Here is a 72,089-nt window from a genome sequence, read left to right as displayed (position 1 = left end):
GAGGAATTTTTGTAGCAAGATAGTTGCCCACATAATCACTGCTTCCTTCGCTGCTAGGGCTGCACACCAGTGCCTAAACATTGCTTGATGGAATGGGGCAAGGGAATGGTTTCTAACTGACACTTTGATAAGTGAATAGATAATTTAGGCCAGTACACTCAAAAGACTGCTTCCAACCTAATCCCATACTGCTGGAGAGGACTCCCCTTGACCTAGTGATGTTCCAGCTGTACCTGAGAGGACATTCTCTACCCTGCGTCTTCATCTGTGGATCCATTGCTGTAGACAAAAATAACTGATGTTCTTATTATGCTGCAAGGTTCATTTTTACAGAACTTCAAAGGATAAGGCCCTAAAGGAGCATATGAGAAAAGAAAAATTCCTTTCTCTCCCTCTTTTTTGAAAATTTGACTATAGATGGTGTATGAGATATTATAAGATTAAGCTTATTATATTTCATGGATTTATACCTTCTTCTCTCTTATTTATTTAAACTTGGCATTATTTATAAACATAAATGAAAACATCAGGATCAAATTTATGCATGTACTTAGCCTAGCCTGAGCAGACAGTCAGCTTACATTTAAGAGTATATAGTCATAGTGCTCAAGGTAGTAAAAGTGAACTGAATGCAACAAAAATAGTAAGGGTTCCCTGACTTTTCAGGGAGGTCATACAGCAAGAGAAATATCAGTTACTACTGCCAGGAAGAAAATTTCCCAACCATAAATTTGCCATATGTTTAAATTGGGCTGTACTCTGTTTGTAGGGTCTGACATGATGGGTAAACCAGTGCTGATGGAGAAGCCTTTAAAAAAATCCAAAACTTGTTTTGAAGATAGGATTTTGTTTATTTGAACAAAGGAGTAAATATATAACATCTTAGTACACTGGGAGATTTATTAGGGAGAAACTATTTTGTTTTCATGCATATAATTGATACTATAATCATCAGGAACAAGGCTGAAGAACAAAATTATCTATAGATGACCCTAACCCTTATTGTGAAATTTCAGCTGAAGTTCTGAGGTTAAGCTTGTATATGTGTCAGCCTGAGCATAAACCCACAAAATCATGTTGTCCCACAGAGGGAACTGTACTCCAGATTCATGACACATTGATACGTGCAGCTAGACCCCTTGGCCAGCAGTGAGATTATATTCTTGTCTAATCTGCTGAATGACCACATTTAAGGTCATTGCATAGGTTATTTGGTTTGCTGCTTGTAATCAATGATCTAAATGGGCTTCAGTAAAACTCTTCATCTATTTGATCCATAAATTTCTCTGAGCTGTTAAACTTAGCTGGTTAAGCTGTAATGATACACAGTTTGCTTTTGAATATCAGTGTGAGTGCCATTGCAATATTAGAAAGTATTGACAGTGAGATGTTGAGCAGACCTTGCTATCTTTAAAGTATTGCTTGACAGTAAAAAGAAAAGAGAAAGGAGCATTGCAGGTGCCATTGTGTTTGCCCATATAGTTTGGAAATTTTATCTGGAACTACAGCCAGAAGCACCTTTCAGAATAATGCTGTCATGAATCATTTGCTGAAAAACAAGTCACTGAGAGATAAGTGACCCCTCATATTTTGTGGAATTTATGACTCATTGAGGTTTGATTTTGTTTTTTTTTTTAACTTCTGTGTACTTTAATTGTTAAGGCTTACTGTGATGTCTGCTTTGCTCTTTACTTTTGAGCTGATGCTGTTTAAGAATAGCACAGATGTAAAAATCACTGACAAAATGTAATCCTCAAACATAAGCTGTGACTGTAACTCAGAAATGCTGTAACTGTTTGAATTTCAAAGCCAAGAGGCAAAGTAATTTTAAAAAAGTGTATTAATATGAAGTACCACATTTTAAATATAATAGCTCTTTCGTAGGCTATAAGAAGTACATATGAGCTTGCAGAAAGAGCAGATATTTTATATGTTGCTGTGATGAGATTTTGATATTATCAGTGGTTGGTTGATGAATATACTTTCTATGTCTCAAGTATTTTGATAAAGCATTTACTGGTAATTATTTTTTCCTCTAAATTAATCTGAATGACAGCCAAATTCATCACCTTGCTATATAGAATAACACAAAGGAGTAATTCAGCTCTGACATTATAGGCTAAAATCCCATCTTCACAGGGGCATAGTACTTAGCTTGCTTATATCCCATGCTACAGTATTGTGAGGTATTCTCTAAGTTTTCTTTACAAAGAAAAAATTTGAGTTTAAATTTGCAAAATTTAATTTGCCTTTCTATCTGCCTGTGTGGGTAATATGCATATCACTTAAATGTTTCCATACTAGACCATATCAGACTTTGGAAGAATAAAGCACCTAGTTGTCCATACTTAAAATTATGTCTGCACTGAAATCTGAAGTTAATTTTTCTTCGATTCTGCTTCTGACTGAATCAATTGCTAAAAAATCAGTGTTATTGAAATTAGATTCCAAGAAGGTTTTTGAAAAAAAACAAATAAAATTTGATGAGGAGCTGAGGAAAAAACCCCAATCCTTAGATGGAATGTGCACTAGAATAAACAATACAATGAGTTTTTGAAGCGTCTAAGGATTATTCCTTTCTTTTCTCAAGACAGGAAATGTTTAAACAATTCCACATTGCACATCTTCCCATGCGTTTTTTATACGTTTGAGGTTAAGTCAGTTTTCCCAAGAAGCACACTCTAAAAATGGTGTTAAGGAATATTTATAGTTTTGCAGTGGACATTTATTAGTCAATTAAAAAAAAAAAATTTTAGTCTCTACCATTATGGTTTTATTTTTTTGGTGGTTTCATCTACTGCTAAGTGTCTAATAAAATACAAGGGACTTCACTCCATTTCCTGCTGCTGGAGATGAATGGATTAGAGTGGCCTGTTAAGCAGAAAGCAAGGATCAGAGAGGGTCTGCAACTGAGAGGACCTGTTGATTTTATTAAATACACCCATATGACTGCAGACAAATATGCTGAGTTTCAGGGATAATCGTTTTCATATATACCTTAGCAAAAAGAGACAGTAGCAAGATATACAGGCTGTGCAAAGCTGCAGGAGATGTTAGAGGAGACACAACTGCATGGTTAGCTGGAGAGTATCTTGACTGGAGTCTCTTGAGCAGTTGGAGAACTTGGTCAATCAGAAATTGAGCCATGGGAGCCAAATCAAACTTTGCAGTTCCTCAACAAACCTTGGATGTCTTATTACTAAAGCTGATGTTTCAGTTTACACCAAGTAATGTGCAAAGACCTTTATGCAAAGCAGCAGATGCCTGGAATTGCAATGTCAGAACTAGCCAAATAGCCCTAAGTATGTAAATCTGAGTTTAAGTTATTCAATGAAGTTTGAGAGAAGTTCCACTGAATACATCTGTTAGGACCATTTCTACTTGCATTATTTAATGCAAGAATTATAAGTTGTTACTCAAATTTACATACCATTTACATTTGCAGTTCATGCAGTCATGATCCGAGTACCTGTGACCTTGTCTGCCTGTAAAGGCAATGTGTAAAAAACTATGCATTTTCAAACCATGTAGAAAATCTTCAGTACTCTGCTCATACAAAAGTTGTAAAAAAAAAAAATTAGTTTTCCATGAAACCATGCACAGTCACAACTTCAGTGATGTTTAGACATCCACCTAGATTCTTGTCTTTGGAGTTATCATTCAAACAGGAATATTTTCCTACAGAGCCAAGTAATTCCATGAAATCTTATGAGGTAAATATATGGAGAAATCAAGGTAGAAGAGAAGCACAGAATCAGCATTATTTTCATAGCTGTTCACCACATATTAAAATGCCTACTGCCTGTCATATGGGTGAGGTCATTTCAGGTCAGGTTTTTCTCAAAGTTTGCTCACATTCTTCACATTAGATTTTTTTTACTGGTTACATTTTACTGGTGTGAGGGAGAGAAGGAAGCAGCTGAATTTTGCAGAGGAACCTGAAGAGTCAGGAAAGCTTGACAGCAGTAAAAGAACAAATTGAATGGGAGAGGGAGAGAGAGGATAGTCTGGATGGGGCCTAGGGAGAGATGGGGAATTTTATTTGACAGAGAGAGAAAACTTCCCAGTAACACAGGAATATGATTATTCTGGAAAAAGAAAAGCTCATCGGGAAATATTGATTCAGATACCCCCTGCATACCCCCTGAGTGGCCAGAGACTGACTCAGAAGGTCTATGGAAGGCTACTTTGCCTATGATTAAAATTTGAACAATCAGTCCAAGACTCCATGGAGGGGCTAAAACTCAATCTTCAGTGCAGAAGTTGTTAAAACCAGTACGGTGCAGAGTGATAGAAATCCCTTCATAGTACTAGGTTTCATACACAGAGCTCATTTATTCAGTTTTGTTCTTTCTATCTCTGTACGTGTACTTTAAATGAAAAAGGAACCAACAGACTGAAATAAATATCTGAAGATGGTAACTTCTTGAGAGAGGGTACCCACAATATTCTATAAATTCAGTGTAACCTAGTACTTTAAAACGCTTTCCTTGCAACAGGTGCAATTTTATTTGGTTAGGAAAAAATATTGCACTCTCATTCTGAAAATGTCCTTTCTTTTGACAAGATATTATTTTAAAAAAAATTCTAAACTACAACTACTTCAGAATTTTACACCTGGTAATACTCCTACCAGCTCTAACCTGGCAATACTTGTGTCATATTGACAAATTAACTTGTTCCTTTGTTGTTTGTTCCCTGCCACCCCCCCCCCCCCCCCCCCCCGGAGCTGGCTTTGCATTTACATTGTGCAGTTGTTGAAAGACGGAAGAGATGTTAAGCTTTATTTTTTTATTAATATTTTAATTTCATTTTTCTATACTTTTGGCCCACAGCCGTCGTCTTTGATTGTCACTTCATTTAGTGTCGTGAATAGAATTGTGTTACTTTAAGTAGTACTTTTCTTCTCGGAGACTGCAATCCTAATCAGGCTTGATAGTTAATTTACGTACAAGAATTTACCTTCTGAAATTGTTTTAAATATTAGAAAGCAAATCACAGCAAGCCATATATGGCTTGAGATTTTATCTCCTTCAGTTATGTCTTCTAAGGGCATTGGTGGACTCAGACAATTCATAATCAGTGCTGAAACTGAATTAGTGCTCTTTTATTGTGATATGGGAAATAAAATTCTTAATTTTGTCCTATGATAGGAATACAAAAGCAGACAAAATAAAAAGAAAGATAAGTGTATTTATTAAAAAAATAAGTTTATGGAGTATTGAAGTTGGGGCAGTATTAGACTAGAAGACCATTTTTCTTTCAACTGATCTACAGAAAGGTATTTTAAAAAATAAGGCTTAAAATACTCATAAGAGAACATATTCATAGAATCACTGAGGTAATATGGACAGGAAACTAGAAGCCAGATCGAAGTTAAGCAGCTATTGCACTAGGAACACTAATTACCATAATGACTGATATTGTCTCATTTGCACCTTTTGTCTTTTGCCTGTAGTCTTTCATCTTATGTTTACATTGTAATTTTGGATAAGAACTGTCTTATTTTGTTAGGGTTTTTTTGTACTGTGGCTAGCCCAACTGGCTATCCCAGTTCACTTCCCTAGCGTTACACTGTAGCATAATGCAAATAATGTATTTTTTTTAAGTCAAAAGCAAGTTTAAAGATCTGAATTTACAGAAACAAGTGCTTTAAGTGTTCTGATTTAGGTACTGAGTGTTTGAATGAGCACTAATGATTTCTATCATTTCCTGGAAGTTTTGCACAATTTCTGTCTTTTCTTACAATAGGAAAAAATAACTTAGACAGAAAAGGGCTTTCTCTATGACCTTTGCATAAAATATGGTAAGTCCAATGAAATAATCAGACAACTTGGAAATTTCAAAACAAAGTTTGGATGCATTGAGATAGACTATAGGAGTGTTTAATTATGTTTGTTCTTAGATTTTAAAATAGTCTATTTCTAAATTATTCTTAATGGTCCTGTAACTGACCTGTAAACCGGTTTATGCAGATGTGGAAAAAAGTTATTTAAAATTCAGAAATGCTCTTGTGTTCTTGGAGTCTCTCTGAAAGCACTTTTAAGGGCACCCCCATAGCTGATAGGTCTTATTCTTAGGTACTGAAATTAAGGTCCACACAGTGGGCTGGGTGTGTTGATCCTCAGTGTTTAATACGTCATTTCTCTTTTTGCATGTTTAAAAAGGTAATGCATAAACCACAAGTAGCTGCCTGCATGCTAGGCACGGTACCTGGGGGATGTGAGGACCTAGTGACTGGGATTCACAGCAAACAGCCAGTTGAGCAGGGATAACCTAAGATAGCTGTCGGGTATCTAAGGCTTCAATGTGTAGACATGACATAGGGCTTCTGTGCACCCAAACCTCTGATTGTCCTGGACTGGCAGCTGAAGTCCCTGTGGAATATCCTTGGGCATTTTGAGTGGCATCAGATGTCTGCTCAACCAGACTGAGCCCTTCAGTGGTGCTGAAAAAAAAACGCAGGGTGATCAGGCCTTAATGTTGTACTGGCCACCATGACAGCGGTATCCAAAGATGACTGAGAGCTTGCACCTCAATTCCATTACTTATTCTGCTGGAACAGTAAGCTCTTTTCTTTGGCAAATTGGATAGTCTAGGGTTGTTTGCCTTTTTACATACTACTTAGTAGTAAGAGCATTTTCCCAGGAAGTAGAAAGACATGCTTGAGTATAGGAGGGCATGCTGAGAATTACTTTTCCTGCACACGCAGGGCAGAATAATTATAAAAATAAAACAATGGTGAAGGTCAGCAATACAACTGTTATTTCACTGTAAGTACATACTGCTGGACTATAGTTTCTACTCCCCAAATTACTCATGTATTTTATCCTTTGACTTTTTTCTTTTTTCCAAGTGAAATATATAAACGTTGCTAGGGATAATGCTCTGGACTTCCATCTTCCAATTTTATTCCATCATTAAGTTTGGCATCCCTGGCACTTGTCTCCATGATCTGAGAAATTTTAATGCCTGGCTGTGCACCAGCTCTGCTTCAAGGGATATCTTTAACACCAACAAATTAGGCTCTTGTGCTTCTTTTCTTTCCCTACTTTCATGCAGAAAGAAGAGACTGATTTCAATACCATCTCTGTTTCTATAGTGTATTTTCTTATTTCATTTCCATTGGACATAAAAAAATTCCATCTAAAAGCTTCATTGGAAACTTAGAAAACTTGAGGTGGATATTTGTGATGGACAGTTGAATTCTGCTGTTTAGATTGGAACAAATTCTCTTTTCATTGACTCCCAAGCCTGAGAGAAGGAAGATGTATTAGCCCAGAGTGTTATGCATTCTCTGAAGTACACAAACTTATTTTCATATAAAAAGCTGTCAGAATCCCAGCAGTAGTAGATGGAGTCTGGAGAAGAAGTTAATTCATATTCACCAACTACACCCGGTCATCTCCAAGGAACTGAATCAGGAAAACAAACTCCACTCTAATTTCAAGCCTAGTTTTTGCTGTTGCAGAAGTAGGTATGATCAAATGATGGAACGAGAGAGGGAACTTCAAGATGGTGTGTCAGTTTTGTAGTTGAAGAAATGAAGAGAAGCCAAATGTAAGCAGGTACACAAAAAAAAAAGGAAGACAAAGACCTTACAAATCTATTGTTTATTTTTAAACTTAGTAGATTTTGGTATGTGGCAAATTGACAGACATGGGAAATAATTGCTTAGCATGAAAGTTGTATTATGCTAATATAATTTTTAGCTGAAATGTCATGTTTTTTCCTTAGGTATGGATTGCTTGAGAATTTCAGCTTTCCTTAAAAACAAGCAAACAAACTCTGTTTCACTCATGATTACAGAGAAAGGTTGAAAATACACAGTCATAAAGGCCCAAAGACCAGAGGGCAGGCCAGCTAATCTATGAAAGATGCTACCTCCCCCTACAAAGTTTGTCTGTTTTATAATCTTAAACCATCACAGCTACAGCAATACTACTCTTAAACTCAACATTTTCTTTCCGACTACTGCATAATTTTGGCTAAGGAAGCAGGCCAATTAGTATTGAAGAGGTGAACTGTGTTGCTTTGGAAATGCAACCAACTGGCAAGGTTGATGTGCAGGTGGGTTTCTGTGGTACAACCCTGCCCAGCTTGCTTTGGAAATGGATGCAATGAGTAGTCTCACTAGAAGTGAAAGAGAAGAATTGAAACATGTCTCTACTCAGAAATTTTGCAGTAGCACATTATGTCTTCCAAGATGTGTCCCAAGTAGTTGAATTTGAAAATTAAATGCTCCAGGGAAAGATTGCTCTGCTCCTATTGTATTACACATGACCTAGTGTCAAAAAATGGGCCTTTCTGAAGGCCTAACTTGGCACATGGAGACCTTGGCAAGTGGTAGGTGTATTGCTCCTGTTAAATATTGAGTGTATCCAGTGTTTAGATGGTGAGTTTAACATGAAGAAATGCCTCTCTCAATTTGTTTTGGAACAGCTGAATCCCTGCTGTATAAACTAAAAAAAAAAAAAAAAGTTGCTTGAAAAGTTATTCAAGTTTTTTAGCTTCCAACAAAGATCTAAAGATCTTTTTAATTAAAGCCAGGGCTAGTCACCAGAACACTATATTTTCTCTTTGAACATTTTTAGACTTCCAGTGCCTCTCTCTAGTGGCCAGTTTACAAACACATCCCTGCAAACTGAAGCCTGTATTCAATTAAAAGACTCTGGCAGTAAAAATTTCCAAGTGGTAGGAGAAAACTGGCTAGAAATGAGGGGTAAAATGGTTTGTTGTGAAATTAAAATTTTTATTCTTTCTCTTTCCTTCACATATTTGTTCAATTTTCTAGGTTTAGTGTTGTCATTATCTACCTTTTACAGGATGAAATAAAAGAAACATTCAAGAGACAAAGATGATATTAATTTTGCATCAGCTATGTGAATAAAGCAGTTCCTGAAACCTAAAAAAACCCCTAATTTAGTTATAAAAAGTTTTACACCATTTGTACATTTGTAGTTGACATCTAATGACAATAGATATCATAATATCCCAGAATTCATGAACTGAATGCATTTCCAAGTATTCTTGTTTGTTAACTCAGGAGTGATGTCCAGGACATTGAACACTGCTGAAACAGGTTTCAGTGAAACAATATGTGTGGAATAAAGTCAATAGGTATTCATGTGTCAAAGGGTCAAATGCCGTACAGTTGTTTGTATTTATTCAGTTAATTCTCCTCCACTGATAGTGGAGGAAAATAGCTAATTATCGAATAACATTTGAGAAACCCTTTCATCTGACATTTCTGCAAAATTTTAGAAATCCCTGAAATACATGCTTTGAAATGCTTAAAGATGACAGTACTGTCATATATGGCTCTTCAATGTCATAGTGGTAATGTACATGAACAAGGGTCAGGCTTCCAAAAGACAAGCAGGGTCCAACAGGGAGCCATGCTTTCCCTGGCTCTTAATTTCTTACAAAGACCAGTGTTAGCCTTTCCTGAATCTGACCATTTTTATACATGTTTGTCACAGTTTACCTTAGGGAATATCTTAGGGAATATCTTAGGGAATTTATCAGCAAACATGCAATATAGTGAGGATCAAATACCTAAGGCTGTCCTTTACATATTTTATTAATTTTCTACTCTACCTGAGAAGGTCTTTATGAAGTTAAGCTCATTAAATAAGGAAATTGAAATGACTGAGACAGCCTGTTGTTGGAAGGAAAGACTGGTAAAGGTAGGATGGCTCTGTATGATTTGGAATAGGGTCTCCCACATCCCAGGATTGAATTTTAACCACTGTGTTTAGAGGCAGGCATTTGTTGACTTTGCTGTTCAACTTTTTTGTGGAAAGCATACAGCTTTGAATATATAGCCAGATAACTTTCATCACCTATGGCTAAGGGCACTTGCCTCCATTATGAAGTCCAGATCCATCTACTTTTTCCAGCTTAGAGCAGCAGAATAATCTTGAACCTCCAACATCACATAACAGTGTCCTGGCCTCTGCGTATGTTTTTTTTCTAATCAGAAATTCAATTTGAATACTCTCCTAGTAACACTTATCTCTAGAAAGCAAAGTTTTTTCATTGGCATTTCTGATGGAGTAAAAAATGCTTCATAGCAAAACTTCTAACAAGCTGTAATCCTTGTAATTGATGAGTTGTATAGGAATACTTTTATCCTGGGTTTTAATATTATTTAGTCACTTTATGAGGTATCTATTTTAATTTACTATTTTAATAGATAGTTTAAACTGATTTTTCTAGTAATTTTAATGCTTGCTATAGGGTCAGCTGAAATTCGTCATCACCCATTGCTACTTCTTAAAAATGTTAAAAGAGCAGGCAGAACACATCCTCTGATGGACCCTTCACCTTTTCAAAGTGAGTAATTACTTCTTTACTGTGCTCAAAAGTAAAGTATATTAATATTTCTGGTAGTACCACTTCATCATTCACATACAGAAACTTTTTACCAAACTGTCTGGTTTATGTGCTTCTTGACACCACTTACCCAAGATACATGACAACAAACACAGTTTGTTTTGGGGATTTGTCAATGGCTAGTGTTTTTAAACATAGACCAGACCTGTCCAAAGCTAACTGCTTTACTGAGGTTTGCCTTTATTCTAAACTTAGAAAACAAAACAATCCTATGGCCTTTTCAAAGTTTGGCTGTGATACTGAGAGGTATTCAGTGCTCCTTTGTAGGAACTAGCAGAACTCACCTGGTCTGGCAGCACAGGCCAAAAGATGACTGACACAGCTCTCTGAAGTTCATTAACCCTATTGCTAGGTTATTAAACATGCTGAACTCACACCATTTTTATTCACTGATTATTTTCAAAAATCAATTTAAAAAAAAACCACTAGGAAATCACTTGCAGCCTACACTGGCAGCAAATTCCATACATTTCATATAGAACTAGAAAGTTTTACAAGAAATTGAAGTTAGAAAAATGAAAAGTCATATTTGAAGCATGAGTAAAATGGTTGAGTAGGAGTTAGAAATCTAATATGAAAGCTCTACATAGCGAAAAGTGTAACAAAATAATTTAGCTGAAATAGACACACAGAATCTTTGCATAAATTATCACTGGGTTATGCAGTTTATTTTCTTGCTAATTCAAACAATAGAACAGTAGGAGCTGCCACATCAGACTTTGTAAGAGGACGTACTTGAAATATCCTGGGGCCCTAAAGCAGTAATTCTAAGTGACTTTAAAGTGAGTTCAATTTTTACAAGAAATACCCTAGTCAGAAAAGTTAAATCTTTTAACTCTGGTCCAACTCTAACTGCCTGACCATTGAACAATTACTCCACATGTTTACCAGAAATTTTTTTTTCCCTTTAGGATGTTGCCAAAAATATCCTGTATGGCCTTTTTAAGAATGCAGACTTCTGTTCTACTGTGCATTGGTTGACATCCAAGGCCACAACAGATTTTCTTTCTCATATTTTCTCAAAGAAATCCTCTCCTTTTTAGGTGCAGATGATGTATTCTGAAGAATTTAAGAAACAGTTATGAAATTCCATGAGTTTTGACACTTTGGTAGCTCTAAAGTATCTGAACCAAAGTGATATGTCGGTATCTTCCTAGAAACTTCTTTCTGTTAGTACTTTTATCATAGTGCTGTTTTAGCTTTAGAATGATGACAAGGTCTCATAACTTTTAATGTCTCTTCCAAAATGTTGTTTTTCAAATTATAAGTCTGTTTTCCAAACTACATTTGCGGCATGATAAAAATACGATTTTGATGGCTTGATGAAACAGTAGGAAGCAGTAGTGTCTTGTATTTGTGACTCTAATATTATGAGTTAAAAAGGTAGTGTGTTAGTACTTCAGGTGTGCATGCAGAATTTCCACAGCCACTCAATTTTCAGGGAGCCTTTTTTCCTTTTGGAAACTATCCATACTTTTGGAAAATGCATACTCCAGAATTAAATCTAGGTCACCTCTTCAGAGGACAAAAGTGGGGCTGGAGATGGGGATTTCAGTCTTAGCTGCACTAGCTTTATTGTTTTGGCTACCACAGATGTTCTTTCTGTTAAAAGTCGTTAGGCACAATTTTGACTTTGTATCAGATCTCCATTGAAACAGCTTATTTATATACACCCAGTTTTTGATCCTGCTTTGAAGACAGACTTGGGACCCAGGCATGTTATACCCTCTAACAGCTGCTGCCCACCCCCCAAGGACGTGCTGGTCCTCCAGCACTTTGTCTTTGGGGGAGAGCAATCTCTGCTTCCCGCTGATGATGGGGGTTGTTGCTCGGGGTGTTATGAATTCCCTGGCAGCTTGTGCAACAGCAGTGTGCTGAGTGCTGCTCACTTGGCCTCTTAGCCCTCTGTCATGGAGCCCAGGTCAGGGACACATACTCCTGCATAAGTCATGTTTAGTACCCTGTCCTGAGAATGAAGAGCTTGAATGCAGGGATTAAAGATTTTTAAATACCAGCTTGACTCTGTCGTAATGGAGATATTGATATTTCTTTGAGCTGTGTCAGTAGTGCTGTAGCTGAACTCTGTTATGTCCACAGTGAAACTGGTAAAAAGTAGGTCCCTCTTAGACAAAAGTCTGCTTCTTATTAGAAGACCAACAATATGTTGCTACTTACACTCTTCCACTTTTATAGGCACGTGTCACTGTAAGTATCTATGCTCACTGGAATTGTGAAAAACTCGAAGGATACAAATTTCTTGAGCACAAAAATTGTACTGATTATAGAACAAAAGAAACCTAGTGTAATTCCTAAGGGCAATTTAAAAGTATGAAGGAAGGTTTCCAGTTTCTTTTCTTTCAGTCTTTTGTTCACCTCCTGTTTCTTGCTCAGTTATAAGACCAATCTCTCTCAACTCAGGCTACAGTTGAAATCCTGGGATGCTACTGTCTCGGTATGGAACTCATGGCTGGAATACCCTGCAGTAATGCCCCCTTATTCAGCTCACATTTCCTGCTTATGGAATAAAATGTTTCTCTATATTAATTAGACAATGTTTGATTTCCAGGGTTTCCTGGAGTTTGTTGAACAGAATGTAAGAAGGATAAGATTTCCCATTTCATGTGAATATTGTGATCTTGCAAGTTGTGTTAGATCAAGTGCCAATTTCTGGAATCAAGTACTTTCAAATAAAAATTGAAATTAATTTTGATTGGCTATAGTTTTTAACATTGGTGCCTGCTCTTTGCAAAAAGATGAAAATGACATGGCTGTACACTCAGCTTTTAGAATTCCTACTGCTGTACCTAAAGTTGTCAAATGCAGATCTAGGCTGCCTATTTCCAAATTATGAGTGAGCCACCAAAGTGATAATTTGCTGAATATTTACTTTTGCATACCTTTACTAAAATTATACATATAATTGCTAGAAGAGTTTTATTTTATGTACATGCAAATATTGTGAAATTCCGTTCAGTTGACAGTATTCTGATTTTTGATACCCATTGAGTCTGTTCCTTTTTTAGAATCTGTCCTGATAATCCTAGAATTGTAGAATCATAGAATTGTTTAGGTTGGAAAAGACCTTTAAGATCATCAAATCCAACCGTCAGCCCAACACCACTATGCCCACTAAACCATGTTCTGAAATAATAATGAACACCTCATATAAGGTTCTAATATAATTTCATTTTAGAATGGAATGAGTGGGTGTTGAAAGGTTTTGTAAGAGCCAACACATCCAACTCATTTTTTAGAAATTTCTGCTTGGGCTGCTTTGGGCTGCTGCAGCATGCGACCACTCTTTGTGACTGTATAATGAGGCTCACAGACAGTACTTCATTTTTTTATTTGCTTCCATTCTATAAAATTCCAGCTCCTAGAATTGGTTAATTACATGATATCCACTTTCATTCAATAAATAAATAAATGACTGAAAAAGGAGTCTTGCCTCATGCAAACAGAAAAAACTTAAAATGCTCAGCAAATGCTACTTAAAGACTCAAAAGCAGAAGGCACATGAAAACCAAAAAATATTTACAGATCTTATAAAGAAAAAGCAAACTGTGATTTTTTTAGCACCCTAATTTGTACTTTGTGTGTAAGTGAAGTTGGCAAAACAGTTGACTGCTCAGAATAACTGCCCTCTAACGATTTCTATTTGCGCTGCCACGTTTGCTACAAAAGAAAACATGTGCCTGTTACATCTCCTTCCAGTTAACCTCTAATTGATTTGCAATGAAAAATACTCATGGGAATCCCATTTTTTTACTCAGAAAGTGATATTTCAGATTGCTTCTTTTTGTTAGAATTTGAACAGATTTTTTTCCCTCTTTATTATCTATAATATAGTTAAGTACAAACATAACTTCCCTTCCCAGCTCTTTAAACTCAGAATGTACTTGTTCTGTCTCAAGACAATCATGTCTGATTTTGGTACTAGAGCAGCTTTCCAGCTAGGAATGAGCCTAGAGGACTGTCCTCAAGTTAAATGATAACTGTTTAGTTCATAGTCTTATTTTCACATTAATAGAAGTTACACCTCTGTAAGTGTAAATTTGCAGAGGGACACCCTGCTGATAACCCAATTATGAAATATATGTTTTACAGGTAGCCTTACTTCAGACTAGCTCTTTTCTGTGAACTGAATGCCCCTTAGTGGTTGGAGAGCATTTGGTTTGCTCCTGGAGTGCACCCTGCAGTTTCATTTCATCTGAAAAGAACCACCGTTCTTGTAATTTGTCTACTCTGCAATGTGAACCAAAATGTGGTAAGCAGCAACAACTGGGAGATTCACTTTGTGTGTGGGAGTATGGCTGGCATGAGCTGAAGTGCTAATGGAGATGCACTCATGGCAGGTTATGGGCATGGCTCAAGAGTGTCTTGATTATGAGCTGATTTTGAAAGCTACTGGTGAAGTTGCATGTTACGGGGAAAAAACCCCAACATTGCAGTTCCTGCATATTTTGACTTTCTTAATTTTCAAAAAAAATACCTGAATTCTCCCAACTTCCAAATCATGTATTTGTGGGTGTGTGTGTGTGAAAACAGGGGCATTTTTCTCCAAAAACATAATGGCTTTTCTTTAGAATCACAGAAACATTCTATTATTTAGAAGAATGAATTAGAAGCATTTTTGCAGTCATTTATATGTTGTTAAAACTAAGTTGTTTGTATGAAGAGTTCTAGCTCAATAAGAAACAACTGCTGCCAGTTTTTTACTTTTGTATGGATATGGGTATAATTCAGGAAGTTGCACTTGTTACTATCAGTTGTACTAATGGGCATGGCCTTTTTCAGGTTTATTTTTAAGCATAATTCCATCCTGGTTAAAAACGTTTATGAGGTTATGTAGACAGACTTTGAACTGTTTTTAAACCATACGCTTTTATTTCTGCTTCCTGAAGCTTTCAGGTGTTTTGCAACCATGTTCTAGTATCATAAATGAAAAAAAAGAAAAGATTTATTGTCCCATTAGTGATGGAATTGTAACTTCTCTCTGTTCCCCTTCTTTCTCAATATGGACCCCCAGGAGTAGAAAGACCCTAGGACCATTTGGGAAGAGGAGTACGTGTGGCCAGTACTTTGCCTAATGGATAGAAGTGAAATCAGCTCAATAACTTGGCAATGGCTCTATAAAAAAAGAACTGAAGGAATCATTACATGGGCATTTTTTTTGAGAGGGAGCACTATTAATTTCTTCAGGGAAAGCCATCAAAGGGCTCACCACTTCTGCAGAAATTCGACTAAGACTAGAGACAATGCAAGTAAATGGACTATTTACAGATAGACAGTAAAGCAACCCTAAATGCATGCATTGCCCAGATGGTTTGATGCTGTGGTACTTGTTCTGACTGCTGTCCTAGTCTTCTGTGCTGCCTGCTCTCCTCCCACTCTGGATCACCTACAACACACTGTCCCTAGGTCTTCTCCATTCAGTTAGAATGGGTATATAATTTCTGGACTTTTCTACAAAAATATGGAAGCAGGGAAGTTCAAAACAAACCCCACCTCACTTCCCCCTCTCCCTTTCACCCACCATTGGTAGCAATCCTTCTCTTCCCAGCAAAATGCTGCAGGATCACTGGTGGTGTGGCAGTGTGCTGGGCAGGGCAACCATTCCCTGAAGAGTTAGGGAAAAAGGACACGTCCCAGAGATATCTTGCATTTTCAACCTGTGCCCTGGGGTGGGGTCCCCTGAGGACAGGGAGGTTCCTTCTTCCTCTGTGAGATGGTGTCAAGTAGGGGAAAAGAGCTTGGTTTGAAAAAAGGCAGAGACTCTACTCAGCCTTGTCCAAAGTCGTGATGGTATTGCAGTACTAGGTGAGATCACAGTACTTTTATTTGGTATAAAGATGGTGAAACACACGTCTTTGCACCCTTCCTTCTCCAGATGGGAATTTGATTAAAAGTTTTGATTTGTTTCTGAAAGAAAAAACTCTTTGATGTGTAAAGACAGAACGCAAGACTCTCTGTCACATATCATACATTTAAAAGTATACGTGATAAGAGTGAAACAATTGTTTTCTATTTATTCTACCATTTCTTATACTTATTCTGAACTAATAAATTACTGTCAACTTCAAGCATTTGAAAATCATGACTCAGGTCTTTAAAAATGCCATGAACTTCAAAGGGTATATTTTCTTTGCCTTCCGGTTTTGAGCCATCAGAGATCACATTTTTAAGCTTTTCTCCAAAAGTAAAAGAATAAGATCTATCTATTACTTGCTTTGGTTTTTACATGGATTAACTTAACCCTCCCCATCACCGAATAATGTAAGACTTGATAAAATCTTGGGTTTGCAGTACTTTAAGGGACTATAGTTTTCCAGTTCCCCAGCCTTGTTTCTGCTATAATATCCTATGCTAAATAAAAGCAGAGGAGTGTTTCAAAACACAGCTTCTATTTTACCATCTTCCAGTCAATTCAATCTGCCCACCCTCTTGCTGCCTGGCAGCAGGGAAAGTATGCTGGTGCATCACTCAGAGCAGAAACTGTAAATCCAGTTTTCAGGCACCTGGGGGGACTCCTCTGTGCTCTGATCCAAACCAAAGGATTGTTTGGAAATTAGGCTCAAGCTTCCATGTCACATCTCCCAGGCTTTGCCAGGAGCCTAATCCTGGCTGCCGCTTTGTCCTTACATCCTGAGTTCTGGGAGGCAAGTGAACGGTGAGGATCTTTCTCTCTGTGCATGGGGAGAAAACAAGAAAAAAGACCCCAACTTGAGAAATGCAACTGAGGTACATGGCAAAGGCACAAAATACATAATGCAATTGAGAGAAACCTTTTTAAAAATTTTATCTTTTAAAGTTATTAATCATTATAACTTTTGAGAATCCTAAACTTTTGGTATGTTTTATTGACTTCTATTCTGAAGGGAAGAGAACATTATTTATTGTTTACAGCTTTCTTTACTTGAATCCCAGTGAGTAGAGTACTGTGTTTGTCTCCAGTATTCCAGCCATTACAAATCACTGGAATGTTATATTAATTGCTTATAGTTGTTCTTTTTTGCTGACAGGTTGAAGCCCTATCTCAGTTATAATTTTGCATATGACATAAAGTGAAGCCAACATTTCTTAATCATTTTTGAAAAAGGTCACATGAAATTGCTTCACACCCAGTGAAAAGCTAAGTGTTGCACTGTTAAATAAATGGAGTTTCTGTCACCAAAACTTACTTTCCAGTAACCTTTTCTTTAATCAGTTTCATAAACAACACTTTTTCCTATAAAAATATTATATTTCATTTTGCAAGGATTTGTGACAACAAATTGTTTGGCTTCAGCTGCAGAAGGGCACACTGTAAATTTTGCCTTCAGGACCCTGTTTTTTTCAGCATGTCTTCCTGGTTGAAATCAGCAGTGACTGACATTATTTTGGATTTCAATTTGGATTTCTCATTTGAATTACTGCAGACTTGTGGGTCTGGGTTTATAACCTGATACCAGCAATTATTTGTTATTTTGAGGACTAGTTGTACTGGGAGATCCCAAGGTCAGTGAAAAGCCCTACTTTGGTCCTACACCTGTAGCATTCTTAGGCAAAAGATCAATGTGTATGTACCTTCTACAGGAGGCCCACATACCTGTGGACATTTCACTCTTTAAATTAGGAGGTACTTACAGTATGTATTACTTCTGGAGTTAGCCAGTTTACAGCCTTTTGCTGAGGAGATATTCATTCACCCAACAAAAACCACGATCCTGCCAGTGGTTTGTTTCCTTCCTAGTGTGGATAAGACCAATATATCTTGGCCCAAGATAGAGCTATCTTTCAAGCTGGTAGCATAATACTTCATAGCAGTATCATTTAACTGTAAAATAGTGAAAGAATCCTTTGTAATATCATTCTGCAACTCTTGTTGCATTTATTAAAATCTAATATAACTTTTTAAAGGATGGAAAACAATGTAAATGGCAATTCCTAAGTAATTTTGTGCATAAAATGCATGAGTCATTATGCTTAAGTTAACTGCAGCCTTCTATTCCTGATGAATTATCTGTTTCTCAAGCTCTGTCAGAGTGTTTTGGTAAAAGGAGGTGGATCGCAATTCCACAGTCGAATCAGTGGGAAAGTTACAGGGAGGGAGGAAATGATGAAAGGGGAAACTGATTTTTGAAGCTGACCTGTTATGTTTCAGTGTTTAGCAACTGATGTGGTAAGACCTAATACTATTTCTCATAACTTTTCAGAAATAGAAAGAGGTAGAGATTAAATTCTAATTAATATTATTGTAATATTTGTATCTTCTTTCAGTTGCTCATAGCTGGCTCTCAGAACACTGTTTAACATTTATGTTGTTCCTTGATGGGTAAATATCTCACCCAGTTTTGCTGATTATTTTTTTCTTAACTAGATATACGTTCTCCTGACAATATGTTGTAATTATAAAAGAAGTTTTCACAGGCCAAAGCTAAAAGCTACCACTTTAATTAATTTTGGGGGACCAACTTTTCAAAGAAGAAGGAGAATAAAATGATTTCAGTAGTTTTAGAATATCTAGAACACTTCTGAGCACAGACTTTGTAAAAAAGACTAAACTAAATCTTCAGAAAGCTATGTCTTGCTATAGTATATGGTGACTAGTTGTATTGCTCATTATCATCTAGGTTAGCTACTTTGTTGTAGCATATCTAAGAGCTTGCAGAAAGTGTGTATCCCTTAGGGAAACAAATATTTGAATCTAGTGTAAGCATCATGGATTGTGGAAAACTGCACTGCAGAATGAATTGGGTCTTCAACACATGAACAGGTCTGCTTGAAATGTCGACTGTCAGATATGGTTAACCAAAGTTTAAATGCTGCAATAGTTCAGTTTGCTGACAGATTGGGTCAGTTATGGCTAATACTATCTCTTTTAAAGAGCATCCTACCACAAAAATCTGATCAAAGAAGTATAAGCTTTTAAAATTGAATCACTTTTAAATCTTCATATTGATGTGAGGGTCATGCAACTGGCACTTTGGTTACACTTGTGCATTTTCAGCAGTCAAGATGCGATAAGGTAATCAGCCAGTCCATGGCACAGGATGGACCATGATGTTGTACTGCAACTGGAAAGAGTATTAGCTAGTAATGCTCCTTTGACTATAAGGCTGTTGATGATCTACCCTCAAACAGCAGTGGCACATAGACTGAGACAGAGGAGAGGTTATTATGTTGAGCCACAGATGGGAAATCATCTCTTGCCTTTCAGCACAGGACTCACGATTCACAGATTTCATGCATCTAACAGGAAAACTCAAGAGACATAGAATGAGCTCCTCTAAAACCATTGCTTCTGGATACAATGTTTTGCATTCATACTCCAGGTCACTGGGCAGAATAGAATATACTATTTCTTTGCTTGTTCTTGTCTACCAGGCAACAAAGACTGAGCTTCAATGGTGTGAACTGTTCAGAAGATACCTGTTGTGTAATGGATAAAGTGGTATTACAATTGGCTTCCTAATGAAACAGGACTACACATAGAGAAATTGTATGTAACGTCTGGTTTATACAGCTGAGACAGGAGGCATAATTTCTGCTTTCCTACTCCCAGTTTAAAAATAACCCTTTAAGATGCAAACAAAAAGCCACAGGAGTAATCTTTTTCAAAGCAGTTACAGTCTACGTTATACAGTATACCTAATGTTTATGTGTGTGTATAAGTACATATATCTAAGCAAAAAGAGTAAGAGAAAATATATTAATATAAATATTCATATATTAAATTTCACTCTAGATATGTCCAAGAAGTTTAATTTTCCAAGACATATTAGGAGTGCTAAATCTTTCTTCCAAGCCCTCTTTGCAGTCCCTTTGCTTGTTAAATTAACTTTGAATAGTACTGCATTGTCTTTAGCTCATGTAATGATCCATTAATCATTAAGAAAAAGAACTAAAAAAGTTCTCTTTTTATCAAAAATACCATCATCCATATGAACTAGCAGCTTGCTTAACTCTTCAGACTTTCAAGTAGTAAAGGAATTTATCACTTGAACTCCAGGAAGCTGGTTTGAACATGCTTGTACTTCACCACACCGGAAGCATACAAGCAGTGGTCTGACAGGCATGGACAGTTGCCAATAAAAATTCCTGTTCAATGGCCAGAATCACATCAGATGTGACCACTTGACTGGGGAATGGGTTTCATGTATGATATAAGCTTGTTTATTTTTCTGGCTCTTCAGGAATCCAGGACATTTCTTCATGGCCAGGAGAAATAAAATGGGGGAAGAATGGAGTGGAATGCTTCTGTTAGTTTTTTTCTATTTGTAAAAAATTTAATCCAAAGTATCTCTCTTATTTTAAGCCCCTCCTTCATGAATATACTTTTAAAGAGGGAACCTTTATCTTCTGACTGAGTGTGCTTTCTAAGGAGCGCTTGATATGGAAAACAAGTAATCAGGCAATACTGTAATACTCCTGTATATTTTAAAGTAATTCAGCTTTGCAGTTTAAGTAACTTCTACTTACCCATCCATTTAAAACATGTTGTTGTTTTTACTTCAACAGTACTGAGACTCCCAGCCAGATGCTTTCACTCTATTTTGGGATACATAATCAAAACATCATCTCTACCATAAACAGAAACCTATTTGTGGTCCTTAATTATTCTACTAATGAGGAAACATACTATTTATTTCAAATGAAGTATGCCCAATATAGATCCAGATGAAAATGAAAGCATGCAGAAAGTGTTACTATTAATGATTTGCTGAAGCACCTAAAATGCTATGTATTAATTAAGTCTAATGTATATAGATGTTAAGATTTTTATCTGTCAGTCAACAGTCACATCGTGCTGTGAATTTCATGCATGAACTATCTATGACTGAATGCAAGCACTGACAGCCTGAGAGTTGTCTGAACTGTAGACAATAGCAATAATTTATCTAATCAGACTTGATATTTGAAATGTCTGCTTCATAAAATTGCTGTTGTAGTCCAGCTGCCACTTTCAATATTCAGATACTGTTTCACTGCGCACAAAAGTTGATGGATAAATAAAGGAAATAACTGTCTACGTTGAAGCAACTAATTTAGGAATTGCTTCATGTATTTGCTCCTCTGTGCTAACAACATTTTTAGCCTAATATCAGTGGCTTGAGAGGTATTCAATCCACGTGCAGACTCATGAACAGCTTTTGGATAATTTTTTTTTTTTTTCACTTAAAGAAATTGCAGAAAGATGGCATTACCATAGTTACTTAGCCCATCTTATATAAGAAAAAACATTCTCTGAAAAAATCCATAGTTTATAAACGTGAAACTAATATGAAATTCAGGGCTGTTATGGACCAGAATTCACTGGTGATATAGGAAATCACCTTGGTCTTCCAAACAGGCTTCAGGTACCTCTGTTGCTGTATAAATTCCTTATGTTCTGAGTAGTTTCTCGCATTTGGCACACTGAGTGCTGAAAAATACATACTGTTTGTAGGGACTAGCTTCTTCTGAACTTCCAGAGTGAGTTTAAAAGCAGACCTGTGTATTGGAGTGACAGCTGTATAACTTTTAAGGGGTGTTAAGTAGCTGAAACTAGTTATAAATCTTCTATTAGCAACTAAGAATTTTTAGGTACACCTGTAACATCATTTGTGTTGGTAGCACTGATAAGGAAAACCATGGAGAGAGGCAACTTAGGGTAAAGGGAAGAGGTAACAGGGTTATGGGAGCACTCAGAATAGGAAACATACAACTTATATTTAAGAAAAAAATAATCAAACAAGCAACTAAAGTTCCATTGCTTTGATTTCAGATTTGTGTAAGTGTTTAGACTGTACTCTGATGAAAAGAAAAATTGGAGCTGCATAGAAACTAACAAAATAGGATGGGATTCAATGAAAAAAAAAAAAAGGATTACTGAGGGTAACTTGTACTGAACAGAAATAATTGATTTCCTGAAAAAGAAAAAGCATTTTTGATGAAACTGTTGATAAGTATGGGATAGGTTCATTCAAGAAATAATAAAGTTAGAAAGATAAGGAAATGGGCAAAGTAGAAGCAACAGTGGGTCATGCAGAAATGTTATTGTTCTGGACAGAATTACTAAATGAATTTCAGGGACCGGGAACTGATCTGCTTGCAGAAACAGGGAATTAATGCTATTGTAGGCAGCATGATGAAAACATTATGAAATTCTCTGGATAACACTGCTTAGCTGGATTCCAGAACGACAAGCTCAGAACTCATCCTCATCTGAAGACCTTTCAAGGTGATCAGAGTGATGGAGAGAGTGTTTCATACAAATGGAAAGCATAAGAGTTTGACTTCCTCAGTTCAACAGAATGAGGGTGGAAGAGGTTCTGTAAGTACTCATTGTGTACACACAAAGGAGGAGGGAGAGGTATTTAATCTGAAAAAACCCTATGTGACAGCATGGGACCAAATTGGTATGGGCTGGCAATGATTAATAGAACAACTAAAAATTATATAAATGAAGTTCTGAAGAAGCTTTCCAACAAGATATTCTTGACAAACATCAAGATTATTTTTAAGACAGTTTGAGCACTATTTGAGGTACGATATGCTATCAAGGGTGGCTAAATGCTTCCCCAGATGGACTCTCACTATCCTGTGCCCAGTATGTTGACTGCATGAAATTGTTTACCTTTCTAAGGCTATTTCAATGTGCCTAGTCTTATCCTGTAGATTGAAGTTTATGACTAACAGTGGTATGAGGTACTCGGTGGTTCACTGCAGTGATTGATGAAGGGACTTGGGCCCCAGAGTGTGTCTTTTTTTTTTCCCAGCTGTCTCAGCTAATCTGATAAAAGATATCACAACTCTGTAGAAACTTTGCCTCTCCTACCTAAATTCAAGATTGCAAAAACTAGTTATATAAATATATGTTTACTCTCAAGTCAGGAGTATAAGAAAACCTACGTAGCTCATGCCATGATTTGTTTTGGCAGTAAATAATTCATTCTGTAGTGCTCTCAATCTGGTGAAAGGCATGAACACTAAGTACATTTCAAGTTTTTCAAAAATTTAGTTAGCCATGGTGCACTACTTACTGTAATCAACGTTCTTCTGCCAGTGTGGAAATCCCCAGATTTCTCCCTGATAACACGAAGTGTTTCTAATTCTGTCTGGCAGTGCAATAATATTTTTGAGCCTGAGATCTAATTAAAATCTGTGTGCTCTTTGATATGAAACAGATCAAAGTTAAATTTGGTATTCTTAGCATGCAGCTTTTTCTTCTCTCTCCGAATGCGCTCTTCTACTGTCTGAAAATATTTTGCAGAAGTTCAGCTGACTGTTACCTTCTCTGTTTGAAGATTTTTTTTCTGCATCATTGGAAGTCTCTGACACTTTGATAGGCCTAGTGGAATAGATAACACGCATGCACGGGGATTTATGCATAGAGTAAGGAACAGGATGAAGCATATCCTCAGCTAATGTAAATCAGCAGTGAAACACCAGAGTTGGAGTGATTAATAAGTGCTGAGGCTATTTCCTGATGGTTTTTACATAGGAAAACTCCTGCACACTTATAATCTTTTCCATTTAGAAGAGGTGAACAAAGGATAATATAGGTGATGGTCTGCTTATATAACCCGAGATACTCAATCTTTACTACTAGAAACTGGAAAGACTGTTCAGAGACAAATTTTCATAGCATCCAACTGTGGGAAACACTGTCCTTTGCCTGAAAACCTATTTCAGCCTGCAGTAGAATTGAAAATATTGAAGCTTCTGTGAATCAAGAACTTTTCTTGCTTATCATGACTACTAAATATGATCTGTATTAGACTTTATTTAGGCATTGTGAAAGATGTTTTCTGCCTTGTTTGAAACAGAGTAGAGCAGGCCAATAAAGAAATCACTGTCTTTTGCTGTCCATCTCAATGAGGAGTCTTGCCAAATTACATGAAGTAGGGCAATCTAATTAAAAGAAAATGGTAATTATCTAATTAAAATGTTTATATCCTGGAGCTCAAATATGGAGAGCAGATGAAGATAATATTAATACTAAATTTTTCTCTTCCCAGCTTTCCCTGTTGGTAAGTTAGACATCTAGCACAAAGTGATCTCCCTAGCTTACAGGGGTTGTGGTACTTCTTCGAACACAGTTTCAGTTTCAAGAGAAATAGAGTCCCAGACCTGTGCTTCTTGTTTGCAGAAACAAAACAAAACCAAGTGACATGCAAGATGATCCCATTCCCCAGATGCTTCTCAGGTGGTAAGGTTAGTGATTAATCTTTTTGTTCGTGTCAGGGGTGCTATTTTGACATATGTTTTCAGATAAAAGCTATGATTAGGGTAGCTTCTTCAGACGTCATAAGTTTCAGAGTCTCCATGTGTAGATCAATCTGCCTCCCTTCTTCTTATCCTTCTTTCTCCCACCCCACCCCTGAGGAAAAACCTTCCCAGGGGCCAGCCTCAGCACCATGCCTTGGGCTTCAGACACTTATTGACTGTTGGACAAGGTGAGATTTGCCAGACTGCCTGAGGCTAGCTCCATACGCTCTACCTGAAAACAGAATGAATTGGGGGCAGTTTTGCATTCTTGGACTGATTTGTTGTAATTATATATTGGTTGAAAACTGAGCAAGAGCCAGCCTTTCCATTGCTTTAATCTCCCCAGCAACGAAAAGCACCTTTGTGGAGCAGGTGAAAGCTATGACTTCCTAACAGGTCCTGAACAAGTTAGACACAACCTGAATACTGCAGTATTTGGTGCTGCATCATCTCACTTGCAGATACTCTGCTGCTTTGTGGAGTCCATAGTTTCATGAGTGGAATGACTGGGCAGAGCTCAGAATCTGACATGAGGATCTGCAAAAACGAGTTGCGTGGCCTAAAAAAGAGGCTAAACTTTCAGCGGTAAATGCTGAGTGGAGAGATGTTTATTAAGACTTTTCTCTCATACATGGTTTGGGCTCCTTAATCTATGTTGTGGGTCCCCACACTTGACTCCACATTTACAACTCTAATTGTCCTCTGAAATTGGAGCACTCAGTGTGCAGAAGAAAATCAGTCTATGTGACACTTAATGTACAAAAACTTTGGGGTTTTTTTTACATATTAGGCAGGAATTAAGGGCCTCAAGATGTAAGTGGCTTTGGCATTTAAGATGCCTGATTGCTCTTTTCACTTGGTTAGACATAGGAGATGCAGATAGCCAATGGCAGCTTCTGTGATTGAGGAGACTCTTGTTTAGCCATGATCAAATCTGAATCTAAATATTGGTTTTTTCTTCATTTAAATATTGGCTTCTCCTTCTGTGCCAGTTGGGTGACTGTTCTTGAAGACAGAGCCCAGGCTGATCAGACAACATCAGATTGTACTGTTGATTGGTGACAGAATAACATACTTGTTTAAGGTTTATTGATGAAGAGGAAGAATGATCTTGACAGTCCACCAATGTCTTTGATGGATAGCTTAATCCTCAGCAGGTTTAGCTGCTTGCAAACATTTTACTGATGCAGTTGTTATCTGGCAACTAAGTCACTAGAGAAAGTCAGCAGCAGCAGCACTGGTCAGGAGCCAGAAATGTTGGAAGCCAACAGAAAGATAAGCCAGTGGAGATGTATTCTTAGCTTTATTTCCAGCTTCAGATGTACAAGCTTTTTGTCCCATTGTCTGTAAGGCCTATGGCAAATGACTTAGTTCAGTGCTGTGGATTCAATTACAAGTGATGCAAAGCTGAAGAGACTAAACCATTTTGAAGAGTTATTTAATTGTAAGGTGGTAATTACCTGGTAGCAAAAACCATGCTCAGGTGATATGTTGCTGCCAAAGTAATTAACTGGGTGGAAGTGAGAACCAAAAGCAGATTACAGCTACACAGCAGGAACTCGGTGCCAAGTTCTCCATGGCTTTTACAGAAAAGAGCAACAGCATTCAAAAAACCCAGTGTCTCCTTTCCACTCAGCATGGTCTATGTCAAAGTATTCAGAACAGAGCCTAAAGTCTCAGAGAGATGCTTTTTAAGACTCTTCTCTCATTCAGGAATTGCACTTCCCCCCCCCCCCCCCCCCCCGCCTCTTTCAGCAGCAGTATATGCACTTTTCAGAGAAATGGGAAGAGCAGTGAGGCTTTTGGTGCAGCTTTAATTAACTGGGGGTGCAGATGGGGGAGCAGCTAGAACCCATTAGAATTGTAGGAAAACAACTTTGTCTTTTTGACTATTTGAATCTCATAGGTGCTCAGTAAGATGCCACTCAGAATTTATTTTAGCAAGAAATTGTTGTCTAGCTTCAAAGTTACACGTTGTGTCTAAAAGGCACGAGAATTTAGATGAGGTTGATTGCCTCTGTGTGAATACCAAATCCACCCAGAAGCTCTGACAGCTGGAGACAGATTGAGTCTATATGACTGTAGAGACTATTCAGGATTATTTGTTTGGCTTGCTTTGCATTGGTTTTAAAGACTCAGACAAATATTTGTAACATGTTGAATCAGTGCCTGTTTCACCACATAATAAAGCAATAACAAATCAGTGGAGTTCTGAGAAAAGTGTGGTTTGGTTTTTTGGGTTTTTTTTTCCTGATAATTTCTGAACTTCTGAGAGCAAGTGCCTGAGAAATGTGTCAGATTGAGACAGAATATGTGATTAGTTCATTCCCTAGCTTGACAGTGGCAGAGTAAACTTCCCCTCTTCTTTCTTTATTTGTTCTAGATGGGAGAAATCACCTTTCAGAATGCAAAGCAAGCCCACAACTTTCACATCCTCCTTTCTCTCTGACTGCTGCTGTAGTGTCAGTGATATGTGTTTGTTATATGAGCCTTGGTTTATTGAGAGCAATTTTACTGAGCAGGTAATAGTAGTAAGTTCGTGGTCATTACTGTGTTTTAAAAGAAAATCTGACTCTGCACAGAGGGAGATATCTGCATCAGCAAAGTCTGAATGCAGAAGATAAATAAATTAAGTGAGATGCAGATAAATCCTTGCTCACTGCTGGGGATAATATGCTCCCTGTTGTGGAGTTCAATGTGAACACAGCATCAATATATGTCTGTGGGCTTCTGAAAATAAATGATCTGATGTGGTGTTTAAACAGGCTTTCCTCTTCTCTTTTTGAACTCTTTGGGGTCATGAGTGGTTAGGGTAGGGGAGAGAAAAATAGTATTTTACCCATCTGGCATGCTCTTCTAATTTCAAACAATGAATAAATAATTGAGAAAATGAAAGTTTTCTCTGAAAAGAGGGAGTGCTTAGAATATTTTTTTCTTGAACAATAGGGTTTTTTTAAATTTTATTTTTCCTGTGCTCCCTGGAAAACTGCAGAACAGAATCACTTCTATGTAGCCTGGTGCATCTGACCAGTCATAGTACTTCCTACTTTTTTATTTGGTGTTCTTTCTGCTTATGAGCTTATGTGGCAAACTAGCCTAACCTTCAAAGTTACATCTGTCTGAATTTTTGTGTTTATTTCCCAGGTTCCAGCTGATGGCGTTTGGCCAGCCTGGTATCCTACCCTGCTTCCCAGAGTTTAAACTTGGCAACAGCCTTCAGGTTCTCACTTTGAAAGCAGTGAGCTGAAGAGATAGGTGTTTTGGTGAAATATAGTAACTTGTGGTTTTCAGGGTGTCACACCACAGATATTGCACTTTTTTCTCTTTCACCTTGGAAGATGTCTCTTTATTTTGTTCACCTTTAGTTGCAATCTTTATTCAATTTTATTTTTTTCTTCAACTTTTTCAATGTCTTGAAATAAGTGCAGAGCAGTTCTGTGTCAGTGTAGACTGGATGGCAGCAGTATCATCCATTTGATACCAGCTTCAGCTGTCCTTCTCAGTGTTGATTTAAGCATTTTTTTCTGTTACATTGTCAGCCCCTTTTATCCTGGAAAAATGTTGAGAATATGCAGTAGTGTCAAGGTACATCGAAGTAGGAAATACTAAATTAGACAGGGCTGATTAGGGAGCCATTATAAAAGAAATATGCAAAGCACGCACTAGATAAATTGAATTATCTATAGCCAAATTTTTGCATGCAGATATTCTCCAGCATAACAGAAGGCAAACTGGTAAGAAAATAAAGCTTGTGTGGTATTTTGTGCAGAGCTTTGACTCAGAGGCAATGGAAGACTACCTCAGTATGCTTTGGGTCAAGCTCCGTTTGAACCAAATGTGTTACCAAGCAAGTGATACTAGTGTTACATAAAGTGTTATCGGCAGACATACTGTTTATCTCATAACTCATGAAAAATGAGAAGGTGTGAGACTGAAACCGATCTTCCTTTTTTTAAAAAAATATGAGTCTACAGTGACTCCCTCCAAAGAAGTACTACCATACAGAAAAACAGGCTAAAATGTGTGTTGTGAAATTTCTATAGTTTATAAAAGGTGGATTTGGAGTTACATGAACAGACTAGCACTCCCGGCTGCAGAAGCTCTCTGCTCAGATTCCCTGTTCTCATGTGGAGTCCTTCACTGTATATAATTCCTGCAGGGACAAAATACAGTGCCATCTAATGGCGTTAGGATAGGATGGGAATAATTCCATACAATGAAGATTCCTAAAGTTGTCCCAATGAAGTTCACTGTTTTTCAGATTAGTGGTAATTTCCACCACTCAGAGATGATTATGACCGTTATTTAGGCCCCCAACATGACATGGGAATGTTTAGCACCTCAAAGTACACAATTTTGTCTAATTTCACTAATCGAAAATACTAAAAAAAGCGGCTGGAATTGCACTCTAGCTCCATAGCAACCAGATGTTCTCTTCTGAACATAAGAGGGGTTTTATCCCTGTTAGAAATATTCTCCATCAGTCTTCTGCAACAAAGCAGATGACTGTTAACAGACGTTTCTTTTAAAAACACAGAAAGGACCAAGACGACTGGTGTCCATATTGTAGCTAAGCTCTGTCATGATCCAGACAGGACATGCTTCCCTGCTTCTTGTACATCAGAGAGGATTAGTCTGAGATACGTGCTCTGCATATGAGTCTACAGTTGTTGCTCTCTGTAGGATGAACCTACTGCGGGCAACCCTCCTCATGGCCTTTTATTCAACTGCTCTGAAGTTGCCCACTCACCCATGCTATGGGAGCCTTGGGTTTGATTTCTTGTTGAAGGCAATCTGCCTTTTTCTGCATAGTGGCTGGGAGAAGATCTTTCTCTTGTTATAGCAGTGAATTAGAAAAAGAACAAACATGAAAACCTGTCTAGTCTAGTGGTGGGAAGTTGATGCGGGAGAGGAAGGATCTGGGTTCCCAACTCTGTTCCAAGGACTCTCTCTCTCTCTCTCCCCGCATTTTATTTGGCAGTATTTGAGTGCAGCATGCCAAGACTCCTTACTTTCTCCATTTCACTGAACACTACTGTCTACTCCACACTGACTCCAAAACTGTATTTGCAAAGACCAGTGTTTTTGTGGAATCTACAGGGTGGTGATCCTCATAAAAGTACAGCCTGTTTACAAAAGTTAACCTTTTATCCAAGTACCATACAATCTAGCCTGTAGTTAAGCTGCAGATTTAGTCTTTCTGGGCTTTCAAGGACTCAAAGGTATCAAAGAATTCTCATTTTACCAGATTTTTCTAGACAACTAATTCCTAAACAGTGACACAGACATTAACCTCTTCAGGTGATAATTGTTGTGTGTTCACACGTTTAAGGAGAATGGAAAACAGTATCTGTAAAAGCAGAACTTCTACTACTCTTACATATCTCATCTTACTAAATTTCCCAAACTCTAGTCTGAATATTGGCATACCATACAACCCAATCTGGTTTTAATCCTATTTAGACTTTCTACAGTTTTATATTCAAATATCTCAAAGATATGTCTAAAGAAAAGTTTAAGTATTGTGCTAAAGAAAGGCTGAAACGAAGGCCCTCTTTTAAACTTGAAATATAAGCTAATAATTAAAGTTGAGTAAGTAAGTAAGGAGGGAGAGTATTAGCCAACCCGTACCACTGCAGATGAGTCACATTGTAATTCACTTGTCCATATTAAGTTTTCTGGGGGTTCATTCTAATCTTATTTAAAACACTGCAACTCAATTTTTCCACAGCTGCTTCCTAGTTATACAAATGCCTGGGATAGGGAACCAAAGTCACTAATACAGGCTCCAGAAGGGCTTGATCAGATATATTTTCTTTCTTGAATTTTGCTTCTGGCGCTGCCATTTCAGCCTCCCTTTGCCTCACAAGTTGAGTCACTTTATCTGTAGTCTTAATTTTAAATTCATAATGTGATGAACACTTTGATCACCACCCCCACATAAATGCTGTTTTACATAATTTATTTTTTCATTTATGTTTTACATAAATAATGTAACATTATTTTTCTGAATGAAAATAAGAATATGATGAATGACTTTTTTTTTTTAAGTGGATGCTACTAACAATATTCAGCTGTGATGAGGGGTCCTTCTGGGTCTTCTACAGAAAGATTTAAGGATTTTATGATAATCAAATCTATAAAGGCTACCTCTCAAAAATAATGACCTAAATTGCTCTCAGTTTTTTCCCCATCAGTAATGAATTCTTTTTTTGAGAATATACTTGCAAATTAATTCATATTTGGAAGAAAAAAATATTTGTCTCAGAGGATAAGCTTGTATCTTGCAGAATGCAAGTTTAAGTAAGGGAGAGGTAAGTGCCTTCTGATTGTTTAGTATAATTAGCTTTAGGCAGGTGACCTTTCAGAACAGTGTTCCTTGCAAATAATTTAGTATTCAGGTTGGTTGTGGAAAGTTACAGAAATTACTATGTGAACAAAAAGCAGATTAGCATAGATGGTCAGCCTCATAATTAATGCAGCCTGTAATTCGGCTCTATACCTGTGATAGAAATAGTGTATCTATATGCCATTGTGTAAGGGAAGGGTAGGGGATCACAACTAATTGCTACCTCCTCTCTCTTGAAGGCTACCTATTTTAATTTATATTAAAACCAATCGTAGTTCAATAATTGCCCATTCTCTTCAAGCTCGGATGGTCTATAGGTGCTGGCATTCCAAATGCTGCATCAGATCTCATGGCACTCGTTAATTAGCATTTACTGGTTTTCAGCCAAAGTTTGAACTTCTAATATCCTTCATGCTTTTTAATGAACTTCCTTGGGACCTGAGTTGACAAAATCAGCCAATTCCTAGACGCTACTTATTAGCAGCTCCTCCATCCTTTCCTCTCTACTAATAGCTCGCAAATATAAGGCTTCTAGTCGTTATCCTATATAAATGCCACTAAGTGAGTACTGCTTCTTCCTCCTGCAACAGTCATGCGAGTGGGTCATTGAGAATTTGTATGGAACGATTTTATGTACATGAAAAAACCCAACATATTGCTATGTTTCAAGACAGAGAAAATATTTTTGCAGCTCCCTGGAGCCTTGAAAGCCAGCGATCGCAGTTCTGAACAGGGATGCCACAACGATTATTTGCAGAAAGCAGGGGGTAGAATGACTTCATGCAGCAATTGTGTGATTTCTATTAATAACAAATATACCTTCCAAGCTAGAAAATATATTTTCAGTCAAAAGGAGCATTTGTAAGTCCATGGCAAGTATGTGCTGCAGAGAGCTGATTCCTTTCTACTCCCAAATAATAGATTTAACGTGTACCCAATTCTGCTGGGAGGAATGTGACCCAAAAGGGAAGAAAACCACGTAAGCAATATGTTAACTACAGTTAATTTAGGAAAAGAGTAAGAGTATTTCTTGCCCAGCATACACTTCTGGAAATATCTGAGTTGATCAAGCCCTTTGTAAGGGGGCCCTGAGCTGGCAGGAGCATGGAGGCAAAACTCCCCAGTTTTCATGAGGTGAGGAAGGTCTTGGAGACAGCAAAATGTTTCTGTCCTGAAAGTGGCCTTTCAAGAGAACACAAAATACTAAGCTGAACAAAATAACTCTTTTAAATAAAAAAAACCCAAACCAACTCAGAATACACAGGTGAGACAGATCAAATTAACAGGTCTGACAGCAAATCTAAACTGCCAATCTCCAGCGTCACTAGGGACCATATTCCTTCACAGGCCTGCTCTGTAATCCAAGTGTGTTCAGCTGAGCAAACTCCTCCCAGTGTTCTCTGTTTTCTTAGGGGTAAAAAAAAATAATCTATTTTCTGTCATGTTTGGGGCCTGGCAAGCAAATCCCCTTTCCTCATGAGCATCCCAATTTACAAACAGGGCTACTGACTCCCTGTTTCATGAATTTCTTCCTCTTGCTTGCCCCACTGTACATGAGAAATGTTCCCTTCAACTGTGAATGTTCACTTGTTTCTTCCATAAGCTTCTGCCTGTGTAACAGACCGAATTGTTATCTTGAACCATTTGCCTCAAAGATTGTTAGGTGTGAGGGACTGGGCTGTCATCAAGGAACTGTGAACTGCTCATCTTGAGCCCTTTGTCTCTAAGATGGCCAGTTTAAGCGGGACACTCCTCTGTCCATAAGGACGATTACCAGGCCATTGAGGCATCCAGGGGAGGAAACTGGGCTGGAGCTGATAAGATACTGGTTTCTGGTGTCGATCACGCGAAGGTCGTGTGATAAATGAAACCTGCAGCGCATGACATCATCGAAATATGCCCTATAAAAATCCATAGAGACAAGCTGTGGGAGGCTTTTCTTCCTCACCAAAGAATTGAAGATTGAGGACCGACGGGACACCGCTGGATCCGTGCTGGTGACCATCCTTGCAACTCCCACCACCGACTGCTTGCCTGAGGACCAACGGGACGCCGCTGGATCCATGGTGGTGACTATCCTTGCAACCCTATCCCGACTGCTTGCTTAATTTCTACCTTTTCTTCCATTCTATCCTATCGCCACCATTTTCCACTTTTGATACTTTTGATAATAAAAACTCTTTTGACTATACGGCATTTGACCTCGTTTGTGTCTTAATCTTGCTCTTGGGATCATATCAAAAACCTTCCCCGACATTGGATCAGGACATTTAAATTGGCGTCACGGACAGGATCCCTTGAGACAAGAGCGCCGTACTGTTTCCCTGCTTTAATACGTGAGACCTCTAAGGAACGTAAGGGGGGGCAGGCTTGTGGTGCTTGAAACTTTACGTGCTACCTTCCTGAGACGACTGCTTCCCCACTTTGTATAAGATGAGTGATAGCAAAATTGCCCGTTTGGGGAAAGAAGCTTTGTTTGATTTTTTAGAAAAACATAAAGCGCGACCCTCTGTGCTTGGGATAGACTGGGCTCAGGGAAATTGGTATAATCTGCAGAGCATTGTTGATCGGATGGTCGCTTTACAGAAAGATGCTAAAGTGCGGTCAGGGAAAGGAAAAGCAATTGTCTGTGCCGTTCTCGGTGCCAGTCTGGCCGCAGCAGTGGAGGACAGGGATTGCCACCTCACTGCAGAATCTCAAATTATTGAATCCCTCCAAAATCTTGTTCCGTTCCTTATGGGACAAGTGGCGGGATTAAAAGCACAACTTGAAGCAGAAAAGAACCAAGTGAAACATTTGCAAATTGCTCTTAAGGAGCAGCTCCTTGCAGGTACTGTCCGTGAGGAAATTCCTCCAAGATCAGAAATTGGCTACCCCTTTAAGGACCTGCAGGCAGCAAAAGAGAGAGTGGAGAAGTTGGAGCTGCCTTCATTGGGACCTTTAGTCAAAACTGAATATACTTATGATGATGAGCAGGACCAGTTCCCCCAAGTTACAACTAAAGAGGTCCCCTATACTGCCACTGAGTTGGCAAAACTAAAAAAGGAATTTGGCCGAACCCCTAAGGAGTCAGAAACGGAGTATGTGTGGAGAGTATCATTGTCGGGGGGGGACCAGATTCTATTAAGTGAAAAGGAGGCAGAAGGGTATTGGGGACCGGGAGTGTTTTTAATTACTGGGAATCACCGTGCCCCCTGGTCTTTAACCCAACGGGCAGCCTATTGGGCGGGAGGTTTGAACCCCTTGGAGAGGGGAGATCCCCTCGCGATTACGGGGACTGTTGATCAATTAGTGGAGAGTGTGCAAAAGGCAGCTTGTCTGCAGATGATGTATGATCGAAAATTGGAGCCTAGGCAGGAGTCCCCGATGATGATGTTGGTGGATCCTGAGCGAATGACTCCCCTTATACGGGGACTCCCTGATTCTCTGAAACCAATTGGTATACAATTACAAGGAAAGATACAGGCGATGCCCCAGGGCGAGGGTGTTGGGGCTGCTTCAGGAGGATTCACGCCTGATCAGCACCGACCCCCAGATAAGAAAATGTGGACTTGGGGAGAAGTGGCCCAGGAATTAATTAATTATGGGCGCAAATATGGTCCTGTTAACCCTCCAGCCACCAAAACAGACTCCAGGGGCTTGAGGCGGACTGAAGTAAAAATAGTTCCGTGCCCTAGGAGTGATAAGAGAACACCCCTTGCTAAACCGCCGGGGGGGAGAGATATCCCGAACAAACGTAATATACTGTGGGCGCGGGGATACCAGAAGGGGATCCCGCGTGGCTTAATGGACGGGATGCCAACAGACAAATTGGAAAAATTTGTAACAGCGTGGCCTGATAAATCAGTAAACAGAAAAGTGGATTTTGAGAATACCACCCTTAGCACACCTTCCCTGATTGATTTATCAGAAACAAATGCCACCCAAGAGCCGGCGGGAAACTAGATCCTTCGCCTTTCAGTGGTGAGCGGGGGGGCGAAGGTTGGATGTATATTAGACAGCTCACTGAAAACGGCCAGGGTGATTTACTAATTACAGGCATTGTGGGACCAAGACAAGTCCCGGTCACCCTTTTGGTAGATACGGGAGCTCAGATTTCAGCTATTAAAACCAAAGATGCTGCTAATTGCGGAATTACACCCTCCAAACAGCGGCTTTTTGTGGCAGATGCATTCGGCATTGTTCAGCCACAGGCATTAGCGATGGTCAGCCTGCGTTTGCCAGAAGATAGTGCCACTACAGTGACAATGGTTGCGGGGGAGTTTCCACTTAACCTTTTAGGACTCGATGTTTTAAAAGAAAGACCTGGATTGATAACAAAAGGAGACAGTGGTCGTTTGGCTCTCCCACAATAGATATTCGGCTGTTAAAAGCCGCGCCGCTGCTTCCCCCTTCAAAGCTTACAAATGTTAAGCCCTACCCGATACCCTTGGGGGCCAGAGAGGGAATAGCGCCTGTGTTAGAGGACTTAAAAGGACAGGGTATTGTGATTCCAACCCATTCTCCGAAAACCTAATGGCAAGTGGAGATTTAACTGTAGATTATCGCAGACTTAATGCAAATACCGGTCCATTGACAGCTGCGGTACCCAATATTGCTGAGTTTATAGCTACAATCCAGGAACGAGCCCACCCGATTATGGCAACAGTGGATGTTAAAGATATGTTTTTTATGGTCCCCCTGCAAACAGAGGATCAAGACCGCTTTGCATTTACTTGGGAGGGTCAGTAATTTACTTTTACCCGACTCCCACAAGGATACAAACATTCCTCCACTCTAGCTCATCATGTGTTAGCACAAGAGCTAGAAGTAATTCAGACAGAGAAGGGGGTCAGTGTTTATCAGTACATTGATGACATTCTTGTAGGCGGGGATGAAACAGAAAAGGTTCAGAAAACTCAGGATAATATAATTTATCACTTGGAAAGCTTGGGGCTGAAAATTCCACCAGAGAAAATACAAACACCCTCAAGCGAAGTAAAGTTTTTAGGAATTTGGTGGAAGGGAGGGATGACATGTATCCCCCCCGACACCCTTTCCTCATTGGATCAGATTAAAATGCCAGAGTCAAAAAAGGATTTACAGCATGTACTAGGATTACTTGTGTTTTGGAGGAAACATATCCCTGATTTTTCAATTATTGCAAGACCCCTGTATGACTTGTTGAGAAAAGGGGCTCGGTGGGAATGGACCAAGCCCCACGAAGAGGCATTGCAATTGCTAATTTTTGAAGCAACTGCCCATCAAGCTCTTGGTCCTATTCATCCCACAGACCCTGTCCATATTGAATGGGGATTTACCAAAGGTGGGTTATCAATACATTTATGGCAAAAGGGCCCCAAAGGACCCACTCGACCTATTGGGTTCTATTCTCGCAGTTTTAAGGATGCAGAAAAAAGATATACTGCTTGGGAGAAAGGTTTGTTTGTAGTCAGTTTAGCCTTGAGAGAGGCTGAACGGACTATTCGACAGCAGTCTATAGTGCTTAGAGGCCCGTTTAAAGTAACCAAGACCGTTTTAGCAGGAACTCCGCCCCGTGACGGGGTGGCTCAGAGAGCCTCTGTACAGAAATGGTATGCCCAGATAGAGCATTATTGTGACATTTTTTACTGTGTCTGAGGGGGCAGCAAAGATGTTAACCATTCGAGAGGAAATACGTGAAGCTGTTAATTGTTTGTGTAGTTTTGTCAGTGATTGCTTTGTTAATATTTACAGGATGTTTGTTATACCACCACAGATGTTGTTTTGGTCAACTATTGTTGCCGCCTTTAATATCTGGGGAAACTCCTGTGCCCCTCTTTTCGGCTTGGAGTGGCAAAATGAATTTGTGGCTCTAGGCCAGCAAGTGGCCAACACTTTTAATCTGACTAATTGTTGGGTATGTGGTGGGCCCTTAGGTTTGGAAAGCTGGCCATGGACTGCTGTCCCTATTTCCCCAAAATGGTTAGTGAGTAATTACACTGAGGTAAAAAATGATTCTTACTGGGGTGAAGACACGCAGCCCTGGACAATACAATACCCAGTCCAAGGTGAATATTGTCTGAACCGAACACAGAAAGATGGTATTCCCGTGGGAAATGGCAAGTGCAACTGGACCTATACTTATGACAACCTATTGCCTCACTAACGGTTGTAGACCAATTGATTGTTCAAACCATAGGGCAGCTATGTCACTGCCAGACGGGGACGACCAGGCATATTGTCGCCTTTTGAGTTCCAGTTCTCCAAATTTTGTGCCTCACTGGTCCAGATAGGCCTGGGTAAATCAAACAGGGCACAGGAAACAGTTTTCCCATTTTTGGTCTTCCACTAATCAGTCTAATAACCTTCTTAATGTTACCTGCTTTTGGCACCATGATTCTGGTGCCTGGAAATGCAGACTCACTGATAAAACATATTCTCGTCTCTCTGATGGGACTCAAATTTGGTGGTCAAGTGATAATAAAGACCACTGTAAAGGACATTTGAGTATAGGTCCGGATGGGCTTCCTATCTGTTGGAACACCACAGAGGAGGTGGGAAAAACTGGACAGGTTGTTGATGAACGGTCCGTCAGATCATCCTCTGGGAGTAGGTAATTCAACATATTTCCAATCACCACGGACACCTACCGGTTTGTTTGAAAATGGTGCACGAGCCTTAAAGGGTCACTATTGGGTGTGTGGCCAACGGGCCTACAAACTGTTACCAGCAAATTGGACTGGAGTGTGTTATGTGGGGGTAGTTCACCCTTTGTTTTTCCTGCTCCCAGACGATGAAAGGAATGGACTGGGTGTTAAAGTATATGATGATCTCAATCGATATTGACGATCCATTGATACCTCTATAGCAGGTGGGAGTGGTCAAACCTGGGGCAAAGACAAGTGGACGCCTCAGTGTATCATACAACATTATGGACCTGCCACCTGGAACCCCAATGAGTGGGTTAGCGGTGCTCGAGAACCTATCTATAACCTAAATCGCATCATCCGGTTACAAGCTGTCCTAGAGATCATTACTAACGAGACAGCCCGTGCCCTTGATCTATTGGTGGATCAAGCTACACAAATGCGAACAGCAATATTACAACATCGCATGGTTCTCGATTACCTGCTAGCCGAGGAAGGCGGTGTTTGTGGTAAACTAAATGATTCTAACTGTTGTTTAAAAATTGATGACAGGGGGAAAATTGTTAAACAAATTACTGCGGGAATACGAAAGCTGGCCCATGTTCCTGTCCAGACATGGAAAGGCTGGGACATTGATATGTTTTCCTGGCTCCCTGGAGGTCCATGGGTTAAGCGAATCCTATTCTACTTGTTGTGTGGTTTTGCCATGTTATTCTTTTTACCATGTATCATTCCATGCTTTATACAATTGATTCAACGTGTTGTAACTAATATGCAATTTGTAACTACTACTTCGCCTGACGGTGTTAAACAAATTCGCGCTGTGCACCGAACCACACCGTCGGTAAAACAGATTGTATAAAATGCTCTTTTCTGGCTTTTCTATATAGCTATCTTTTCTCAAAACCACCATGGGTCCTGAAACAATCTTTGAGCCACGGGGTGGTGTAAGAGACTGAATTGTTATCTTGAACCATTTGCCTCAAAGATTGTTAGGTGTGAGGGACTGGGCTGTCATCAAGGAACTGTGAACTGCTCATCTTGAGCCCTTTGTCTCTAAGATGGCCAGTTTAAGCAGGACACTCCTCTGTCCATAAGGACGATTACCAGGCCATTGAGGCATCCAGGGGAGGAAACTGGGCTGGAGCTGATAAGATACTGGTTTCTGGTGTCGATCACGCGAAGGTCGTGTGATAAATGAAACCTGCAGCGCATGACATCATCGAAATATGCCCTATAAAAACCCATAGAGACAAGCTGTGGGAGGCTTTTCTTCCTCACCAAAGAATTGAAGATTGAGGACCGACGGGACGCCGCTGGATCCGTGCTGGTGACCATCCTTGCAACTCCCACCACCGACTGCTTGCCTGAGGACCAACGGGACGCCGCTGGATCCATGGTGGTGACTATCCTTGCAACCCTATCCCGACTGCTTGCTTAATTTCTACCTTTTCTTCCATTCTATCCTATCGCCACCATTTTCCACTTTTGATACTTTTGATAATAAAAACTCTTTTGACTATACGGCATTTGACCTCGTTTGTGTCTTAATCTTGCTCTTGGGATCATATCAAAAACCTTCCCCGACATTGGATCAGGACAGCCTGTCCTGAGGTGCAGTAGCCATCACAAGAAAAAAAGAACTTATCCACAGAATAAGATATGTAGGACTAGCACAACCAACTGCATCCAAACAAGGAAGTCTAATAACTCCAAACAATTTCATAACTGAAACATTTATGACAATAAAATTATCATGAATTCATAAGCATGTGGTCCAACTGATAAGTAATTCTGACCTAGAGAGGCTTCTGAAGAGTCACGTTGTTTTAGCTTTTGTATCCAACAATGCTTATGGTCTACTTCTCTTTTTGTTTGTGGTCTTAGCTCCAAGGCAAATATTTCCAAGCAGCCTGTTGGAGGTCTGTGCACTACTCGTGGGGGAGAGCTGGAAGGCTGCAGCAGTGGCTGATCTGTAACTGACCCAATCGGGCAGCTCAGCAACCATTTTCGGTCAGCATTTGTGGAGGCTTTTGGGCTGGGACAGCACTTTGTGTGAAAACCAACAAAGGGTGGGGGACATATTGAGCCCTAAGAAAATTAACAACCACTTCTTTTAACTACTTTCCTCGGAACATCAATACTTTGAATTTTCATTACATTAATATGAATACATTTTTTTCTCTAATTTAAAAAAAATGTTATTGACATGTTATCCTTTTCCCTACTCTGCAGGGCTTTGAGGATGCAAGAGTGCCCTCATTTTCCACTAAATCATACATATATGTGATCTGCTGCTGCTGCATGCATTTACCATCTTCTGCATTCTGTCTTTTTAGTTATTTACTGATGTTCTGCTCGCTGCTGACTCTGTTAGCTCATACCTGCTTAACTTTCAGTCCAGTGTTCACCCATCAGAGTAACTAAATGGACTAGCAAACAGGCAGCCTTATGGCACAGGTTTTTGAGGAAAACATGAGGATGTTCCCACTTGGAGTTAATCCCAAGGTGGGTGAGCAAAGAATTCCCTCTAGTCTGTGTCTGGTTACAGCTTCTGGTAGCCACAGGTTCTGCAAGTGCCTCTGTGTTGTGGTTTAACCCCAGCCAGCAACTAAGCACCACGCAGCTGCTCACTCACTCCCCCCCACCCAGTGGGATGGGGGAGAAAATCAGGAAAAGAATTAAAACTCGTGGGTTGAGATAAGAACCGTTTAATAGAACAGAAAAGAAGAAACTAATAATGATAATGACAACACTAGTAAAATGACAACAGTAATAATAAAAGGATTGGAATGTACAAATGATGCACAGTGCAATTGCTCACCACCCGCCGACCGGCACCCAGCTAGTCCCCGAGCGGCGATCCCCCGCCCCCACCTCCCAGTTCCAATACTAGATGTGACGTCCCATGGTATGGAATACCCCTTTGGCCAGTTTGGGTCAGCTGCCCTGGCTGTGTCCCCTCCCAACTTCTTGTGCCCCTCCAGCTTTCTCGCTGGCTGGGCATGAGAAGCTGAAAAATCCTTGACTTTAGACTGAACATTACTTAGCAACAACTGAAAACATCAGTGTTATCAACATTCTTTGCATACTGAACTCAAAACATAGCACTGTACCAGCTACCAGGAAGACAGTTAACTCTATCCCAGCTGAAACTAGGACACTCTGTTACAATGGCACTTTGGTACTTCTACTTTCACTACATCCTTTCACTCCTTCCTCCAACCCACCAAGCATTAGCACTTCTTTTGCTTTTTGAGCTACTATTGGGAATCCTCTACATAATTGCCACCTCCAGTCTGGAAGACCGTCGTAATAAAAGGGGAGTGATTGTCTGTAGCTTTTTATGCTTTATAATCAAAGAGGCAGTGAACTCTGTATTTATTAAAGCCATCCTCAGTAAGTCAGTGGTGTTTTTCACATGTACAGAGGTTTCTTGCAAGTACAGCTTACCACAATACACCAGGATATTTTTAAATATTATACTCTATTGAAGTTTTCATTCTTGTAGGGTCTGCAGTGCACTGCCTTGGAAAGGAAGAGGTGGTGCAGTGATTGATGGCAGTTGATTACATCTAGAAAAATTACATGCTCAAAGTGGCTACTACAACTATGTTTCTTGGGCAGTAGCACAGTGAAATTTTCTCCATCATATGACCTGGAACACAGAAGGACAAATCCTCTAAAAATCCACTGTATGTGTATCTTTATCCCACGGCTTTAAGTACTACATGCCTGCCTGGGTCATGTGAACTAAAGAGCAGTATTCATTTGAGAGCCTCACATGTTGAATTGGGCAAATAATTACAAATCTCCCCATATTTATGGTTAATGTGTAGCCATGTGTACTATTTGGTTTTACATTTTAGGTAGTAAACCAGCAAAAAGTAGTTCCCACATTACTAGACAATTTTGTACCCAGTGACATGATTCAACATTGCAGAAATAAGGGATGCAAGTTAGTGCCTTACATTCCAGACAGAAAAAAAAAAGACATTTTCTGTTGAAATAGAAGTGTAAAAGTGCAACTGTATGAGATTTCACTGATTAAAAGCATGAATTAAAAAAGGATGAGAACTGACCTGCAGACCAAAAACTGAAGACAAAGCAAAACCTCAAAATTACATTGAAATAACAATATCAGTTCATTTTAGGGATAGATAATAACAAAGGATAGGGGAAAAGAAAGAAAGGAGAAAAGACAGCATATTTTTTCCATTTTATGCTATTTCGTGTGCTATTGAATGCAGAATCATTACAACAGATTACTTCTGCCAAGAAAAACACATTGGACCATGGGAACTTTTTTTTTTCCTTTTAAATTCAGTATTTAAATATTTTACTTGCTTGTTGCATGTTTTCATTTGTTCTCAAGGTTTTGTGAGTGTTCTTTCTCCTTTTTAAGCACATTATTAGCTAGCCCTGGGAAGTACAGGGAATGGGGGTTCAGGTCAATTCATCACACGCTGTCTCTGCCGCTCCTTCCTCCTCAGGGGCAGGATTCCTCACTTGTCCCCTGCTCCAGTGTGGGGTCCCTCCCATGGGAGACAGTCCTTCACAAACTTCTCTGCCATGGGTTCTTTCCATGGGCCACAGATCTTGAGGCACAGGCTGCTCCAGTGCTGGCTCTCCCATGGAGTCACGGCCATCTTCAGGGGAATCCACCTGCTCCGGTGCGGGGTCCTCCACGGGCTGCAGGTGGGCATCTGCTCCCCTGCTCACCTCCATGGGCTTCAGGGGGACAGCCTGATGTCTCACCATGGGCTACAGGGACATCAACCTCCTCCCCCTCCTTCTTCACTGACCTCTGTGTCTGCATAGGTGTTCCTCTTACATTCTAATCCCCCTATTCACTGCCAGTTCTCCTTCTTAAATCTGTTCTCCCAAAGGCGCTACCACTGTTGCTGATGGGCTCAGCCTTGGCCAGAGGTGGGCCCAACTTGGAGCCGGGGAAGCTTCTAGCAGCTTCTCACAGAAGGCACCTCTGTAGCCCCTCCCCCGCTACCAAAACCCCACTACACAGACCCAAAACACTGAGTAAATAAGCATTTCCATAGCATTACAGAAATAGAGTTCTCCACTTGTCTTTATGAAATGCACAGTTTTACTGCTATGTCTTCAAAGTCCTTGTAGTTGCAGGCAGACAAAACAGTAACAGTAAGGAAGTCTCCTGTTTTCCTTAGATATCCTCTAGTTATTGCTTTTGGTCTCTTACTGAGAGTCAAAGGTTTGCTGTTTGGTATTGGGGTGTATGTTTTGGTATTGGAGTATATGAGGTCATTTGAGGAATGTAGGGCCATGTGCACTCTCCTTGACTTTACAGAATAGTCTAAAAATCAGGAAGTAAGCAAGGTAAAAAAATAAAGAAAAGAACTGAAGGGTTTCAGCTTCAGTTTCAAATGACAACCCTGAGTATTCAAACAATCACAGACCAGCAAAGGAAAGATAAGGGGAAACTCCACTCAGATATACATAATCCACTTAAGCATATATAATAATCCGCTCGGACATACTCATACACACCATTCCACAAGTCAGGGGATAAAAACTCTAAGATTCAGGTTGGAAATGGGGGAGTCATTTCTCCAAGTCTACAGTTGGCTTGTGAAGAAAACCCTTCCCCTCCTTGATGGGGACACTGGTCGAAGTAACTTCCCTGGGATTGAGAGCCCTTACCTGGAGGGGTAAGTGAATATTGTTCATGCTTTAAGTTTGTAAACGCGTCATGCTTGTGGTTGTCTGTGAATCGCTTGTGGTTGTAATAATGTACTACTCTTGCCTTAAAAAATTGCAATAGTGCATTCCTCCATTGTACCTGTAAAACCTGCAATAGTGGCGTGTTAAGTCTGTAAGTGAAGCTCAAATAAATGATTTGCTTGAACTTTGCAGTTAAGTCTGCGAGTGAAGTTCAAGTTGTTTGCGTGAACCTTGCAGTTAAGTCTTTTTCCACTACAATGGGCTGCAGGGAATCTCTGCTCCAGCGCCTGGAGCACCTCCTCCCCGTCCTTCTTCATTGACCTTGCTGTCTGCAGGGTTGTTTCTCTCACATATTCTCACTCCTCTCTCCAGCTGCAATTGCTGTTGTGCAGTGACTTTTCCCCCTTCTTAAACACATTATCCTAGAGGTGCTACCACCATCGCTGATGGGCTTGGCCTTGGCCAGAGGTGGGTCCGACTTGGAGCTGGCTGGCATTGGCTGTGTCCTTGCATGGGGGCAGTTTCTGCACCTTCCCACAGAAGACAGCCTTGCCTGCAGCACGCCCACTACCAAAACCTTGCCACGCAAACACAATACAAGCTGTTACATTGTTTTCAGAATGCACTTCAAAACATTCTCTATGTTATAAATCTTTCATAAAGTCCCCCAGCATAAGAGTACTCAGGGTGAGTTCAGATACTGAGGCTTGGAATTAGCCAAATATTGTTCATTCTGTATGTTCTTCACTAAAGACTACTCTGCATAAGACAAACGGCTCAACTTACCCCAGAGGTATGATGTTTCTCAAAACTCTCTTCCCACGTGATCTGTTACATACCATGTTCTTAGAGTGAACATGGGAAATGAGGAAATATGTCAATATAAGAAAAGCTCATAGGGCTGAGCTTCCAATTACTGCTCTCCTGAGGCATAATTTTGCATAAGGCTACTCTTGGAAATATCCTTCTTTTCAAATGTAAAGTTGAATCTCTCTCTTTCCCCTGCAATAAGTTCTAATGCTAGTCTTGTATTTATGGTGCATATGTGTACTGAGTGATCATTACAGTAGATACTGCAGAGACAATGGGAAAGATAAGAGGATCCCAACAAAATGTTTAAATATGTCTCCACATTTTTGCAAGTTAGATTAGTGTAGTGGGAAATAGTCTGGGCTGTCATATTAAAAATTGTCTGTGGGTTGTTTTTTTTCCCTAGGGAAAATGAAAGGGAGCAGCCTTTATTTTGAATACAATTTGTGATTGCTTCAATACAAAAGAATAAGTGGAAAACTGTTACTACCTCCCTGCCCCCAAATCTTCTTGAGGAAGATTGAAACTGTCAGCCTTTGGAGCCAGAGGGACACTGGATGGATGACAGAGAAAAGAGGCTGATAATAGAAAATTTTGTGCAAGTATTAACTTCATTATTAATGAGTTTTTTCTGTATTAACTAGACAATTTGGACTATTAGACTGTTAAAAGATTAATTAGACTAACAATGGATTCCTAGCTCTGTATGTGTGCTGTGTTTCCTTTTGCCTGTAACAACAATTTTAATGCAAGACTTTGGGAGTCCTTATCCATCCCCGTTTCATCTGAAGCTCTGGATTTTCTGTTTTGTCTCAGCCCTAACTTTAGGCAGTCTCTTGGACAAGGCAGCCCTTCCACTGAGTAAAAAAACCTCCAGAGAGAAATTTTTGCTGCCCTCAGTTTCTTTTGCCTAGTTCTCTTCAGATCCACTTATACTATAGAGTTTGATTTGGAAGATAGGTATTTTCTGTATGTGCAACAAGGGCTGATACCCCAATTTTCACCTGAAGAATACTTTGGCTCCGAACACAGAAGGCAATTTACCCATCTGAAGTGAAATACGAATTTGAAAGATTCAAAAATGTTGAGATTTACATTTATTTCTTCCATACTTTTCTACACTTGTTCCTATATTCTGATGAAATTGTACTTCCTTCTGAAAAAAATGGCTCCAGCACTTTGTTTTTGCTTTATGTTTCCCAGTTACAGAGTTACCACAGTAAAAATTCTTGCTACACATGCAAACAATAGCGACTCCTCTCCCTTAAAAAAAAAAAAAAAGTTTGAAGAATTTTATTTAAATATTACTCTGAAGATTTTCTGCAGAATTGGCTATAAGCCCTTGTGCAGGTATAACACAAATTTACAAGTGAAAAACTAGCTGTGAAACAGGTACAAACATTTCCCTTTCTGAAATCCTTTCAAAATTATACTTTTGTTTAGAAAAGAGAATTTGCTAGTCCAAATCCTACATAAAGGAGAGAGAAAGAAGAATGCAAGCAGGGGACAGCATCTCTAATGTGCATATGATTGCAGATGCTGGAAGCATTGCAGCCCAGGAGGTACAGCATTAAAAAAAATAATCTGTCGGTCAGATCTGTATGTGCAGGGGAAGAGAAGCATCACCGGGGAAGGCAGATGGGTCAAAGAGCTGCTCATACCAAATTGCTACATGCTTATTCTCTTAAAGGGTTTAATCTGATCTGGAACAGGCAAGTCATTCCTCCTGAGGGGGAGTCAATCCCACTTTCAAATAGTGTGTTTATGAGGAATTGGTTTGAAGAAGCAATAAAAGAGCTTAACCATTCAATTTATTTTTCTTTTAATGTCACTGTCCTGCAACCTTTTTTAAAGAAAAATGGCAGTGAAGAGGAAACAAAGAGGGATAATTGAAAAGATGTTATTTCTATGAAAAGGTATTGTAACAAAAATATACTGTTGTCAGTTGTCACCAGTCCAGGGCACCTTCCCCTGTCCTGCAGACTGTTCTGTCATGCTGATCCACTGGCACACCTGGGTGTCTGTCTTCCCTTAATTTCCCTCAGAAACACAGGCTTTCCACATCAGCTGCACTGGTAGGTGCATTACAACACAAGAAAAAGCAAGATTGTGGTACAACGTTTCTGATGGTGTAGTTTCCTGCTATCTTGCTTTGAAAGCAAGAGCGTGCTAAGAGGCAGTTACGCCTCTGTAGCTGTCATGCTGCACAGAAGCTTCTTTTACTTAATTTTTATAAGCAAACCGCCAGACCTATTAAAGCACAGGAGACAGGCCACCAGTTTATTCTACAAAGGTCTGAGAATGTTTCGCAACGTAGCACAAGGAAGGGAGATGGACAAAGGCGCCAATTTCATGACCGTATCAGAAACCTGACAAATGTGATTGTTGGTTGGTGTAAGAGAGGAGAGGTCCCTAAGGCAGAATAGAAGTCATGCTCCAAAATGCCACCAAGTGCATGGTGAATGCAGGGTGAGCACTGCTGAAGAGGTAGAGAGTTGATTTGGAAGTTATACCTGAGCTATTTTCTGCTTCTTGGAATACAAGTGGAATTCAGGGAGATTTCATGGATCTCAGGCAAAAAGCAAAGAATGCCACATAGCACACTGGAGGCTACCTCATTTGAAGATCCTAATATGCTTTTAATAACTCTGCTATTTCGAAGGAGGCAATTTGATTGATGTTTCAAGCAGATGAAGAAGGGCACAGTTTTTTGCAAGGTTAATTGCTTTTGTGGCACACAGAGGAAGTGAGATGTGATTCTTGCTTTACTAGGTATTTTGAAAACAAGAGACTAAGTTAAAGCCGAGATTTTCATTTGCAGTGAGAAAGTTTCCTGTTTACACTTCTTATAAGCAAGTAGGATTTCATTTTAGGATATTGCAGGGAAATACTTTCAAAAAGTATCTGTTGTTATAACTGAACTAATTGCACTTTTATAATTTTTCTTATATAAGCAGCTGAAAGGAATTAGATTACAGATATTTTAATTATTCTGACTTGCTACATTTGAAATGTGGCCGCAGTGTGTTTGTATTTACTGCATCAATTATAGTTATAGAAAGTAGACGGTAATGATAATGCTTGAAGCCATGCACCAAACCTCCAGGAGGGGGATGTGCTAAGGGCCTTGATATTGATTTAAGGAACAGAAGCAGAATTAAGCCTTTTGAAACATGCATAAAGGGGAACAAAAGTGGTTAGGACAACCTCAGTGAGATTTTCTAATACTGAGTGTCTCCTTTCACAGTGGATCCAATAGTGACAGTCTTGACCACTGGACAATCTTTGTATAGGTAGTGGAAAATTTGATTTTCTTGTGGGCAGAATTTCAGTAGGGTACATAAAAAAAAGGATGATAGAATCAGCCCAGCTGCAAATAATTCTGAAGTTGTAAACAATTCTGATGTCTATATCATGGCCAGTTGGATTGCAGAAATATCCCAGATTTGGCTTAGAGTGTTAAGACAAAGCAGTAAATTTAGGACTAGTAGAAAGTGTTGCACAATTAAAATAAACAAAAAATAATTTAAAAATACTTGCTGAAACATTTCCTTGGATTTGGACATGCAGTTCAAGAATTATTTCTGTTGAAACCTAGAATTGAAAAGCTATTTCAAGTTTAGTCATGGTCACTAAAATAGTGATGAAATGTATGTACTTATATTTTTATTACCCTCTTCAACTATTGGTGGCTAATCAGCAAACCATCTTCATCTGTGTCTTTCTTAAAGACATTTCATAAAGCATACAAGAGAAAAAGCAGGGAGAGTAAAAAAAAGCTATCTGAAACATTCATCTGGATAAACTTGAGAACTTTGTCTTTTACAGTCTGTGACTTGTTAGTACCTTATAAGTTTTCCTACCACTTCACAGGTTACTGGGGAACTTTTTCTGCGAATAACTTTTGGTCCTTTTATTATTTGTAAGCAGCTGATTAGAAGTATTCATTACTGAAAATGAATTTTAGTTGAGGTTGGTTGAGCATATAAGTAGACATCTGCTCTTGTCAGGATCAGCACCATTCTTCAAAGTAATTCAGCAAACAGTGATATTTAAACATTAAAGTTAAACATTCAATAACCACAAAAAAACTTTCAGTAAATTAGCAGCCTGAAAGGAAATACAGATTTGCCTCAGTTTTTATATGGCTAATCAAACTAATATTGTATGTATTAAGAAGCTGTTCTGTGTTATAGTGGTGAAAGCAGTGGTCCACACCAGTATTCAAATTATAGCTTTTAACAGTGAAAGGATAGTGAAGTCAGATTATTTCTGCTTATGCAGTACAGTATTTCTTAAGGGATATATTTTCTATCAGTTTCATGGATAAGGTCATTGAGATTTAAACTATATATGATGGGCATAAAAGAAACCCTATTATCAAGACAATGGTATAGAAAACAACTTGAACACAAACCTTTATAGCTTTTAGAGAGAATAACAGAAATAATTGCTCCACAATGAAATAATGTATCATACAAGTTATATAAAAAACAGAAAATAATTTGATTTGGGTGCTTGTTGAGGTGTTTACTTCCTGTAGAACATAGAAGATACACTGCTGAAAGGTTCATTTGAGAGATAAAAATTATTCCTTTGCTGTGTTTTCAGATTTGATCGAATATTTCCTCAGACATGAAGAAAAAAATATTTTTTTTTTTTTTGGTGACAGACTATGTATTTTTGAAGCAGCAGACTGAATTGCTGAATGCATAGAATAATTAAAAATAGAACTATAAACATTAATCTTCTCTACTGTTACCATTTTGATTGCAAAAAATTATCTACTGATCTCTTCTATGATGCCTTACAGGTAAAAAAGAAATAATAAAGCATTCATATATTATATCACACAAGTTCAAGACACACATTCTCAGGCAAACCACATTAATGCCTGGTCAACAGGCATTTCATTGTTGTCTGATCAGCCAATCAATTAGATTGATACTCAAATAAAACTTGTCTAACTAGGAAAACAATATGCAGACCCTGAGTAGCCTAAGGATCAGTTTTAAGAAGCATACAAATAATTTTAATATGTATTTGAGTATGTGCTGGTAATTTCTGGATGTCAATTTTATACATAGTATAAAATTATTCTGTTCTTTTGATATGCTGAAATGTGGTTTTTAATTTGCCCTTTTTTTTTTTTTTTTTTTTTAACATCAGGAACCTGTGATCAGACTGAAACTTATTTCCACTATACCAAGGCACTGTTTTTTGAGAGATATTGTCTGTATCTATATGCAACTGCTTTTATACCTTCAAACACATGCTGAAAACCAGTAATTTTTGCTGCAGCTGTATATACAGGGAGAGATACAAACCCAATCTTCTCTTCATGTCTTGTCAAATGGCCATAGACATGGTGACATGGTGACTGACATCCCTCAGTTTCTCTCAACTTCAGGAATCTTGAGAAATACTCAGGGAACTAAAAGACTGCTCGAAACGCAGACATAGGCAACTCCTTGGAAAGAGGAATGAGCCATCACATCCCTTTTTCTTCAGGTATCTACATGTAAGTTCAGTGCAACTTGTTACTTTGCTAAGTTTCTTCCTGCCTAGTCAGGATAAAGTTATTTTTGAAAGATAAAAAAGGGGGGTGTGTGTGTTACAGTTAGCATTATTGCTAAAAATAAAGCAATTATTTAATGTAATCTTGCAGAAGGATAGTGTTCAGGAGCGTGATATGAAAGCTCCCAAGCGACAATTTCTTAATCACATTTTTATGCCATATTTAGGAAATGAAGAATATATCAAATAGATAAAAATAACTTAATATATTAACTAGTGTAAGATGAAATGTATTAGCTCCATAACTCACTTTGGTCAAACAATATATTAATCCTTGTGATAGGATTCTATAGCATAAAATGTGTAATACATGGCATTCTATTAGGATATTGTAACTTAACCTTTCATTGACTAGCAAAGCATCCCAGATATGACAATGTAATAACATAACAGCAAAATAAGGTTTTTACTTTCCTTAATAACTAACAGAAAGGTCGCCTTAACCTTTCTGGATAATAGGAAAACTTTGATAGATCACAGTACAACTCACTTGCCCTAAACCAGCAAAGAGCAAGTATGAAAATGCATGAGCATGCATTCACATTTGAAGCAAGGCCCTGCTATATTCAAAAGTGGAAGGAAAAAAGATCCATGAAGAAAATGGTGAGACAATAATAATATTAAAATACTGGCTTAAAATTCTTTCAATAAATATTATCAGAATGTTGGTATCTGTAAAGCACTGGCACCATTTTCTTTTTATATTTTCAGTGAAAAAAAAGGCAAGCATTATTTGCACCCTAATTTCCAGAAGATCTAAATTTCAAACATTTAAAAAAAGATGGAATTTTACAATTCTGTGATCAAAAAGTTTGTATAGAACACATATGATTTCCCAAGCGTTCGTCCATTATATTTAGAGACAAAATGCAGTCATTTAAATCTTAATCCCATATCTAGTTTTCATTAAGCATGAATCTCAGTACTGTTCAGAAGAAAAATTGTGTCAATTGTAAAAATTAACAATTGAAATTAAATTGACTTCTTTCTTCTTCCCATCTTCCCCTTTTCTGCAAATATCAGAAGTATGTAATTTTTTTTTTTTTAATTTCATGAATATTTTCATCCAAAAATTTAAAATGCTGAACTGTGTGAGTTGTAATAAGACCATGACAGTTTTGTGTGCTCTCAGGAAAGAGTTTTTAAAGTAAGGCTGACAAAGTATTTTGGTGTCAAAATGATTTTGGATGCAGATCGATGAACATTTTAGAACCTTTAGCTCACATTTGAACTTCAAAAGAAGAAACTTTGAACTAATGAAGTGCAAAAGGAGACTTGATTAAAGAAAATTCTTCATTTAAACCTCAGTAAGGAATAATAGTGTAATTGCTCATAACATAATTCTCTGCTAAATTATTTTTATGTTCCATGCTGATATCTTTACACTCCACAGAAACAAAACTAAAGAAACTAGGAAACTGCTGATTGACTAGAATCACTCTGGATTTTATTCTGTAAGGGGACTTTGTATCTTCAAATGACATAGAGCTTCAGGGAAAAAGAGGATGATTAGCACTGTAGTAATTATTTCTTTTTCATGCTGTTAACAGAACCAGCAGAACCTACAAAACCTGGTGTGAAGTGAAGGGGAAGGCTGTGAGGAAAACAGTGCAGAAGTTACCAAGTAAATACTACATACTGCAGTATTAGATAATGTGTGCACATTTCTGGAATACGTAGTAATTTTCTCAACAGGAAAAGAGGTTGCTAAAGTAAAAACATGAACAGTCACTGCAGGGAAACCACAGACTCTGACCTTGTTTATTTTTGCTTTATTTTTCTACTTTGTTATTGAGTTTTCTCTTTTCACGGACTTACCAGTAACTAGGCCTACTCTTGTTGCTCTCCTAACATCCACCAAACCTAATCAGCCCACAGTTCTGCCTTAAGAAAATTGATTCTGGTTTTTGATACCTTTCGGATGTGGAGTTGGACACACTTTCTGTGACTCAGTCACCACCAATATGCAAAAGTTTACTGAGTCATGAGAATGACTTTGCTGAAGTTTGTCTCCTGATAAAGCCCGATTTCGTTTTGCTTTGGAGAGGGAGGGGAGAACGGAAAGAAGGGAAAGGGGGAATCAACGTCACTGTGAATAACAAACATCTTAAAGAGGAAAGAAAAACTTATTGCAGCAACTAAGTACCTCTCCTTACAAACTTTATTCTGTTCCTTGGTTTTCTGACTCTTCCATTATTTTTCCAAGTATTATAGGATCCTTTCCTTCCTACCCACTTCCTACTCCAGAAGGAGCACAGTTCCCACATGTTCTGCATGGGAACATGTTGGTCTTCACTCTTCCCCAGCATGATCCTGGATGATAGCTGTAAGAAAGGATTCAAACATTTCCATGCAGTGACTGATGACCATTCAAGGACAACGCCAGAAAAAGATACGTGTAGTTTCTCTGGTTAAAGAACAGAACTGGAATGCTGGAAGGCCTAAACGCTGTCAGCATCCAGCAGAGTTTGGATGCAGCATCCCATGATAGTTGGGATGTGGTGCCCAAATCTAATGGAAAAGTCCACAATACTTTGTATTCAGATGATTATATAAAACATGAAATACCTTTTCCATTTCTTTTTGTTCTTGCCACTTCACAAATATAATACTTACATTGATCCACACATTTAGCACTGTCAAAAATATTTCAAATGGTTTTGGTTTAACTGTGACAATTACCTACTATGTATGCACCATGAATGCTTTGCCTTCTGACAAAATCATTGACAGAAGTAGTCTGAAACTCAAATTCCTACTGAATTTTCACTGGAAACAAGACACCTTGAAAGGCTGTTACTCTTTTCCCTGTTCTTCCCTTAAAAGAGGGAAGTGTTTTGTACAGAGATGGAATAGCAAGGTGACAGCCAGTGCATGAAAATCTACTGTATCAATCTCACTAAGTTTGTTTAGCTTAGTCCATAAAATTGCACTGGTTACAGCAGAATCCCATAAGCAGCCATAGAAGAATCAAATACTTGTAAAGTGATATGACGGTGTATGGGTCTCCAGAACACAAATAGTAGCTAGTCTGTTCTGAGGCAGAGAGCCCAAGTAACAGGGACAGAAGAGACTCATTGTACTTAGTACAGAAGAGAGAGCAAGACCTGGGAGAACTTTGGTTTACCCAGTCCAGGGAGCAGCTATCTAATTTTCAAATCAATATTCTAGCTTACTTTATCTTTGGAGGACACCATTTAAGTGTTTGTTTATTTATTTATGTTATATTGGAGCTGCATTCGGATTGCCGAGAGTGAGATGACTAAAAACTGGAGGCCCTTGGGGAGTACTAAGAGAATGGAGGTACTCTGGAGTACTTAGGGAGGGCAGCAGATACAGAATCATACAATCACAGAGTGGTTTGGGTTGGAAGGGACCTTTAAAGGTCATCTAGTCCAACCCCCCTGCAGAGAGCAGGGACATCTTCAACTAGATCAGGTTGCTCAAAGCCCCATTCAACCTGTCCTTGAATGTTTCCAGGGATGGGACATCTACCACCTCTCTGGGCAACCTGTTCCAGTATTTCACCACCCTCATTGTAAAAAATGTCTTCCTTATATCTAGTCTGAATCTACCCTCTTCTAGTATAAAACCATTACCCCTTGTCCTACCACTACAGGTCCTAGTAAAAAGTCTGTCCCTGTCTTTCTTATAAGCCCCCTTTAAGTGTTGAAAGGCTGCAATAAGATCTTCCCAGACCCTTCTCTTCTCCAGGCTAAACAACTGCAACTCTTTCAGCCTGTCCTCCCAGGAGAGGTGTTCCATCCCTCTGATCATCTTTGTGGCCCTCTGGACCTGCACCAACAGGTCCATGTCTTTCATGGTGAGATGCCATGTGCAAGTGCTTTTGGGTTACATGCCATGGAACAGCTTCTTTTTTTAACCAATATCTGAAAACCAATGCATCGAGAGAAAATGTCCTTTTCACAAGACTTTTCTGAATCAGAACAACTGTCAGATATTTTCTCAGTCTCCTTTTTTTTGTGGCTTCGCAAACTCCTCGTGTTTTCTAATTTTCTTCTGTCTTACTGCCTTCCCATAGATTGCCTCAGATTTCTCTGCCTCTTTATTCACTGGAAAGCAAATGCAGTGTCCCATGCTTCAGCAGAGACAAGTTGAATGGAACCAGTCAGCTGCCAGTTTTTTGTCATACAAGGAATTTTTTTAATGAAACTGAGGTTAGCCTTTTTTATAGCAGCACCACATTGTTAACTCATATTCAAGGACTTTGATCCATTCAACCGTGCAAACCTTTTCATCTGCAATGCTGCTGTCTACCCAAGTTTTAATTTAGTATCTGTGCATTTGATTTTCCATATGACATGTAGCACTTTATACTTGTTTTTATCAAAAGTAATTTTGTGGATCAAAGTTCATTTAACTTATCATATCTTATTCAGATTCTGTTCTTCAAAAAATTAATAGCTTTGTTTCTTCTGCATGCATTTTCTTTATTCCATCCATTCAAGCTATTGATGAAAATATTGAACAGAACCAGACCCCAGGGAGACCTCTGCAAAATTCCAATTTAAGTATCTTGACAGCTTGACAGAAAGCCATTTGTGCCTTGGATTTCTTCCAGTTTTTTAGCCAATTCACTATTAGTCATTTGATAATGTGCTGTAACCTACAGATGATGGGTTTAATAGCTAATTCCTAAAAGAACACCCTGACTGCTGTTTCCATATTTGTAATAGTGAGGCCCAGAAGTTTGCCAACAGTGCCATTCTCCTTCACTAGTGGTAATGAAATTTTCTTGTTAATTCATCTTAAACCACCTTTCATAGAGAAAATTTCTCTAGCTTGACATTCTAAATTATCAGTTCCAGATTTGCTGCAACCAATTCTTGTCTTGAACTGCCTTTTGATCCAGCAGCTTTATTGAACAGCTCTTCAAGGCACACAAATAACTATATATGCATTTTCCTCTGCCACAGGGAGGCTGCTTGCTATTCCTGACAGTATTTAAAAAGGGAAGTTTTATATAGCACATCCTATATATATAACATAGGAATTATATATTTCTAAAACTTTGTGCTGAAGAAAACCTGAAAAACAAAGGGATTAGACAATATTTTAGAGTAAGAATCAGAAAAGCTCTTAAGGCCACAATGTCAAACCCACTGCTTCATGCTGTGATGCTCTCTTCATTCACAAGGAAAACAATAATTCAGGTTCACGCAGTACTCAAGTTCTGGCCTCATCTGTATCATCTAGTACATTTATTTTGAGCAAAAATGCTTTTTCCATGGTGAAGCTGCTGCCGCTAATAATAGTTATAAATATGAATGTGTTGCTTACAGTAACTGTAGTCCACACATAATTCAAACTCTTCTAACATGTCTTACCTGAGACAATATAACAGTAAGGTAGAGCGAGTCTCTCAGCAGGTATACTGTACACTGATCACCAAAGTTTATTTTACCCAACTAAAAGGACTTAGAACACAAAGTGCTGGGAGACAGAAGCTATGGCAAGTTTCACAGTGAGGTCCACATCCTAGGAATGGGGAAGCCTGTCTGCAGTTTGCCTTTACTCATAAATAAATTAATGATAAGGTAGAGTTCAATCTAAGATTTAATTTTATCTTCTTGAGGACTGCTCAGGTGGCCTCTGCATTCTTCTATCTGAACCTCGGGCAAATCTTAGCAGAGTTTAGCAAGCTGTGTCTGCATCTGCAAATCAGAATTGTGCTTCTGACAGGATCAATGCCACGTATTTATGTGACAAGCTGACGCAAAATGGATAAGGACCTGATGCACATGTCTACATGTATACAAATCCACTGACAATTTTTTTTTTTTTTTTCCTGATGTTTCACCTCTGTCATCCCACTTCATTTTAAGTTGTGAATGTTGTTATGGTCAGTGGACGAGAATACATTTTGGCTACTTTGGCACTCCACTTAAACAAAAGGACAATTTCTGTAGAAATGCAGAAACCTGGCTACATAATTTTTTCCAAAAGAACTTGTTAGATGAAGACAGAATATATGTTAGCATCACAAAATCTGTGCATTAAAACATGGCACATGGCAAACAAATGTATGTGACAAAAAGATACATTAAACTCACCATGACATATGTATAGGCTAAAGTCTGCTTAAGTTTGGGGGTGCAAACATGAGAACTATTTGAAACTTTAAAATGAATGAGTTCTTTTTTCATGTAAATTCTAATATTTATACACATAAAAGCTTATCCTTCTCCCCAGAAAAGAAGTAGAGACCTACAAAACCGGGAATATTTGAAGATTTTTGTGCATACACAAGTTGAGCTTGTGGAAAATTGTATAAAATCTGCTTCTTATTCTAACTAGCTTGCGTTATCTCTCTCATTTCTAGGTATGCTTACGGTGTCTAAAAGAAATGCTCATCTGCCAACAGTAAACTTGGTAAAAACATCATATTAACCTCTCTAATAGAAGTACTGGAGTGTGTCAAGGCAGTGTAACTAATAACATCTAAATAATGAATGTCTTCCCAAAGTCAGTGATTGAAAACTCCTATTTAAATTTTTTTCAAATCAAGCACCAGTTTCCTACTGTTTTATATCTTAGTTACTGCGGAATGTCTGCCAGCAGCTTAACCTACAGGCAAATTACATTGCTAACAAGTCCAGTAATAACCGTCAGATTCTGAAAATGATCTTCTCTTTTCTACCTAAAATCATCAGAACTTATAGGTTCCTTCACAGATTATTCTCATGAAATAGGTTTTGTTACTTCCTTCTCCAAAAAATAGGGACTCTGTGACTTTTTTTTTTCTGTGAATTGTTGGTTAGCTTATGTTTAAAACTTGAAATTGCTTCATCTCAACTTCCAGCACATTATTTTTAGATGACAACCTGTTACTTTCTTTCAAGTAAACTCTTCATTATATAATTTTTCTTCTATAAATGCAGAACACAGAAGTAATTTGAAAGGGATTGTCTAAAAAATCATGTTACTATGTATATAATTGAAGAATGGTTTCCTTCTATCGGAATTTGGGTAATTAAACAGACTTTAAAAACTACAATATATCATTTTTCAGTGTGTTTACAACTTGAAATACACAGTTACTCAGTATCATTGAAGAACAGATGAATATAACTTCATTTTTTTAATTCCCATTCTAAGAGTGAGCAAAATAAAAGTCTAAACACCAGACTTCTCAGCAAATCTAGATGAGACTTTTCTTTACTTAATATCCTTTGTCATCAACTGAAAAAGTGAAATATATAACAAAAATTACTTTGAATTTGAAAGACAATGGACTACACCATCAATTCAAATTATGTTGGCTTTCAGTTCAGCAGTGAAATGTAGGTAATTCCAAGGGTTTAACTCCATAAATGTTTAACAATAATTATTTACAAGAATATTTTTTAACATACAGCAACACTGTATTTGGGCAGATTTTGACTGAGGAACCACCAGTTGTCAGAGTAGCAATGGGCTAGTTGCTGTAGAATCATCAAAATTTAGTCTTTATGAATACTGAAATGGCTATTTTCTGAGAGGTAAGAATTGCAAAGTAAGAATATATTTGCTGAATTCCAGTACTAAATACTAATATTTGAGCATGAATCCCAGTATTAAGTTTAGACAGCTGATCCCCTTCTCATAGGGACCCAAGAAGTATTCCCTCCTATGGCCCCTGTACTGTGTCTCATTAGACCCTTTTCTGGATAGTTTTGTACCCAAGCTGACTGTAATTTAATTAAGTTATAGGCAGTACCTGCAATCTACATGTCTGAGTGGCTCTTCTTTGACTTAGCACAAAATACATCCTGCAAGAAGGATTATTGCAGCCTATGTTCCTCATGGCATCCCATGTCATTTAGGAGCTGATCCTGTGATTTTACATTCCTCTCTTAAAAAAATAAAGTTGTGGAACTAAAACTTTCAAGGAAAGGTACTATTTAGTAGTTGAAGCCCTAAATTTAGTAATTTACCTGTAACTAACTGAGGTGGTAAGGTAAGAAAAGATCTATGCAGCCTTTGTTTCTCCTAAAGAAAAGAATTTCTTCTTGGCCTCTAGGATAAACATTGCTCCTGTAATAATACTACAGGCATGGGGGTTGCAGAAGCCACAGAAAACTTAGGAGGGAAGGAGAGTACAGAGCCAACAAAATCCCTCTCCCTCTGGCTAGGTGGGTGGCAAGACATATGAGAGCCCGCACAAGGCCCAGGACTTCTGCTGTGTCCTCTCAATTCCTCCTCAGAGCCCCTCTGCCAGCTCCTTTTCAAATCTTGTCAGATCAAGGTTCCCCACACTGAGGCAGGTGGTATTTTACTCTTAAAAATAGTGACAGCAGATGAAATTAGTCGTCTGCATTCTGTAGGACTAGTACACTGGAGGCCCAGAACAAGAGAAAACAGATGGCTCAGAAAAATCTATAAGGGAAAAAAAAAAAAAAAGAACTATAATAGGAGGATAAATGAAGAAATAGTGTCAACTAGATGCTGAGATCCAAGATTTCAGTAACATAGATGGAGTCAAGGAATGGTATCATAAAATGGATAAGCAAGGAAAGGATGTATTAAAACTGAACTGATATCCTTCATGAATAGTGAATAAGAAGGACAACGTAAACAGGGTAACATTAGAAAATCATATTTGGGCAAATCAATTAATTAATCACATGCTTTTGAGATAAGTTTATTGTTTTCTTTATACTTTACTTACAGTACAGGAAAACAATTACAGAAATAAAGTTAAGGCACTTGGTCTTAAAAGTATCGGAAAAGTGTTTGATAATGGCTGGAGGCAGCTTTCCATCCTATGACAATTTGTGTGTGTGGTGGGTTGACCCTGGCTAGACACCAGGTGCCCACCAAAGCCACTCTATCACTCCCCCCCCCTCAGCTGGACAGGGATAGGAAAATATAACAAAAGGCTCATGAGCTGAGATAGGGAGAGATCATTCACCAATTACCATCACGGGCAAACCAGACTTGACTTGGGGAAAATTAACTTAATTTATTACCAATTGACCAGAGTAGGGTAATGAGAAATAAAACCAAATCTTAAAACACCTTCCCCCAACCCCTCCCTTCTTGCTGGGCACAGCTTCACTCCCAATTTCTCTACCTCCTCCCCCACAGTGGGGGTTGTGGTCAGTTCATCACACGTTGTCTCTGCTGCTCCTTCCTCCTCAGGGGCAGGACTCTTCATACTCTTCCCCTGCTCTAGTGTGGGGTCCCTCCCATGGGAGACAGTTCTCTATGAAATTCTCCACCATGGGTCCTTCCCATGGGCTGCAGTTCTTCACGAACTTATCCAACGTGGGTCCCTTCCATGGGCTGCAGTTCTTCAGGCACAGACTGCTCCAGCATGGGTCCCCCGTGGGGTCACAAGTCCTGCCAGAAAACCTGCTCCAGCGTGGGCTCCTCTCTCCACGGAGCCACAGGTCCTGCCAGCAGCCTGCTCCAGCGTGTTCTTCCCACAGGGTCAGAGACTCCTTCAGGCATCCACCTGCTCTGGTGTGGGGTCCTCCATGGGCTGCAGGTGGAGATCTACTTGTCACGACCCGGGATGGACAGACAAGGGAGGTGTCATGGTGAATTCAGAATTGCCTCAGGCTAAATTAAGGTGAAACGACACCAAATGATCAGTTAAAGATTTTATTCATGGGAGAAGCAAACTGAACTTGGACGGTGTTAACAATAGATGGCAGGGTTTCTCTCAGCAGGAATTGGCATGGAACCACCTCAGTAAACCATGTAACCTGTAGTAACCATATACATCAATTCAGGGAAGAAGGAAATCCCTCTCGTTGAGTCACAGGGTTCAGAGCAGACGGCCTTGCTTTCTAGACTCCTCCTCAGAGAAGGGCCCAGGGGTGGCTGGGCCCACTCCTAGTCCCAGACTTGGTCAACGGTTTTATGTCTTAAAGGGGTGAGGTGTAGGGATTATGAAAAAGGAAAGAGAAAGAGAGAACAAGACAGAGAGAGAAAAAGCAAGAGAAAAGAGAAAGATGTCACCAGTCCTGGGTCCAGCATTGGTCCAGTCAGCTGAGGGGTCCAGTTCCGGTGGGCGCACACCCGTGGGGCTTCAGTTTGTGTCCTTTTATAATCCTTGCCCCTCTTTCTGGCAGGCACCCAAACTCATTCGGCTAATTAGTTGTCATGAGCAGTTTGTGAACCTTTGGGAAAATGGGTTGGTGGTCTTGGTGTTCTTTTGGGGAGTAAGTTCTCCTTCCCTGCTGACATGATCTTTCACCATGCATGGTGAGCTGCCCTGTTCAGCATATCAGAACAGGGTTTCAGAACAGAGAGCTGTGCACCCTCTGGCACACCCTTCCCCTCCCGTTGCTTGTGGGCGCTGATCGGCTTCTTTTCACCTGGGGTTCCTTGATATGCAGGGTTCTTCGTTCTGCAGAGTTCATTGTTAAGCAGAACTTGCCCCACTACAATGTTTGAGATATTAATTCTTTCAGTCTCTCATACTGCTCCACCATGGACCTCCATGGGCTGCAGGGGGACAGCCTGCTTCACCATGGTTTTCACCACAGGCTGCAGGGGAATTTCTGCTCTGGTGCCTGGAGCACCTCCTCCCCCTCCTGCTTCACTGACCTGGGGGTCTGCAGGGTTGTTTCTCACATATTTTCACTCCTCTCTCCGGCTGCAATTGTTTTTGCACAGCAACTTTTTTCCCTTCTTAAATCTGTTATCCCAGAGGCACTACCACTGTCGCTGATGGACACGGCCTTGGCTAGCGGTGGGTCCGTCTTGGAGCCAGCTGGCATTGGCTCTGTTGGACATGGGGGAAGCTTCGAGCAGCTTTTCACAGAAGCCACCCCTGTAACCCCCCTGCTACCAAAACCTTGCCACGCAAACGTGATACATTGTAATATCATTTTTTCTCTTCTTACGTGATGGTAAGGAGTTAACTTTTGAAAAAGTGTGTGCAACATGGGAAATTCTCCTTCATTGTACTGGAATCAGTCAATAACATCTAAAATTTTTTTGCAACAAAATTTAATTAAAATTTCAGAATGAAAGAAGTAGCTGTTTGTTGCTACAAAAGTGAAGAACCATTCCAGTTGTTACTTGAGGAATTTATGGGAATTTATTATTTCTTATAGTAATGTAAGTGAATATGGAATGCATATATTAAAAAGTCTTGATATGGTACTAATATAGTAGACATTAAAAGTTGACGTCAAGCATACTTACATTCTAAATGAATATTTTTAAGAATATAAGCATTGAAATTACCAAGCACCAATCAAGATCCTGAACTTAAATAGAGTGGAACAGAGCATTCATTGGTGTTAAGAATATATGAAGTATGGCAAAATTGTTGCCTTTTTGATGCTGGCAACAGCTGATATTGAGACTACAGGAAAAAAATGATAAAAGTATAGAAGCTAATACAGCAAAGAGACTAAACATGAAGAACAGTAAAGGCACAGTGGTCATTCTGAGTGTTAGAAGTGGTCTTTAAGATATATCAGGAAGGCCTATTACAAATAGGAGGCAACTATTTTTTAAGCTAGAACTTTGTTAATACAGGTTTTAATTTATTTAAGTGTATGAATTGGAATGACTATGCAATAAATAAGTGGAGAAGTAAATGCTTAGCTAAGTCCAAATATCTTTTCATGTTCCTATCCTATGTAGTTGGCAGTCTAAGACTAATCCTAGATGATATGCCAAGAACTGTACAGTAAATAAGATGAAGAGTGTCAGAATTCGGACTTTGATTAACTTTCTTGTGCTTAATCACACAGGTAGCATGCATATGACCTGACTTGGAGGTAATAGTAGAAATGGACATTTTGTGAGGAGGGTGTTGTAAGATAGGAGAAATACAGCTTAGGATGCAATCATGGAAACTTGAGGCAAATCCAGTAGTTTTGCTTGAGGCAGTAGGTCAAAAATACTTGGAGTTGGCATAGATACAAATTACACCTTTTAGTTACCAGATTGCAGTCAGCACTGCACTAGGGTTCATCTGCACATGGATGTTACTAACTTCCCTAGCTACACTGCTCTGGAAACCCAACCTACAGGAACTGTTAAGGGCAAGTGCTGAGTCTTCACAGACTGGGATCTGACCACATCCCCTTGCTTTTCAAGATACTCTACCTCTGCACATGCTTCGTTGTGAAAATAGAGTTAAATCTGTCTGTATTATCACCCCCTCTTCCCTTAGACATTCTGTCATCAGGGATTCAGGAATTAGAATTTAGGCTGATTGGTACCTTGTAAGTAGACCCAAGTCATAAAACGTAGTCAGTGTAGCAATCATATGTCTCAATTAACCTTGTCTGCATATAGTTCATATTTACATAAATTAAAAGGCAGGGTCTTAATATCTTCACCCACAAAGGAGAAATAAATTATGTAATGGAGGCAGATGCAACACTCATGCTAATCTTGTTCCTTTACTTCCTGCCTTGCTTTTGTTGAGGACACTTTCCCCATTTGAAAAATATATTTGTGGATATACTTGCAAAATTGTTGAGCAAGCTTTTAGCTTCATGAGTCATACAAATCATGTGGTTAAAAGACTGCACAATACTTGTATTTCTAAAGGTTAATACAGTTACCCTTGTGATGTGGCTTAAAAAGCTATGGGTTTTGACATAACATTTGGGAGGTTTTACATTCTCTTATAACATCTTACAACATTTTACATTGCAAATATCCTCATGTCATGTATAGTATTTAAGTGATCCTTTATGTTAGCAGTACATTTTCCTATGCAATTATAGATCATAAAATTATTGACATTTTTTATAGGTATCTCAGTTTAGCAGTGTTTCCTAAAAAAAGAGATGACTACATTTTACAATGTTGTTACAAGTGTTAATATTATGGTTTTCATTAGTCAGCAGAACACCTCTCATGGAATTTATTTTTTTTGTTACATTAAAATAAACAAAAACTTTTCTTTTAAGCCTATGTAAAGTTACTAGAAAGTCTCAGTTCAAGAGTTATGAACTGAGATCTGGTTATTGTTTATGAAAAGTTTTCATACAGAATAAGTGGAACAAATGGACTCTATCTACTATCTATGGAACAGAAGTTTGAGTTCATTCTTAATCATCCAAGAAAACTAGTCAAATTCATGTGATATGTTCTAAATGCAATGCTCTGTGCAGAAAGAGAAAAAACATCCTACAAATTTAAGAACATCCCAGTAGGAATAAAATTTTGTTCACTTCCTTGAAATTTGAGTTAGCCTAAGGGGGGCATGATTCTTCCAAGATACTATGTGGATGCTGCTTTTGACTTTCAGTCCATCAGCTGGGTGTTTTTTATCAATGTAACAAAAATAAGATTTCAGTATTATTAGAAATTTACACTTTAGATTTCTTTGTATCAAAGTGAACAGAAATAGTACAATAATCCTGAAAAAATACTCTATGTTTGTATCTGTGTAGCTTTCTCTATATAACCCCATAAAAATAGCTCCTTACAAAAACCTTCTTTTTCTGTGGCTCTACTGTGTATTATTGTGTTTGTGAACATTATTCTGGGTTTGATGTTATTGCCTTTTTTTTTTTTTCCCCTCTTTAGTGCTAGTAAAGAAGAAATCTTGTCTTTCATTTAAAGTATGATTTTTGTACTAAGAGGTTTTACACTGGGGGGGGGGGGAAGCAAGTGCAGTAAGAAATTAATTATTGTTATTAAAGAATTGCTTTTATTGACATAGCTTACAGTGTGGAATAATAGACTTCATATTCCACGTTTTGTAGCAGCTTTTCTTCAAAACTACTTGAGAACTTTCAGGTTTACATAGCAAATTTAAGGTATAGACTATTTTTGAACAAAATTACATTAGAATTGTCAAGATAATATACTGAGAATCATCTTGTAAAATTGTCGCTGTTATTTTGGTACAACCAGAGGAAAAACTACTCTGCAAAATAAAATCAGAGAATTTTATTTGGTTAAGTGTCAAGAAGGATTGCACTTTTTATTGAATAAACACAATATAGTCAATTCCTGATTTAGTAAAACATTCAGTGGATGCTTAAACTTTAAATAGGTAAGTAATAATGTTTTAAATGAAGAATGATGTTGATGTGTGAGTTTTTTCCTGTGCAGAAGATGCAAAAAATAAGAGAGATGGAAAAAAATCAGCAAGGTTTCTGTAGTACAGGGCCTTCTCCAAAGCAGAAGTAACAAATTTTAAAAAGTTGAATGTTGAAGATAGTTGTTCAGAGTTTAACTATTTTTCACAGTAAATGACGGCAAATGTAGTTGCAAGCTGTGAAAGAGAGGGAATGTTAGTAGGAAGTGATAAGCTTAATAATTTCCAAGGGAAAGAGAAACACTGCTAATTTAAGTCTCTCTGTGGAATAGACTGAAATTAAGAGGCAGTGAAGGAGAAAAGAAGATGCAGACTATATAGTACCATAAAATCAGCCTGGAATAGTAAGGGTTCAGAAAGAGTCACAAGAATAATTTTAGACCAAACTTTTAGAAGAAATCTAATCTATTCTATATTTCTTTTGTTTTAAAAGAAGTTCAAAATTAATTTGAACTCCTCCGAGGAAAATTTTCTATTTTTCACAATAAAACAAAACACAGCAAACTGAAAAGTCTAGTATTTTTCAGTGTTGATACCTGTTAAACAACTAGTTAACACCCAATACACAAACAGTACTGTTTCTGAAGTACGCTGTTGCTGTCTGCTTTCATTTTCCTCACTGCAACAATTTTTGGCTGTTGGACTATTGCTGCTGTTTCATGTAGTCTGTTTTTCTGTATCTAGTGCACCACAGAAGTAATTGCTGTCCCATATGGAGGACTGGGTCATAAAATTCCCAAGAATATTTTGATGAATAATGTGCTCCACAAAATCTGAAACTTATTTTGAGTCAAAAAAAAAATTCCTGTGTCATATGAACACTGAAGAAGGGAAATCAGATATTTCTCCTGAAAAATTAAAGATTTTTTTTAAAAAAAGCAACAACAAATCAAAAATCCTCAGGGAAAAAACCAGAAATTCATTCTGCATGCATCATGCATATGCACAGGTAGGAAGATCTTTACAGGAAATAAAACCAGGGCTGAATGACTTTTCAAAGGAAACATGGGGCTTGTAGAGAAAGCAGGCAGACGCCAGATCTTGTACTTAAGCTTCAACTCAGCTTTCATGTTGAAGAAAGTTTATATTAGATGTTGTCCTGGTTTCGGCTGGGATAGAGTTAATTGTCTTCCTAGTAGCTGGTACAGTGCTATGTTTTTGAGTTCAGTATGAGAAGAATGTTGATAACGCTGATGTTTTCAGTTGTTGCTAAGTAATGTTCAGTCTAAAGTCAAGGATTTTTCAGCTTCTCATGCCCAGCCAGCGAGAAAGCTGGAGGGGCACAAGAAGTTGGGAGGGGACACAGCCAGGGCAGCTGACCCAAACTGGCCAAAGGGGTATTCCATACCATGTGATGTCATGCCCAGTATATAAACCAGGGGGAGTTGGCCTGGGGGGATCACTGCTTGGAGACTAACTGGGCATCAGTCAGCAGGTGGTGAGCAATTGCATTGTGCAGCATGTTTTGTATATTCCAATTCTTTTATTATTACTGTTGTCACTTTATTATTGTTATTATTATAATTATTAGTTTCTTCTTTTCTGTTTTATTAAACCATTCTTATCTCAACCCATAAGTTTTACCTTTTTTTTTCCGATTCTCTCCCCCATCCCACTGGGTGAGGGGGGAAGTGAGTGAGTGGCTGTGTGGTGCTTAGTTGCTAGCTGGGGTTAAACCACAACAAGATGTATTCAGACGATGTTGAGGTAGACCTGTTAGTATGTCCCAAAGTTCAAATATCTCATTAGTGCGATTTAACCCCAGAATAAGTCTTTAGTAAGAATGCATATTTGTTATCTAACTGAAAGTAATCCATCCAGTTTTGCTCCAAATTCTCTGAATTGGTATCAAAGTTTATTTTGTTGACTGCCAGCAACTCATTTATTAAGTAGGACACCACAATTTCTTTTCTTGTTACATTTCTGTAACTTTTGATATTACTTTGCAAACAGGCTAATTCTTATTTTTTGGGGACAAAATAAAGGAAAACCTTCTAAAATATTTCTGAAGTACCTGATTTTTGTTTCTTACTGATTTACTGGAGAGTCCATATTTCTTTAAGACAGTTTTATGAGAAATTTTATTTTTTAGATCAAGGACTGAGAAACCTATTTTGCATTGGCAGTATGCTATTGTTTTTTAAAGAAATAAATCTTAATTTGAACCTGCAATTCATCTTGGCAGAGCAAAATACTTTTTTAATATCCCCTCTTTTTCCCTTCCATCTTTATTAAATTAGAGTGCATATGAACCAAAATAGAGGAATTAATCTCAAATGTTCTGGGTTTATGACATGTCAGAGTTTTACTCAATACAAATCATAACAGTAACTGGTGTTTTATGTGTTTGTTACTCAATTTGCTTTGGATTCGTTACTTCATTAGGCCAAACAGAAGAGTAAACATCATCCATAGGAAGTATTGTGAAAGGAGAAATGAGTTACTATAGATAACGTTACTCCTAATGGCCCCTTAGGTCAATGCTTAAAGCATCTGTTCTGAGGTATTCTCAAAGGCTGATTTTGGGCACAGCAAGCTACACTCACCCTGGAGCTAAGGATATCACTTCTGTAATTCATGTGATTCACTGCAAGGCTCATCCTTGTTCCACTGGCTAGGGAGAAAACTTGTGGGGACCATCATTCTGGGGTTGAAGTGAGCCATTTCTGAATGGTGTACATCAGTATTCAGGCAAACACTAGAACTCAGGGAAAGTAAAAAAAACCCTTCCAAAACACCATCCTTCCACATCACATTCCTCCCCTCTTCCAAAAAGAAAAGCAACATAAGGCTCATTTGGATTATAGATTACTTAAAATATCTGAACATATAGTCACAAAAAGAATTGCCCATGACATCTTTTTGTATTCCAGCTAGTGCTAATAAGTTCAGGCTGTCTGAGCAGCAGAAATCTTAAAATAAACTCAGAATTTTTCTACACATTTTCAGATAAGAGAAGATGAAGAGTCTAATTTATGGTCAACTACCAAACTGTTACCTAAATTGGAGGCAAAAAATAATGAATCACATGAGACTTTATCTTTCCTCTCAAGAGATCATGTTGTGGTTACATACTGCTGTATCGAGAACATCCAAAATCTGCTAGAAAACCAACGGGATGTGAGGTAATGATCCAGAACATCAGTGTCACTCTGTCATCTCCTTGCAACTCTCTCTCAAGTTATGAACAGTTCTCATGCCCTGTTTGAAAGGAGTTACTCAAGTATTGGCGAAGTAAACTGCAAAGGAAATGTTCAGGACATTTTTCTTGTTACCTGTGATATAATGTCTGAAAATTTACAACTGTGAAAGAAATAATGCAAAGCACTATTCCTGAGAGCACCCCTACTGTTTTGGCCCAGGAACCAGAAACTCAGGTATCACATCTTTTTACAGAGGCTACACTGTCAAAGGTAGTTTGCCAGAAGACCTTCATGGGAGGAGAGCACATTTGATGACAGCCATTGTTCCTACTTTGGATATTTCTCTTTAATAATGATTCTGCTTTAACAGCTAGTCTTGTGGTTCACATGGCTTTTTCTCTGGCTCCATCTCACTGAGCTTGAGGTATACCTTTTCATCAAACATGGCTTAGAGTCTGAAATCTTCTCAAAGACCAGAAAGCAGTGGAAGTTATTAAGAACTGGATATTCACCTGCAACAACTTTTAAAGTTACATGGTTTTGCCTAGATCAATCAGATAGATAAATATTATTCCTGACCAGATTTCAGCCACTCAGAATTTTGGTTTATGCTGAAATTTTTGCTGCTTTTCATTTTGGTTTTCTCTTGCTTCTTTATTTCTTATATCCTGCTATGTTATTGACAGTAAATATAGTAAGTAATATTTTTCTATTGACGGTTAGTTGGCTTTTTTGTCCCCTGCTGAACAACCTATGTTTCTTTCTTGTAATTTTAGCTGGAGTAGAGCACATTCTCTCAGAGACTTGCATTTCTACAAAATGATTGAAGACTCTAACCATTTCTAAGTGAAAAGTGACTAGCCTTTGAGAGATTTATAAAGAAGAATGTACACAACAACTCACTGCAGCAATGAAAAAAACTGCTCACATATACCTAGCAGATCAATGCTTGCTATCCTGCAATAAAGTATTGGGCTACACTATTTCTTACTGGTTTCATCCTGAAAGTTTGTAAAAGGTCATACAACAAAGTAAGAAACAACACAAGGATTCTCCTCCTGCCCCATATCTTTCTTGTGCCACGTGCTATTAGCAAGGTCTGCACTGGAATAGATGGTGTTATTTATGCACTTCATAGTACACAGAGAAGACAGAATGAGCACCAATTATTTCCCCAAATGTAAAGGCAAAATCTGTCTTAATGTACACTGAGAAGCATGCTTAGCATCCAAACGACTGTAGTAAAAGGTATGCTTTTCCTACAAATGTAGAGTTTTGCCTCTGAGTAAAAATATTGACATTGTTTATAACAGTGTGCCATTATAAAAATAGTTTTCAACTTTAATTGTAGCTATAATCCATGAGGATGTGACAATTATTTTAAAATATGCCTGAAAAACTATTTGTAGCTATTTCCAAATGGCTGATTTCTTCATTATTCAGTAAAATGGGAAGAATGTTAATACTTACTCTACCAATCTTTATATACATATCATTGTAAAAAAATATATATACCAACTCAAGGACAAACATGAGTTTTATTTTAATATCACCTAAATAACTTAGCAAGTAATCAAAAAAACCATAGAGTTCAATGAAAAGTTTAGGCTTTACTACAAACAGAAATGTCATAATCTACTGCTCTCTCTAGAGTAAATTAAAATTTATGCCAAAACCAGAAAATTATCTTCAAAAATAAATTCAAAGAAAGGTCAGCCCAGTAAATAAAATTCAGTTTAATGACTGCTATACTTAGAAGAGCATCTGCTCTCCAATAGCGCATATGGGAACATGAATGAGAGAAAATATTTTTGCTTTCGCTTACAGGGTTTTTAGTCACATAGGTACAGTATATTTAATCTCTTCTTCCAGTTTAGACCTGTAAAGCATGTTAACTATTCTTTCCAAACTAAAATCTATAATAAGCTATGCTGGGAAATTAAGGTTGTCCTTCTCTGGTGAGATAAGGTGAAATAAGTTACCCACCACTCTCTAGAGGCATTAATACCCACTTTGCAACAGCCACTGTATTACCAGATCATCCAAAAACATTACTGCAGTGTAAGAAGCATCATAATTTAGAAACAAACTGTTCAGGATTGGAGCTTTCATGGCCAGGTAACACGGTGGACATCAATGCTGTGTGTCTGTGAAAACTGTTTTCACAGAACGCATATCCATTTAAAAATAGCATGCAATTGCCTCTCTGTTACTAGATGTGTACATTGCTTGATGAAAAAATGCATCTTGCTTTCTAAATGCTGAGCTATCAAGGGCTGAATCTTGGTGACTCTAATTCAGATCTTTAGCATTTAATATAATTTACACAAAAAACACAGGAAGGAACAAGCAAACAAACTGCAAAGTACTTTGAGATCAAACTAAATAAGAATGTGAATAAAATAAACTGGAAAGAGGCAAAATTGGTACATTTCCCCAGATCATGTGGTCATCATGGTCATCACACTCAAGTCATCATATGCACTCTCAAGCATCTACATAACCCCTAAATAGCACAGAATAACAGTCTCTGCTGGGTTATCTCTTCTTCCTTGAGGACTGTAATTACCCAGAGGCAAATGGCTGACACTGTGTACTAACCACTGTAATGGGTACAAGGAAAGGCTGTTGACACACAGCACAGCAATTGTCTCTTCTCCTACATGACCTAAATTTCTCCTCTGGAAGTGCCTCAGCAGAACAAGAAAGCATAGCAGGTCTTGGTCTGTCACCTTATACAATCCTTCATGGCCTGTCCAAATACACCAAAGTAGGCTGCAAGAAACAAAAAAACCTCTTAAGCTTTGGCTTAAATAAAGATATTGACTGTTTGGCTAGATACTGATGTAGGTCTCATGGTTAGAAATGGAATTAGAAAGACAACACAATTCTGATAATGGTTAGTGTTTTGTGTCTAAATTTCCTGTACCAAATTATTAAAAAATACATTTGCAGTATCAGGGCTTTCAAAGATATATGAACATCCCCTTTTCTATTTCACTTAAATGTCTTTAGCACAGAACACATAATGCTGCTGGAAAGTGGCTAATGTTATTGATATTTGCAAATAAATGGGAAAAAAGTGCCCAAAGTCATATAAGAAGTCTATGGCAAAGCAAGGACTGAAATCACAGTAATTTAGTTCTCATTTTGGTCTAAAATACTCTAATCTGAAATGTATACTATATGTAAAGGACATATGTAAATGTCTATTTTCTTCACACTTTTCTGGTGAAAGGTCTCCCTCACAGTAGGTATTTTAGGAATCAAGGACTTTCTGTGAGAAGCAGGAAGATCTTTCTTTCTGTAAAGGAACCTCAGGATTTTCTGTAACTCTGACAATTTCACAATATCTCTGACTCACAGGGCCTGTTCTAAAGTCTATTGCAGTTATTGAGAGTTTGCTAGGAGTATAATGGCTTCAAAATGGTTGAATTAACTAATAAGGAAGATGTTAATGTTTGTATTTTAATAAGTTACACTTCCCACATTTAAAGTGTTTAAACTAAGAGAACTTTCCAAGGTCTTTACAAGCAAAGTTTATCTAGTTGCCTCACATAATCATAGTACCACTGCTGCTCTATTTCTATGAAAAAAAACTCATGATGTTGCAGTGACTGTTGTCACAGGAGTATCTGCGGATTCTTTAATTTTTTTATAGCACTTTTCTAATTGCTACTTATTTATTTAGAACCGTTAATCAAATGTTTACGAATTTCTCATGTTTGTAAGTATAGTCCTGACATTTTCTCTGACTCTAAATTACAGGGTCACCAGGCTGTCATTTTTCCTTTAGTATATCATATCTGGGCTTTTTCTTGCTAAGAATTTTCCTTGAATTTTATAAACAAAAAAGCTCTTTTTCTAGCTCAGATAGATAGGAAGGAAGATCCTGTGTTCTTTGGACAGGCATAGAAACCTGGACTTTTGGACCCTCTTAAGACTGTTAGCGTTTCTTCTCTGTGGTGGGTTGACCGTGTCTGGACGCCAGGTGCCCACCAAAGCCACTCTATCACTCCCCCCACCCCCCCGCCTCAGCTGGACAGGGGAGAGAAAATATAACAAAGGGCCTGTGGGTCGAGATAAGGACAGGGAGAGATCACTCACCAATTACCGTCACAGGCAAAACACACTCAACTTGGGGAAAATTAACTTAATTTATTGCCAATCAACCAGAGTAGCATAGTGAGAAATAAAAACAAATCTCAAAACACATTCCCCCAACCCCTCCCTTCTTCCTGGGCACAGCTTCACTCCCGGAGTTTCTACCTACCCCCCACAGCGGCGCAGGGGGACAGGGAATGGGGGTTGCGGTCAGTTCATCACACATTGTCTCTGCTGCTCCTTCCTCCTCAGAGGCAGGACTCTTCACACTCTTCCCCTGCTCCAACGTGGGGTCCCTCCCACGGGAGACAGTCCTCCATGAAATTCTCCAACGTGGGCCCTTCCCACGGGCTGCAGTTCTTCACAAACTGCTCCAGTGTGGGTCCCTTCCATGGGCTGCAGTCCTTCAGGCACAGACTGCTCCAGTGTGGGTCCCCCGTGGGGTCACAAGTCCTGCCAGAAAACCTGCTCCAGCGTGGGCTTCCCACGGGGTCAGAGCCTCCTTCCGGCATCCACCTGCTCTGGTGTGGGGTCCTCCACGGGCTGCAGGTGGAGATCTGCTCCACCGTGGACCTCCCTGGGCTGCAGGGGGACAGCCTGCCTCACCGTGGTCTTCCCCACGGGCTGCAGGGGAATGTCTGCTCTGGTGCCTGGAGCACCTCCTCCCCCTCCTTCTTCACTGACCTGGGGGTCTGCAGGGTTGTTTCTCTTACATATTCTCACTCCTGTCTCTGGTTGCTGTTTCTATTCCGCAGCAACTTTTTTCCCCTTCTTAAATACATTATCCCAGAAGTGCTACCACTGTTGCTGATGGGCTCATCCTTGGCCAGCAGCGTGTTCATCTTAGAGCCGGCTGGTGTTGGCTCTGTCAGACATAGGGAAAGCTTCTAGGAGCTTCTCACAGAAGCCACTCCTTACCGCCCTGCTACAAAAACCTTGCCACAGAAATAATACATCTCATAAGTAATTTCTATTTGTTCTTTGCCTCCAATATCTGGCCTCCTCATGGTTTTGACTGATTCTATGAGGTTAATGATTGTAGGAGACAAAAAAGGGTTCCAAAACAAATAAAAAGTGCAATGTATGAGATACAGAACTTTAGGTCTTTGAATGAAGAAATAGTCACACCAAATAAAACT

General features: G+C 38.7%; 1 protein-coding gene and 1 long non-coding RNA gene across 2 annotated transcripts; one reads left to right on the top strand and one right to left on the bottom strand.

The window, feature by feature from the left end:
• Window positions 1-33,412: 33,412 nt before the first annotated feature.
• Window positions 33,413-34,924, top strand: LOC115343847. The gene has a single exon (XM_030020382.2). The coding sequence runs from the start codon at window positions 33,413-33,415 to the stop codon at window positions 34,922-34,924; it is 1,512 nt and encodes a 503-aa protein (XP_029876242.1).
• Window positions 34,925-42,012: 7,088 nt separating this feature from the next.
• Window positions 42,013-60,230, bottom strand: LOC121233391. Its single transcript, XR_005932703.1, has 3 exons — window positions 60,207-60,230; window positions 46,100-46,107; window positions 42,013-42,382 (listed from the first exon to the last, which is right to left on the bottom strand). It is a non-coding gene; the product is annotated as an uncharacterized LOC121233391 (long non-coding RNA).
• Between the last annotated feature and the right edge of the window lie 11,859 nt (window positions 60,231-72,089).

This window comes from Aquila chrysaetos, chromosome 1 (genome assembly GCF_900496995.4).
Source record: "Aquila chrysaetos chrysaetos chromosome 1, bAquChr1.4, whole genome shotgun sequence".
Lineage (NCBI taxonomy): Eukaryota > Metazoa > Chordata > Aves > Accipitriformes > Accipitridae > Aquila > Aquila chrysaetos.
Note: the sequence above shows the minus strand (reverse complement) of the source record. Positions and strands in the feature narration are given on the sequence as shown.

Coding starts and splice junctions, on each gene's coding strand:
- LOC115343847 (XM_030020382.2), top strand. CDS start 33,413: ATGAGTGATAGCAAAATTGCCCGTTTGGGGAAAGAAGCTTTGTTTGAT.